Source organism: Lethenteron reissneri, chromosome 52, assembly GCF_015708825.2.
Source record: "Lethenteron reissneri isolate LAM-NWPU_2019-01 chromosome 52, ASM1570882v1, whole genome shotgun sequence".
Classification (NCBI taxonomy): Eukaryota; Metazoa; Chordata; class Hyperoartia; order Petromyzontiformes; family Petromyzontidae; genus Lethenteron; species Lethenteron reissneri.
Genome location: NC_083830.1, coordinates 775,782 through 839,456, shown reverse-complemented (window position 1 = coordinate 839,456; position 63,675 = coordinate 775,782). Strand labels below are relative to the sequence as shown.

General features: G+C 52.2%; 1 protein-coding gene across 2 annotated transcripts; it reads left to right on the top strand.

Annotated features, from left to right (window-relative positions):
- The first annotated feature begins 3,867 nt into the window (after positions 1-3,867).
- On the top strand, positions 3,868-16,235 carry TBC1D20 (TBC1 domain family member 20). 2 transcript variants are annotated; one of them, XM_061573106.1, is made up of 8 exons: positions 3,868-4,347; positions 5,278-5,463; positions 6,642-6,722; positions 9,427-9,613; positions 10,561-10,662; positions 10,931-11,072; positions 12,415-12,524; positions 13,146-16,235. In XM_061573106.1, exons 1-8 carry the CDS (start codon positions 4,284-4,286, stop codon positions 13,414-13,416), a joined length of 1,143 nt encoding a protein of 380 aa, XP_061429090.1. In that variant the 5' UTR covers positions 3,868-4,283; the 3' UTR covers positions 13,417-16,235. The 2 variants fall into 2 exon arrangements, with proteins under 2 accessions (XP_061429090.1, XP_061429089.1); XM_061573105.1 differs by having other exon boundaries at positions 12,340-12,524.
- The last annotated feature ends 47,440 nt before the right edge of the window (positions 16,236-63,675 follow it).

Below are 63,675 nucleotides of genomic sequence, written 5' to 3'. Positions count from 1 at the left end.
ACCCCTGGTCTAAGGTATAGGGTGGTGTATAGTAATACAATATGTAATTTAATGTTGGGTTTGTCTATGGCAGTATATAGTACGGGGTAGACCCGTGTGATGTAAGAGGAAAAAGTTTAGCTGGAGGCATATTATATTTTTTGCGACATAGAATTGTAATGTATGACTTACTGTTAGTAGCTCAGCTTATTGGAGAGTATATTTAGTATATTGATGATACTGATGTAGTTTATATTTTAGTTTTTTACGTGGTGGTTTAACTGCTGCAGCTCCATACTATTAACATTCCTTCCCTTTATCAATGCTAACCCTACTCCCTCCCTTTAATGCTGCTAATCCTGCATAATGCACGGGCATAATATGACTTTGAAACCCCCCGCCTACCTCCTACGCATTCCACAAGTAGTGACTAATTCCATATCTGCATTTCCCATAAATATGCTAAATTCCTCTTGATATGCAAATTCATTTGTCAAGGCGCTCTTCCCCCTCCAACCCAGCTTAAATATACGCTGCCAAGCCTGGTGGTGTTCATTCAGACACTGTCTTTCCGACAGACCTGTTCTTCACCTGAGGACGGCTGCTTGCGTTATGGCCCAAACGTCGTGAGAATAATTTTATTATGTTTATTTATTTTATTTTATTATTTCCCTTCTACGTGACTTTACCGACAGAACCAAGAAGATAACTAACAACTCTCAACTAAAAATTAACATTTTATAAACAAAGCGGTTATCAACATGACTAACGTTGAATTATCTAGCGATATTGTTTAAAATTCTGCTCGGTGTCGGTGGTCTGGCACTATGTACACTCGCGAATACTGGAGTGCTGCGGGTCGTGAGTAGGGAATTAGTATACATTTAGTAACTCGCGAATATGCGAAACTCGCAAATCCAGAACTTGCACATAGCGACGATTTACTGTATAGTGCAAATTTGTCAATTAGGGTGTTATGGATGAACAGGGCCCACAGTAGATTTCGTCTTGCATCAAGTGATGTGAGATTACATTTTCTATGTATGTATGTTGAACTTCTTTCACACTGTACACAGCCAACCGTGCTAATCGAAGGTGCGAGGGAAGGACAACAAACTTAACATAAAAAGCTATTCTAAAGAAATTATGTTTCATTCTGGATTTACAGGTGCATAGCTCCAGTGGCTACCTAATATTGGAAGGAAGAGCGTTCCAGACAGTCGCAGAAGCACATCTGAAAGTACACGATGCGGTGACCGTCTTTGTTCGATGGTTAGCCAAAAGCCTCTGCAGAGGTGACCGGAGTTGTCGTGATAGTTTAAGTAGAGGTCAAAATGGTGGGTTCTGTATAGTACATCCAATGCAAATCGAAGAGCACAATGATAAAAGCGGTTTGGTCTGTTTAATGTTTCATTAGCGGCTGGTCTGCAAGCAATGTCACAGTCGTCAAAAGATAGTAAAATTATCGCTTGAACAATTTGCAGATGCAATGGAATGGGAATTTTTTTTATTTCGGTATAAAACCCCTATTTTTTATTTGATTTCCTTTGAGATCTTATCAATATTGGGTTGGAATGTAAGTTTTAAATAAATCAGTAAACCGAAATATTGTAAATTCTGTTTGACTTCGTTAGGAGATTTACGCGATATTTAATTCAGAGTTATTTAAGTTTAGTCCAACATTTTTTAAATAATAGAACACAATTGGACCCAGCACGGAGGCTCGCTGACAGGAGGTCATGGGACAGACCCAGGTGCAATAGTTTGACTGTCTAAGATGACTGACAGATGCACCAACTGTCTGGTGCTTCGCTTGTTATTGTGAGAGTTGCTCCTCTGCCCTCTGTTGTTGCTGGAGGGCGACTGTCTCCAACTGCCCAGTAGCGTCCTTCACGAGTTTCCGAATTTGACACCGCTGTTACCGGTCATTGACAAATGCACGCAGCTCCACATGCTTATGTACCACACCAAGGCCATCTCTTCTCTAGCCCGTGTTGTGCCCATTTAACCCAACTCAGAATCATAATATTTATTTAGACTGGAGCAATCCGATTAACTATGAAGCTCTTTTTCACACATGTCCAACCAATCAAAAGCTGCCTAGGCATGCGGTAGTTGAAAAAGAGTATTTAAAAAAAAGTATCGAGACTCAGTGTGTACCGTGTGGCAAACCTGGGAGGAAAGCTGGTGGATAAGTATCGTGTGGTGTGCGTGGTGGCGCTATAAAGCGATCTAGTCTGTTAAATAAGTAGCAATAAATTATCTTAAAATAAATTATGTTTCGAGAACCTTTCTATGGATGTACCGGTGGAATTCCCCTCTGGTACAGATGCAATGGGAGGGTGATCGATACCTAGGTGCGTTCAAGGAATGGCTCTCTATTGGTCAATAATATTACGTATGCGGATAAGCTAGTGATTGCTGCTCACTCTCAGGAGTTAGAGATGCTACTGCTGAATTTGGAGCATGCTACAAAGCGATGGAGCCTTACCATCAGCCCCACAAAAACGATGCACCTGCCTCCGTATTTTATGCCGACAAAAGGGGCAGTTATGGAGAGAATGGAGAAGTTTCCATACTTGGGCAGTGTGCTTATGATCACCTCCGGTTTGGCAGGCTATGTCTCACTCTGAATCAGTCAAGCGGCATGATCTTTTCATCAGTTACGTAACACTGTGTGGAAGCTACCTGGCATGTTGCTCCATACAAATCTTCGGGTCTTCTCGGCCACAGTTATACCCTCCCTGCTCTGTGCTTGCAAAACGTGTAGCCCTCTAAATTAAAATCTGCGCTGGTTTAAAACATTCAGGCTAGCCTTCCTACGATCCATCCTGGCTTTAACCACACTGGATTGTGTGAGGAGTTCACTAATCCTTGAAAGATCTGGACACAACAACAGCCACCATTAGTCATTCAGTGGTGACGCCACCATTATTTGTTCCAGGCTATGTGCACTTTAAGGCCACGTTAAGTGTCGAAAGCCCGCTGGCAGGTCACGGGACAGACCCAGGTGCCATGGGTTGACTGACAGAGATGACTGGCACCACCTGTGCCCCCTACTGTGCCAAGTTTGTGTGTTTTTGCCGCTGATGGACACAGTCCCAATCAGTGATCTGCGTTGGCTGGGTCATGTAGCCCATATGTCCAGCCACCGCATTCCCAATCTTCTGTTTGGCCGGATAGATGGGGCTAAATGGGTCCGGCACAGGCTGGAGAAGAGATGGATTGCCGTGGTACAGAAGGATCTGGGGGCTGATTGGACTTTCCGATGATTGGTACCAGCAGTGTCAAGAACGGCCTCTGTGGAGGAGGCTCGTGAAGGACGCTACTGGGCAGTTGGAGGCTGTCGCCCTTCAGCAACAACGGAGGACAGAGGAGCGACGCTCACAACAAAGAGCGGAGTGCGGTGTGGCTAAAGCTCAGAGATTTGGAACAGTGGGGAGCACAGTTGGTGCATCTGCCAGTCAACCCATGACACCTGGATCTCTTCCGTGACCTCCCAGCAGGTCTTCAACACTTCACGTGGCCTCAAAGTGCAGTAAGCATGGTGGTACAAGTGTGACGTTACCGCCACTTCGTGCTAAATGGCGGTTGTTAATAAGTTGTGATAATCCATACGTGACAACCTTTACTAATAGGCTGTGTCGCGTGGTGCCGGGTTTTATCGACACATTTATATATTTACGCGATTTAACCCAAAAAAACTCTATTATGGATGATTTTGGTCGCGAAAGCCTACTACGTGTTAAACGAATCGATGATAATGTCACAGTAGTAGGTGTGGCCGTGTGGGTCGTGCACTCATGGGGAGTCACCGCGGCGGAAGCGTCAGGCGAGGGGGGCGGGGCTACGCGCCACTCCCCCTCGCCACAGTCGCGTCACGTGACGCGCGCGGCCCGCACGATTTGTGCCGAGTGGCGGTGCCGAGAGGTAGTGGCGGTCGTGGCGGTGGTGGTGGGGACGCGGCCGGGAACTCTCCTCTCACCCGGCTACCGCTGCGCTTCTTCGCCGCAGCTCCTCGCGCGCGCTCTCTCTGCACGGGCACCGCCAGCTGCAGATCCCTTGGGAGCTGCGCCCCACGATGAGGCCAGGGACACCCAGGCCTTGACGGAGCCCACGTCTTGCCTAGCGGGTCCGCGGCGCCAGAGCCGTTTTGAGGGCCGCGGAGCCGGACCCGACCGCTCTTGTCCACGCCATCTCACCGCTCTCCCTCCAACAACCTCTCACCCCCCTCTCATCAACCCCCCACCAGCCCTCTTCCTACCCCTTCACCACCAACCTCGGCAGCACTCGACGCGCCTCCAATGAGCACAAAACAGACGAAGAACGGGGCCGCTCGGGGCCTCGCACCGGCGGTGAGGACACAAGGTTCGTAAAGCCACTCGGAGAGTCGCCGAGCCACTCAAAATACTCATTAGACCAGACTCAATCAGAAACTCATTGAGCCAGACTCGGAGACTTTCTGAGTTCAACTCGGTCAGCGACGAGCCAGGCACACCTCAAAATCAACCTCATCCCCCACTCACACCACCACCATCATTGCCACCATCATCACCACCACCACCCATATCGTCATGACTCCCATGACACCATCATCATCCCCATCTTTTACCCATTCATACTTTATTTGCATTGTTAGCCCCTAGTGAACGTGCTTCTATTACCCAGCGACAGTGCGCCGAGTGCGTTGCACTGACGCGCAATTTGGCCAACACTGGTTTTGTTTCGCTGCTGTATGACGACGCCTTGAGATGATTTTGGTATTTGTACGCTTTTATAGACTGAAATAAATGTTATAGAGTTGAAGGAGATTTTATTCTGTTGATTTGTAAATGAAATAATGTCGCCCTTGGGCAACAGGATTGCGCAATTCCTGTGCCGGGTGCCCCTCGACCCTTTCCTGACATCTCATTCCCTCCCTTCTCCCTCCTCTCTCTGCACGCAACCTCGGTATCGTCTTCAACTTCTTCCTCTCCAATCACATCTCTGCCACTTCCCGCACTTGCCGCTTTCACCTATACAATCTTCGTAAAAGCAACATCACCCCCCAATAGGAAAAACAAATTGGCAGGATCCTCCTGAAAAATCGTCTTAAGGTTAAGCGAGGCTCTACCGGGTAAGCCAGCATAGTAATAATAATATTTGTACCTTCCGATGGTCATAGGGATTTAATGTACAAGCCATAAGTTCAACATTGAAATGTCGGATGTTAAGTTATTATATTCCCAGTCACTGTGACCACGAGTGGCGGAACACCGCAGTTTGTCGGCAGTCAGTGCTGCTGCTGCGTGATTCCAGATGCCGAGTCGAAGCGCCGCCGCAAGTTGGCCGAAGTGCGTCAGGCTCTGGCGCGCGAGCCCGTCGACGTGGCCGCCCTGCGCCGCTCGGCCATCAGCGAGGGTGGCCTTCTCACCAACGAGCTGCGTCGCGACGTTTGGCCCAAACTGCTCTCCATCGACGCCCACGCATTGCCCCTCACGCCAGGTGCCCCACCAAACATCCACACACCCCACGCACTGCCCCCCCCCCCCCAGCCACACCAGGTGCCCCCACACAAAGATCCCCCATACAGTATAGTCTTAGCAGACTGGTGGGTAAAGTGCTGTTGGCGATCACCTATCAAGGCCAGCATGGCTCACAAGGGGTTTGAAGCCAACTCCACACCTGGCCGCCATTGTCTCTCTAGTGCCATTGTTTACACACCGCACCAAGTACTCATTTTAGGCTGATTCGACCTAGGGGATGCCCAGGACCGGTTCAGATAATCGTCACTGGTGTTGGTCGTGAGAGGGAATTGACCTCGGGTCTCCAGGTTCGTAGCACAATGCGCTAACCGCTACACTACCGCTCCCATGCATGCACGCCCACACATACCCACGCGTGCCCACACATGCCCACGCGCACTAATACATACCCACATACGCCATCACGTGTCCACGTGCGACCACGTCTGCCCACATGTCCACATTATGCCACCGGTACGTGTCAGTACCTCTGTGCGTCCATGTGTGCTGTCAATACTGCAGGGTTGTAGACGTATTTGCCAGATGGGTTAGACACCGCATGTCTGTCATGAGTGCTATAGGAGTCGGTATAAAAAGTTTGATTCATCATTCTGTCAATTTTTTAAAATGTGTTTTGGTTTATTTTTGCATTTGCAATGGCTTCTCATGGTTAATCACAGTTTACCCTACATTACTTGCTATGAGTCTGCAGCGTCCAAAGACACTATAATAATGCATAACATTTTGTATTTGTGCCATTCTTCTAGTGCTCAGCCATCACGAAGGAAGGCGCTACGTTGCATATAGTCTGCAGTAGCTTCACAGTTGGGTATAATGTTGCTGTGTATAATCTCACTTGAGTAATTTTCATTGTCGTTTTTTTCAAAATTGGAAGATGTAGACCATGATTGGCACGCAATGGCCTACTCTTTTCGAAAGACGTCATGGGATCGCAAATGTCCACTGTGAAGCAGATGGTACATAGTAGTATGTTATGGTTAATACACTTGCAGTAATAACCGGCGTGGCCTGCCAGAATCAAACCGCAAACCTCTGCAATAAACAACGAATGTGCTAGTGCTGAGCCGGGTCACTGCCCCAAACTCTTGTGCTTGAGTTATCATTTGTAAAAAAATGTGCTTGCGTCCTTCCTGGCAGGCAAGGACCTACGTGAGAACAACAAGGACTACAACCAGGTCTTGCTGGACGTGCGGAGGTCTCTGCGCAGGTTCCCTGCAGGTAAGGATGCGCCACAGCACAAAGACAAAGATCCCCCATATAGCCTTAACAGACTGTTGGGGCAAGCGCTGTGAGCGAGCACCTTTGAAAGCCAGCATGGCACACGAGGGGTTGGGTGGCCGACACCACGCCTGGCCACCTTTTTCTCCCCAGTGGTGATGTTTACACATCATACCAGGTACTCATTTGAGGCTGAGTCGACCTAGGGTAGGCCCAGGACCAATTCAGATAATTGTCACTGATGTTGGCCCTGAGTGGGAATCGAACGTGGGTCGCTGGGTTTGTAGCGCAGTGCGCTAACCATTGCACTACCGCCACAACACACAACACCTACCATACGCAATATACAACATACAGCCACACACCAGATACAACATATACTCCACACAATACACACAACATGTAACATGCACCACATGCAACACCCAATATATACCACACACCCCATATGTGCAACATAAAACATACAGCTTACACAACACACAACAAACTGCCATTCATCACGAAGTGGCGGTGACATCACCACGGCACCTGTGCCAGGCTATGTGCACGTTGAGGCCACGTGAAGAGTCGAATGCCTGCTGGCAGGAGGTCACAGAGCAGATCCAGGTGCCATGGGTCGACTGACTGAGATGACTGGCCGATGCACCACCTGTGCCCTCTACTGTGTCAACTTGCTGTGCTTTAGCCGCCCGGTGCTCTGCTCGTTGTTGTCCTTCACGAGTCTCCTCCACAGAGGCTGATCTTGACACCGCTGGTATCAGTCATCGGCAAGTCCACTCATCTCCACATCCTATTCTACTACATCACTCCATCTCTTATCTAGCCTGTGCCACACCCGTTTAGCCCGCTATATCCAGCTGAACAAAACCTGTTTAGGCTTGCGGTGGCTGGGCATGCAGGCTACATGATCCAGCCAACACAGCCTTGCCTACCGGAGGAGCTCATCAATGGGACTTTGTTCAGATCTTTCAACGATTTGTGAGCTCCCCACAATCCAGCCTGGTTAAGTTCAGGATGGATTGTAGGCATACCAGCCTGAATGTTTTAAACCGCCGCAGATGTTCCATCCGAGGGGTCCACATTTCGCAAGCTTAGAGAAGGGAGGGAATGACTGTGGCCGAGAAGACCTAAAGCTTCGTGCGGAGCGACAGGCCAGGTAGCTTCCACACACCATTGTATAACCGATGAAAAGATAATGCCGCTCGACTGATTCGGAGTGAGACCCCTGCTGTCAAACCAGAGCCGATCATAAGCACACTGCCCAGGTATGGGAAACTCTCCACAACTGCTCAATCACCAATGGGAAGCTGAGGGGTGGAGTGTTGGTGGTACAAAACAAACCAGACAGGTGTTTAGTTTTGATGGGGCTGATGGTAAGACCCGACCTCTTAGTGACACACTCCAGGTTCAGCAGCAACGCCTCCAACTCCTCCTCTGAGTGAGCAGGAATCACCAGATCATCAGCATGCATAACACGGTTAACCAATAGGCAGCCATTCCTCGACCACACCTGGGCATCGATCAGCTGCCCATTGTATCTGTACCAGATGGAAATTCCTCCGGTACAGCCATGGAAAGCTTCTCGAACTATGTGATCAAAGATGATGTTAAATATTGTGGGAGCTAGAGGACATCCCTGTCGCATCTCAAGGTGAACAGGGAATGGCTCCAACTCCTGGCCTCGAAGCTTTACCCGGGCCTGCCCACCATCCTGATGAAGGCCTTTAATGGTTGTGAGCAGAGTCAGGGACTGCGAAAGCATGAAGACCTGCCCACAGCCCTGGCCTGTTGATGGTATCATAGGCCTTGACCAGGTCAATAAAGCAGAGATGTAGGTCTTTTTTGAATTCCCTTCACCTCTGCTGTAGCAGACGGACAGAGAATATGGCATCTGTGCAGGACCGCCCTGGTCTGAAACCACATTGGGGCTCCGCAAGCCTCTCCTCAGCGTGCCTGGCAAGGTGATGTTGAATAATCCTTTCCATGACCTTTCCTGGCACACTGAAAATAGAGATTCCCCTGTAGTTTCTACAATCTGTGCGGTCCCCCTTCTTAAAGAGGGGGACCACCAGGGCATCCTTCAAATTCTGTCTTGTTGTCCAGACAGTTGTGATGATGTTATGTAGGGCAGGCTGCACACAGATGCCACCCTCCCTCAGCATTTCACTTGTAAGATTCTCTGCCCAGCACTTTTCCTGGTCTCAGACTTCGGATCGCCCCTCTCACTTTCACCACAGATGGCACCTCAGCCAACCATTCAGAAGGGGTGGCTACTTCTGCTAATATTTGAGCTCGAGCACTCTTTCACACACACACTCACAGACTCTTACACCCATACTCGCACACTCTGTCACACACTTACGCATACATTCACACACATTGCAGAACAGAGGGAGAACATTTTATATTCACCTGAGGACGGCTGCTTGCGTTGTGGCCAAAACATCGTGAGAATTTTTATTACGTTTTATTTGTATTATTTTATTATTTCCCTTCTTTGTGACTTTACCGAAATAACCGATGATATCGAGGGAGAACGTACAAACTCCACACAGACAGGTTTCCAAGTCAGGAATCGAACCCAGGTTTGTGTTGCTGTGAGGCACGAGTGTTACCATTGCGCCACCCTGCCACCCTAACCCCGGCTTGCCTGGAGCTCTTTTAGCAACGGGTGTGTGTGTGTGTGCCCTGGCTGGTGTAGGAATGCAGGACGACCAGCGAGCCGTGCTGCAAGAGCAGCTCATCGACGTTATTCTGCACGTTCTGCGCCGCAATCCGCAGCTGCACTATTACCAGGGCTACCATGACATCGTGGTCACCTTCCTGCTGGTGGTGGGCGATCACATGGCCACCGCCATGGTGGACAAGCTCTCCACGCACCACTTGCGGTAGCCTCTGCCTCCAGACACAAGCAGCAGGCATCCTCATAGCGAATAATAATAATAACAGGATCAGTCAATGTCTTGTTCAGAAAAATAAATGGAGGAATGCCTGGTCATGATAATGTTTGGCAGAGTTGCGCAGTGGTGGGAACACTTGCGACTCGCAGCCTTGCTTCAACTTCATGCTTGAGCGCTATTCTCTGTATGTTCTCCCCCAGCTCTAAAGTTAAAGCTACAATAATTTAACATGCACAATTTTTGTAGAGTAAAGCACAGGACCCCACAGACAAGCAGGAAGGCAGCCAGAACCGGTGCCAAAAATTGCCCAAGCCACATAGGTTTTGTCTGGGTTTTCTGGTTTCATCCCATAGCTTTTCAAACAAAAAGTGTAACCGGTATGGGATTACACGGAGCAACATCGCCCCCAACTGAAAAAACCTAGTGGGACCCTCCTAAAAAGAGTTGAGACTCAGTGATGATGATGATGATAATAATAACAACCTGACTATTTATACTAATATCCCAGCATGGTGGGTATGACTGTTGGCGACGCACAATGCTAGAGCATATCTGAACTTCACCAGTACTCCCGTAGGTTTACTCAACTGGAATTGCACCTTGGAATCATCGACCCCCTTCTGGCAGACCAATGCCTGTTTGCAGACCAGTTGCTGAGTGTCCTTGTGTCAGACAGTGATATCTGCCCACAGAGTTGCTCTTTCAAAATATTTGAGATGCGATGTAAAGCACTTATTGCATGTTAAGATCTGTCAAACGCCCTGGTATAAATCCAGTCATTATTAACATTAAATAATGAACTGGAGTAGGGTGACGATTCCGGCTTAGCTTAGTTTTAGCTATACCATCCTATCTCCACGCTAACCTTAATAGGTGATCTCAGCATCTGTCTAGCAGTCTGTTCTTGTGTCATTTTATCCACACGTGGCTCTCAGAGACTTCATGGACCCGACAATGGACAGCACCAAGCACATTCTCAACTACCTGATGCCCATTCTTGAGAGGGTGAACCCAGAGCTGCACGACTTCATGCAAAGGTGTTGACCCACAGCAGTGCCTCTCACCCTGCCCTTGTCTCTGTAGTGCAAGGGCAGACTGGTGCTGTTTAATGTTTAAATGCGTTTTCTCCTATTTAATCTCTGCAACATTTTGTATTGCTTGACTTCCACTTCGATTCATTCATCATTGATTTTTGGGTTATGCCACGTAATAATTTGACCACATTGTGGCAGTAAGACACAGACTTGTCCTAACTGACGGCGTATAGTGACGCCACAGCTTTGGATGCTGCGTCTGTGTGAGCAGCGCAGAGGTGGGAACCATATTTGCGCTGAGTTGGCTCATCACTTGGTACGGCCATGTGCTCTCCGACTTCCGCCACGTCGTGCGGCTCTACGACTTCTTCCTCGCCTGCCACCCACTCATGCCCATCTACTTCGCCGCCGTGGTGAGCGGGCCATGGCCTCTCTCAACATGGACGGCAGGGTGGCGCAGTGGTAACACTCTTGCCTCACACCAAGAAGGACCTGGGTTAGATTCCTGAATTGGGCACCTTGCTGTGTAGAGTTTGTAGTTTCTCCCCATGTTCTGCATGAATTTCCTTTGGGTTCTGTGGTTTCCTCCCATATCTAAAAAAACATACATTTTAACCGGTATTGGTCAGACATCCCAGTGATGAAATATTACTCTTTAGTTCTTTCGGTCAAGTCACGTAGAAATAAAATAAATAATAGAATACGACGTTTCGATTGCAACACAAGCAACCGTAATCAGGTATAAATGAATGCAAGCCTCGGAAAAAGACACATATACAGAGAGAGAGACATACACAGAGAGAGACAAACACAGAGAGAGACACACATGGGGGAGAGACACACAGAGATTAAATATTACCTGTAAATTATGCAATTGGAATTTCATAGTGCAACAATATTGCCCCCTACTCCAAAAACTTGGCAGGACCCTCCTGAAAAGGAGTTGAGGCTCGGTGAGCTCAATGAGCCTTTCCTGGGTAAACAAATCACATTGCAAGCATGAGTGGAATAAGCACGTGAATTATAATAAGGATTTTATGTATTTATTTATTATTAAGCTCAGTTCCACATTGGGGAGTGCTCAAGGTCACTAAACTCAGGGTATTTGGTGCCCTCCCATGTATGACTCCTCTCGTTTCATTTCTCATTGCTAAAGCCAATATTTCCTTAAGTGCTACTCTGAACAAATCGACACTAGTGTGCATCCTTTTTTTTTATCACGCTGCCCTTACCCACATGTAGGGGTGAGCAGTCTAAATGAGCCACTGAACCCTGAGCCCTTAGGCCGTTTACCTGCAGCGAAGCGGGGGAGACATGTTGCCTGGCATGCATGTTATCAGCATAACCGCTCTTGCAGTGCTGCCTTTAGAAAGCACCTTCCATGAGTCAAATGATTCCAACAGTGAATATTCTTCCTGTATTAGTCACGGCTCGGCTCAGGCTTGGCTCTGCCTCATGCGAGCTGGCTCAAAGGTGTGATTCACTTGAGCCGGCTCTGATCATGGTCCCAGCCACGCTTTCCATGGCGCTGAGCCTGAGCCGAGCCATGGCTGAGCCACTTATATCATCTTTGAAACAAACCGTGCAGCTCAAGCCGGAACTGAGCTTGAATGTTAGAGGCCAAGCCAGAGCTGAGCCGCGACTCAGAATACGGGTGTCTGTGTGCCTGTGCGTGCGTAGATAGTGTTGCACCGAGAAGAGGAGGTGCTGGCGAGTGACTGCGACATGCCCAGTGTACACCACCTGCTCTCACAGATCCCACAAGACCTCCCGTACGAGACTCTGATCTCCCGCGCCGGCGACCTCTTCGTACAGTTTCCACCATCAGAACTGGCCAAGGAGGCATCACTGCAGTTCCACCAGAGGTAAAAATAATCATTATAAGTTGTTTTTGATAGAACCACCCTCCTTTACGCTGAGGTGTCTCTGGGCACTTAACACGTAGTAAGATAATGGCATCATGTCTCATACTCTTTGGTTCGTTCGGTAAAGTCACGTAGGTATAAAATAAAATAAATCGCGACGTTTCGGGCGCAACACAAGAGTCCGTCATCAGGTGGGAAAGCATGGTCTGCTGCTGAGGCAGACAAAACAGTATTTAAGATTTGAAGTTTTCGTGACTGCTGAGATCTATACTCTTTGGCTCTTTCGGTAAAGTCGCGTAGGTAGAAAATAAAATTAATTAAATCACGACGTTTCGATTGCAACACAAGCAATCGGCATCAGGTGGGAAAACCACAAGCACAGACTTTGAAAACAAATTGAGTGGCTCAATCTATTTTAGAGCTAAGCCGAGACACGTCTAACAATGCAGGCCCAAGTACATGCCGTACAACTACAAAAGTCAGATGGTGACCTACAAATACTGGGAGATGAGTGACAACCACCCACCGTCTTGTCAGCCACCAACCAATGTGCCACAGTGTGCATTCTGTGGAAAACCCTTTATTAATGCTAACTTCGTTATTCTCTCCCATCTCCGGCAGCACTGCCATTTCCACGTTCAAGGACTTTGAGCTGGCCTCCACGCAGCAGCGGCCGGACAATGTGCTGCGCCATCGCAGGGCTGCGGCGTCACCTGCGGGGGGAGCGGAGGGGGGGGGCGTGGGCCCCGTGGCCGCCGTTGTCCAGGGCCCGAGTCGCATGCTCAAGCTGGCCGTGTGGGGTCTCACAGCCACGCTGGGTGCCGCCGCCATCGCCGCGATGAACACCGCGCTGGAGTGGGCCCCGGAATTCGTGCTGCGGCTCTTCCCGTGACCCGTGGCTTGAAGCGCATCGTGCCAGATCCGATCCGTTTTATGATTGGACGTTTACGACGAATGTGGTTGTATTTGGAAATGAGGCAGGTCACTGGCATCAAGTCTGTCGGCGGCACCACTGGCAATTGGATAATGCGCAGAGCGACTCATGAGCTGGAGCATTTACAATAGGATTCACCTGTGGGTGGCAGACTGGGAGAATGATGCTGATAACGGTGCTTCATCACCACACCGTGAACCACGACTTTCAGAATCAGAATTTTGATTTATACTGGAGGAATGCAATGACCTATGAAGTGCTTTTTCACTTGGCAGCAAGATGAAAATTCCGAACTGAGTGTATAAAGCCAGTCTTGGATTAGTCACCTTTGTGTTAAGACATTCCCCCTCTTGATGCAGACTATGCCTTGGATAACGTAGTCTCATCACTCAAATGTAAAAGTTCATATTAAAGGGAAAAATATCTTATTTCTTCCCGTCTTGAATGTATTCCATGTTTCCTGCAAGTCTTTTGCATTATCTATCCATGGTTTGCAGGATGCCTTTTTATGAAGGAACTCATCCAGCTATAATTTTATGAATGATCCAATGGATCGTGCCTCTTTAAGTTGCAGTGGCTACTACGCTGCTCATTGCCCTCAAGCCAATTCTATATTAAAGTAATTATCTCCTGAACGATAGATTTTATTCTCACGTGGTCTATTTTTCTCACTCAATAAATGGCACTTGTGTATCCCCTCGTGCTTTTACAAATCATTCCGTTGTAAAGCGAGTGCACTTGATGGCGCGTCTTGAGCATATTCTAAAGTAGAGAATTCTGCATGCACGGCATCAAGGAGCAATTTCAATAAAAAACCTAATGAAATGCTGTACTGTGCAGCAACTGCTAAACTTTTGAGGCATTATTTTTAATGTAGCCACCACCTTAGACTGCCATCTTTAGCCTTTGGATAACAAGTTCCTGGATGTCTGCAGACAGTTCTTAGACACAGCTTTGCTGCAGCATGTATACTTATTACATGGCCAACGGGCATTTTTCACAAATGTAATGCCTTTTGTCCTTTCACACCCACTCATCTGCACTCTGCTATGGCAATTCTGAAATGGGCAGGAGGGTGGTGGCGCATTGGTAACACTCGTGCCTCACAGCAATGGCCCGGGATTTGATTCCTTACTCGGGTGCCTTGCCATATGGAGTTTGTTCTCCCTCTGTTCTGCATGGGTTTCCGCCCATAGCTATAATTACATACAATGTAACTGGATTGCCCAAACGTATCAATGCTGAAAAATACCTGAAAATGTATCGATTGGAATTGCACGTAGCATTATCGCCTCCTACTGTGAAAACTTGGCAGGACCCTCATGAAAACGTCTTGAGACCCAAGCTCTCCTGGGTAAAAAAGTGAAGAATAACTTTAATCAGGAACAACCTGCGTTGTGTGTGCGGTGGATAGCATTGCATTGGGTATTATCTTTAAAAGTTTGTCTTGGTGGAATTCACCGAGTTTCAGGAGGGTTTTGCATTGAGATCTTTGTCCAGCATGACTAATGGCTTCATTTTTTTATATGTCGGCTATCATGACCAATGATTCATAAAAATATTTTACGTGTTCGGTCGTGCAGGTATGATGGCAGAGCTACACCGTCTCGGTGGCTGTCAGGTGGAGGAGGGCTCTAACATACCGACACGACCTAACCCAAAAAACCATGCGTGAATCATGACTGTATTTGGAAGGAAGGCTGAGTTCCTACAGAAGATCCCTGTGTTTGAGAGGTGTTGAACTTTTCATTTGAATCTCTGTGATGTAAATGTGTTGAAATGCATAATTAATTATTTTTGTTTATTTTTCCCATGATTAAAAAAAGATGATTTGGGTGCAAATATACTTCTAAATTATTTTATTAAGAATTACATATTTTAAAGCACCAGTCAAAACATTGCAAAATATATACCAAAAACGTCACAGACTTTAATAACAGGATATCCTGTTCTGGTAACTTAAAATCAGCGTTAAAAAGGGTGTAGAATATAGTGGCGAATGTAAACTTATTTGTATTTTTATTATATTCTTAAACAATGTTGACTGGTCCTAAATCCATTTCATATGTTGATGTAAAATAAATATTTACTACACTAAGTTTCTCAGACTTTTATGTTCCAGGACAAGATTAATAACTGCCCCATGTCCTTTTTTTATTTGCAAGGAACGTAATGTTTATTCACGTAATTTTTTTACCTAAATAACGAGATTATTTACCAGGTAGAGCCCACGAAACTATGAGCTCTTTTTCAGAGGCGACCTGGCCACACAATTGTAGAGGTGTAATTGCGCATGGCTACGGATGTTGGGGTGTGATTATGCATGGCCACGGATGTCCAACAAACACAAGGGGCGGGGTTACGGCCGTACACAAGGGTGGCGCTCGCACCGACGTCCGCATGTGCATCCTCCACGGGCCCCCCCTCGGGGGCGAGTCCTATAAAAGGTGATGAGCTCGAGGGCTCGAGGTCGGGGGCTCAGCTTTAACCAGAGAAGAAGGAAGACCTGCTAGAATAGGCCCCAGAGCTCCCCTGGCTCGCTGTCCTTATAAGGGCCGACCAGGGCAAGCCGGTGGCGTGGCCCCGAGAGCCCAGACTAAGCTGGTCTGGTGACTCAGGGTGCCGGGATCCCAGCTTAACCAGGCTGGGACAGATAGCCTCCCCTAGCCCCGTAGTGGAGGAATTGGCATAGGTTAGAGGGGTTAGCTGTCGTGCAATCCCTGTAGCCAAGTGACCTGTAATTACTGTGTTGGTGTAATAAACAAGTGTGCCTCCGATCCTGTCGTCAAGCCTCCCATATACTTACTACATCTGGTGTCAGAAGTAAAACGTCCAACGATGGACACACGAGGGACGACACGTACCAGGGAGTCGGAGATGGAAGACGCCGCGGCCGAATCACCACCAGAGATGGCCGGGGTCGGATCGGAGCAGCCGGGGCCGAGTACGCCCGCGCCGCTACGACAAGAGGGGGGGGATGCGTCGGCCGAAGGACTCCGGCTGGCCCACTCCCGCCTGGCGGAACTGCTCTACGCCGCAGTCGCCGCGTTGGAGGAGATCACACGGCTGGGGGCTGGAGGGGCAGCGCGGGTCGACGACGGCAGCCGACGCGCGGCAACGTTTCCCGCCACCCCGACGCGGCTCGCGGTTAAATTTCCCGCCATCACTACAGTGCGAGCGGAGGGCGGGGCCGGCCCGCGTCACGTGACTGCTGAGCGCCAAGCACAAGCCGTGACATCATCAACACCGGCCAGCGCGTCAACATCAGAGCGACCGGCGATGCCATGCTCACAACCCGCCCACACTGTATCATCGGCGGGGAGCGACGGAGAGCGATCTGCAGCCACGGACGTCGCCTTACAGCAGCGTCTGCCGCCTCTAAAATAATTCGTAGGCGCAGACGGAGACTGGGGCGGCTTCAAGAGGCGGTTCATCGTTCATCAAGAGATGGCGAACTGGATGGACGCCGAGGCTCTACGCGCGCTGCCGGCGATGCTGGACAACGACGCCCTGGCTACCCTCACCTCGGCGCCTAGGGAAAAGCGCGCCACTCTACACCTGGCGTTGCAGCTGCTGTCAGCCGTCTATGGGCCGCCTTCGGACTGCAGGCAGCTGTTCCACGATCGGCATCGGGGCGCCAACGAATCGCCCTTGGCCTTCTGGACGGCTCTCCTGGCCCTGGCGAAGGCTGCTTTTCCAAGGATGGACGAGGAAGGAGTGGATGCCATGGTGGCTGAGAAGCTGCTGCTACTCGCTGATGAGCTGGACGTCAACGTCCTGGCTCAAGACGACGCGGAGATGTCGTCCCTGCTGGTCGCGCGCCACATCCACGGGGGCTTGCGGTCCCTACGTCGAAAGGCGGCAAAGGGGGCGGCCGGCCATGCCATGGCGGCCACCGCCCTCCCATCGGAGGAGGTCTGCGGGGTGGAGCGGCGAGGGGAATGGAGATCGGCGGCACCACAGGCTCGGAATGGACCGAGCCGCCAGGAGCAGCCCAGGACATCTGGGGCACTCACACGCTGCTACAACTGTGGCCTGCAAGGCCACGTTGCGTCAGGATGCCGGGCTCCCCGTCAGCGCGGGGCGACACCTCGTCAGGACGCCACGCCGTCTCCTCCCAAGCTCCAGCAGAAAAATACGGCGAGTCGTGGCACCTCACACGTTTGGCCCACGCACACATCCGACACACACTCACGCGCTCAACTAAACAGGGCTCCAAATTCACCGTCCGTCGCGCGCGATTGTTCTGTAATGCGGCGAGCGCTCCAACCGGGTCAGTGGTCGGAGCTCGCCCATCGTGTCGTTGCTGCGTCGGCGGGATCATCGGTTGTGGTCGGTCATATTGATGGGGTAGAGGTGCGGATTTTAATTGACACGGGCATCGGCGACCATTATATCTGATTTGATTTATAACATCCTTCCCGTTCAAAGTCGTCCCTTGCTCCCTGTTGACGTGCCATGCTATGCTGCTAACGGGGGCTCGCTGGGCATTATTGGGCAAATCCGCGCCACTATTTGCATTGGAGACATTAAATTATCCGGGCCTGTTTTGGTTTCCTCCTCACTCGCGGTTCCGTGCCTGTTGGGGACGGATTTCTTGGCCAAAATGCCCATCCGTATATCCTGATTGACCAGGGGTGCATTGAGCTCCCATCGGGCCGACGCGTTACATTTTTGTCTTCCCCCACCACGGAGCGTCGGGCGTTTGCCACCGTGCAGGCGCTCGTGACAAAAACTGTGCGCGTACCTCCGGGGGCTCAGATGCTCGTCCCTCTTAGGTTGCGTCGGCCGTTTAATGAAGGGGTTGCGGATCGGGGGGTCTTGTTGGGACCATCTCGGGCCGGGGTCAATGGACCCGATTTGCTCGCGGCTCAGACCATGGTGAGTGGGGATGGGGACCCGTTCATTGCAGTCCTTAATGTAGGATCGCGAACGGCCGTGGTTCCTCAAGGGACTGTGCTTGCACACGCAACGCCGGTACCCTATGAGGAACCACTCGTGGGTCAGGTATCCACCGATCCTCCGTCGCGACCGCATTCGGACTGTGATGACGGATGGCTGGATGCGCTTTGCGCGGGTCCGACTCGCAGCGCGCGCAGCTGCGAGTTCTCCTGAGCGAATTTGCTGACGTTTTTAGTCAACACAAATTTGATATTGGTTGTACTAAATTGCTGCGACACCATATTGACACGGGTGACAGCGCGCCAATCCGCCAAAATCCCTTTCGGTTGAGTCCCGCCGAAAAGGATCATGTCAAATCGGCTGTTGATGACATGCTAGCCGCCGATATCATTTCCCCTTCCAACAGCCCGTGGGGCGCGCTGATCGTTTTGGTGAAAAAACACGACGGCTCACTGCGGTTTTGTGTCGACTTTCGGCGTCTGAACAAAATCTCTGTGGCAGATGCGTACCCGCTTCCTCGAATGGATGAGTCGCTCGATGCCTTGGCGGGGGCGCGATTCTTTTCCACCCTCGATTTGCTATCTGGATTCTGGCAGCTTCCTCTGGATGACGAATCAAAACCTAAGACTGCTTTTCGTACACCGCAAGGTCTCTTCCAATTTAACCGCTTGCCGATGGGTTTACATTCTGCGCCGGCAACTTTTCAGCGGTTAATGGAATTGGTCTTGGCAGGCTTGCAATGGGATTCGTGTTTGATTTACTTGGACGATGTCATCGTCTTTAGCAAATCCTTCGAGGAACACCTCCAGAGGTTGTGTGCTGTTTTTCTCAAAATGCGGGCTGCCAATTTGAAATTTAAACCACAGAAGTGCCATTTACTCCGCGAATCGGTGCGGTATTTGGGTCACATTGTTGGGCGCTCGGGGATATCCACTGATCCCGCCAAAACGGAATGCGTCAGCTCCTGGCCGACTCCCACCTCGGTGGGAGAGGTCAGGAGTTTCATTGGGTTCGCGTCGTATTATCGACGGTTTGTGGCTGACTTCGCTACGATTGCGAAACCATTGCATGCCTTGACGTCCAAGGGAGTCAGGTTTCATTGGGGGCCGGAGGAGGAGGCTGCTTTTCGCGCCCTCCGGAATGCTTTGGTGGGGGCTCCGCCGTTGAATTACCCCGATTTTTCACAACCCTTCTTGCTCGATACAGATGCAAGTAACACGGGCATCGGGGGCGTGCTGTCCCAGCTCATTGGGGGCGTAGAGCATGTGGTGGCTTACGGTAGTCGGGTACTGTCTCCAGCCGAACAGCGGTACTGCGTTACCCGTCGGGAATTATTGGCGATTGTTTATTTCATTCAGCAGTACCGCCCGTATCTGTACAGTCGGCGGTTCACCGTCCGTACAGATCATGCGGCCCTACAGTACGCCCTGTGGGTTCAACAACCATCGGGCCAGTTGTCTCGATGGTTGGAGATTCTCCAAGACTATGACTTTGTCACCACATATCGTAAGGGTGTCCGCCACACGAACGCTGACGCCCTGTCGCGATTGCCACCCACTTCGGAGTGCGCGTGCCTCTTGGGTTCGGGGCGTTGTAGGCCCCCGAACGTCACCACCGATTCGGTCCTCGTGGCCGCTGCTGATGCGCCTTCGGCTTCGGGTCCTATCGAGCAAGAAGGGAGGGATTCGTTGCTGGGGTTGTCGGTCGCGGAATGGGGACGCCTCCAAATGGAGGACACCTCCCTCCTCGCTCTGCGCCGTCGCGTCGGGGGGGCTGGTCAGGGGGTGGCGAACGTTGACTCGTGGGGGTTGTTCCAGGGTCTTTTAATGCACTGGGATGGAAAAACCCGCCGCCAGCGGCTCGTCGTGCCTGCAGCATTAAGGGGTAAGGTGGTATGCGCTGTTCACGAGCGGCTTCTGCACTTGGGGGTTCACAAGACCTTTGCCACGCTCCAGCTCGATTTCTTCTGGCCGGGCATGGCAAAGGACGTGGGGGATCTCCTGGGGTCGTGCACGCAATGCGCGCAGAGGAAGCCACCTGCTAGGGGGTCCAACCCTCCGCTGCAGTCCATAAGGGTTTCCCGGGTTAACGAGCTCGTTGCTCTAGACATACTCGGCCCATTTCCCGCTACGCCCAGGGGCAATAGGTATTTATTAACGGGGGTCGAGTACTTCACGAGATGGCCTATGGCCTGGCCCCTGGCCAACCAGTCGGCAGCAGCCATCGCGGAGGCCTTTGTCCAGGGCTATGTCCTCGACAAGGGTGCTCCGGAACGGCTGCTTACTGACCAGGGTAGGAATTTTTCTGGTAAACTCCTACGCGAGGTGTGCGACCTCTTGGGTACGGAGAAGGTTCGGACCTCTCCGTATCACCCACAAACTGACGGGATGGTGGAACGGCTGCATCGGACCATCACGTCTATGCTGTCCCAGCAGGTGTCAGTATCCCAGACGGATTGGGACCTTCGTATAGCCGGTGTGTTGCAGGCCTACAGAATGGCTCCCCATGCGGCCACCGGATTTTCCCCTTTCTTTTTAATGTATGGGCGCGAGGCTAACCCCCCTGTGACGACCCAGCTGAAGCTCTCGGCGCCCCAGGCGAAGTCTAACTTGTCCGAACACGTTAAATTTAACATCAGCAAATTGTCTGAGGCGCGGGAAGCGGCCGCGCAAAATTATGAACTCCGCCAGAGGGCGAACGAGAGGCTTCGGTTGGGGCGGGTACAGGTGGTAAAATGGAAACCAGGGGACAGGGCGTGGTTGCACTGTCCCCAGGTGCCGCTGGCAACCTCGTCAAAATTGGTACGGCCGTGGCAGGGGCCAGTGGAGGTCGTACAGGTCTTGCGGCCGCAATGTGTTCGCGTCAAATGGGGGAGGCGCCGGTGGTATGTGCACCTCTCAAGGTTGAAACCATTCATCGCGCCGCCCCGTGGTTCACACACACACACGCATGGCCAAACGTGTGAGGGTTCCGCCGACTCCCCGACGTCGCTGCGCTCGCCTAACCTGACATCAACTATTCCGTCCCCAGGTGCAACAGGAGTGACGGGTCCACACCCGCCTACCCCTCCCGGAGGGGTCGGGGGTCACTCGGCAGCGACGCCTGACTCTCTTGCACCCGGACCGTCAACAACTGTCACTGAGCGTGCCGGGACGTGCCCTTGTGACGGGCCCGCCGCGAGAACGCGCGCCAAAACGCGCAGACTATTGTGAGGTCGGCCGTTGGGGGGCCTTGCGGACAATGGGAGGGGTGGCGTCCGGAGTGTGTGTATTTATGTTGGTTTTGGGGTGTTTATTCGGGGGGGGTGCGTCGGGTTATTTTTTTTCTCTCTCTCTCTCTCTCTCTTCCTGTTGTTGTTCTTGTTAAGGTTCTCTTTGTTCTTGTTAAAAATTACGCGAGGCACACACATGGGGTTTTCGTGAGGGATGCACCTTTATTCTGATTTTTTTTTTGCAGCCAGGGACGGCTGCGAGCTGTACAGGGGGGGTGATGTAGAGGTGTAATTGCGCATGGCTACGGATGTTGGGGTGTGATTATGCATGGCCACGGATGGCCAACAAACACAAGGGGCGGGGTTACGGCCGTACACAAGGGTGGCGCTCGCACCGACGTCCGCATGTGCATCCCCCACGGGCCCCCCCTCGGGGGCGAGTCCTATAAAAGGTGATGAGCTCGAGGGCTCGAGGTCGGGGGCTCAGCTTTAACCAGAGAAGAAGGAAGACCTGCTAGAATAGGCCCCAGAGCTCCCCTGGCTCGCTGTCCTTATAAGGGCCGACCAGGGCAAGCCGGTGGCGTGGCCCCGAGAGCCCAGACTAAGCTGGTCTGGTGACTCAGGGTGCCGGGATCCCAGCTTAACCAGGCTGGGACAGATAGCCTCCCCTAGCCCCGTAGTGGAGGAATTGGCATAGGTTAGAGGGGTTAGCTGTCGTGCAATCCCTGTAGCCAAGTGACCTGTAATTACTGTGTTGGTGTAATAAACAAGTGTGCCTCCGATCCTGTCGTCAAGCCTCCCATATACTTACTACACAATGATAGCTCATGAGCTTTGAGGCACTTTTTCATAGATACTATGAAGTTCATTTGGATGGGTCAGAAAGTTACAATCCAAAAAAACGAATGGAGTGCAAAGTATAGGAAAGGTAAATCATTAAAAGAAAATGAACTGAAACTAAATAAAATGTATTTTACTAGCGAAGCTCCACTGAGCTATTAGTTATTTTTCAGAAGTGACCAAGCCACAAATATTAGCTCGACGAAGTGCTTTGTGGAAATTTATAGCAGCCAAATAAGGCAGTCTTCGATTTACAAACAACCGACTTAAGAACACCCGCAATTACAAATCAGCTTGCGTGAAATATATATTTTTAATATTACCTTAGAACGCGAACTCACATTTGCAAACCTAACCGTGGAACTATTGTGTTAATCGGAGCGATCTTCCGCGAGATGTCATGAGTCGGACTTGCGCTGGGAGTGTGTGTGTGGGACAGTGTGTGTGTGTGTGTGTAGACCCCCCTGGTGGAGCATCTTCGCCAGTTGGAAACATTTAGGCTGGCCTGCCTACGATCCATCTTGGGTTTAACCAGGCTGGATTGTGTGAGGAGCTCACAAATCCTTGAAAGATCTGGGCAAAGTCCCATCAGTGAGCTCCTCCGGCAGGCAAGGCTGCGTTGGCTGGGTCATGTAGCCCGCATGCCCAGCCACCGCATGCCTAAACAGCTTTTGTTCGGCCGGATCGAGGGGGCTAGACGGGCGCGGCACGGGCTGGAGAAGAGATGGAGTGATGTGGTACAGGAGGACGTGGAGCTGAGTGGACTTGCCGATGACTGGTACCAGCGGTGTCAAGATCGGCCTCAGTGGAGGAGGCTCGTGAAGGACGCTACTGGGCAGTTGGAGGCAGTCGCCCTCCAACAACAACGGAGGGCGGAGGAGCGACGCTCACAACAACGAGCGGAGCGCCGGGTGGCTAAAGCACAGCAAGTTGGTACAGTAGGGGGCACAGGTGGTGCATCAGCCAGTCATCTCGGTCATCTCGGTCAGTCGACCCGTGGCACCTGGGTCTGCCCCGTGACCTCCTGCCAGCGGGCGTTCGACACTTCACGTGGCCTCAAGGTGCACTTGGCCTGGCACAAGCATCGTGGTGACGTCACCGCCACTTAGTGGCGAATGGCGGTTGTTGTTGTTGTTGTGTATGAAAATGAGTGTGTGAGGAGGCTCCTGAAGGACGCTGTGACTTGGCGGTTGGAGGCAGTCACCCTCCAACAACAACGGAGGGTGGAAGAGCGACGCTCACAACAATGACCGGAGCGCCGGGTCTAAAACGCAGCAAGTTGGCACAGTAGGGGGCACAGGTGGTGCATCGGCCAGTCCTCGGTCAACCCATGGCACCTGGGTCTGTCCCACGAAATGCCAGCAGGCGTTCGACACTTCGTGGCCTGGCACAAGCGCCGTGGTGACGTCACCGCCACTTAGTGGCGAATGGGGGTTGTGTGTGTGGGGTCGTGTCGTGGTACTGGTAGGACCCTCCTGGTTACACCAGCCCACAGAAGATTATTGTATCCGTTTAACACGTAGGCTTTCGCGACCAATATTCATAATCAACGTTTTTGGGTTCAGATCGCGCTATTTATAAATGTGTCGGGTGGTGGAGGGTTACGACACATTTATAAATAACGCGATCTAAACCCAATAACGTTGATTATGAATTATTATATCCGTCCGTTGTGCAGGGTGGGGTGGGGAGGGGCTGGGTGAGAGGGGTAGGGCTGGGTGGGGAGGGGCTGGTCACCCCGTGGTGCCCTTATAAAACTCAACGTTTAACCCACTCACGCCGAATTGTGTCCGCCCTCACAGTCGGGCATATTTGCGGAATACACCACGCCGCCGTTGACCCGAGCCATTGACCGAGCAACCCAATGTTCCGACCAGCTCCCTCCGCAGGAATGTGTTTAATGCGCTGCACTACAAACCCGGCTACCCGAGTTCGATTCGTGCTCGCGGCCAACACCAGTGGCGAATATCTAAACCGGTTTTGGGCCTGCCCTAGGTCGACTCAGCCTCACATGAGTACCTGGTGGGATATATAAATATCGCCACTAGGGAGAGAAAGGCGGCTGGGCGTGCCCTCGTGTCTCGTGCCGGCTGTCATAACTGCTCGCTAACAACACCCCAACAGTCGGTTACAGGCGACACGGAGGATCTTGTTATACAGGTAGGAACAACAGTTCCACACTGCCCACCAGGGAGTATGTGTCTGTCGTGGGGGGGGGGGGGGGTCACAAGATATGTGGACCACCGCCCTCACGAGAGAGTGCGTGTGGGGGGTCACAAGACATGTGGACCACCGCCCGCACGAGAGAGTGCGTGTGGGGGGTCACAAGACATGTGGACCACCGCCCGCACGAGTGTGTGGGGGGGGCTCACAAGATATGTGGACCACCGCCCTCGCGAGAGCGTTTGTGTGGGGGGTCACAAGACATGTGGACCTCCGCCCGCACGAGTGTGTGTGTAGTATAGTAAACTACGGCGGGAGACCACTTGACGGGTAGCACACTTTATTATAACTTGTTCTTTCCACAATAACACGTGTGGTCACTACAGCTCACTGTTCCTGCCACAATAACACGTGTGGTCACTACAGCTCACTGTTCCTGCCACAATAACACGTGTGGTCACTACAGCTCACGCTACACGTTCCACTCAGCTACACACCCACGGGCTCTCCAGCCCCGTAGCTTCCAGGGGAACCTACCGACCCACCCCAGCTTGGGTAGGGGTCACGACCACTGGGTCCCGTGGCCCGGCCCTCACACGGACGTCCGGCCCCGGGTCCCAAGGTCCCGCCTCTGAGCCACACAGAGTCCCGGTCCTTACAAGGACGGGCGGGACTAGGGGTCTCAGGGCCCTATCTCTTCCTCCTCCGTCTTCCGTCTTCCGTCTTCACTGGTCACCAACTCCCCGAGCGCCCGCGCGCACCGCCTTATATAGCCCTCCGCTCCCGAGGAGACGGAGACTATGCGGACCGCGATGTGAGCACCCACCCTAGTCGACCAATCACGACGCGCTGCCATACGATCCGTTTCCCCCAGCGCGTGTTACCACCACACAACCAATCACCCCGCGCTGCCACACGACCACTCCCTGTCAGCGCGCGTCACCAACACACAGCCAATCACCACCACATAACCCATGACCCCGCGCTGCCCTATGATCCCTCACCGTCAGCGCGCGTCACCGACACAGCCAATAACCACGCGCTGCCACACGATCCCTACTGGCAGCGCGTATCACCACTACATCACCCCCTCCCACATAGCTCGCAGCCGGCCCGGCTGTTAAAACAACAACAACAACAACAAAAAACCCCCACTTCAAGTGTGCCCCCTAACAATAACCACAATGCAACACAGCAACACAACACAACAACACAACACCTGAACGTTAACTAGTAACAAGAACTAACTATGTACAAACCGACGAGTAACCGAATAAAAGTTATTTCGAAGAGACCGACGTATCCAGTGTCTCCTCGACTCCCGATCCCCCTCCCGCTTGCTCCTTGAACGGAACGGTAGAGCGGTCGAACGGACGGGGAACGCCGTGACGAGACGAGCCGGCCGACTCGCACCGCACGTCCACCTCATTCATTGGTCAGGAAAAGTGGCGCGACTTAGCGCGAGTCCGCCTGGCCGGTCCATCGTACGGGACGGAATGCTGACGACCGTCTGGTGGCTCCGGCAGCCCCGATAGGCACGGTTCGGCCCTGGAAGGACCGGCCGTGTCGCGGGGATCCGGTCGCCGGTAGTCGGCAGCCGTCAGTTCCGAGACACCTGGGAGCGGATCAGGCGAAAACATGTGAGGATCAGGCGGAGACATTTCCCTCCCCGGGTCGTCGGTCACATCACATGCTCGGTCCTCACGACATGAAGGAAGGCCATATGGAGGCGAGAACGGTTTCAGCCGGGAGGGGTGAACGTACCAACGGCGCTTTCCCCATTTTATCTGAACACACTGGGGGCGTGCAACCCGCACGACCTCCACGGGTCCCCGCCATGGCCTCAACAATTTAGGCGACGTAGCCAAAGGTGCATGAGGGCAGTGCAGCCAGGCCCGATCGCCCGGTTTCCAATCGTGCACGGACACCTTCCGTGCACGCAAGCGCTCGTTGGCGATTTGCCGAGATCTCGAATTAAGCCGTGCGGCCTCCCGTGCCTCGGCCAGTTTTGCAATGTTATATTTAATATGATCGGCCAATTTGGAATTAGGCCGTGGCACGGACAGTCCCAGCTGAGTCTCCATGGGCGGGTTCGGCCTCCCGACCGTACATCAGATAAAATGGGGAGAACCCCGTAGCCACATGGGGGGCCATTCTATACGCCGCGAGGACCCCCGGGACCTGCAAGTCCCAGTCAACCTGTGCCTCGCACACCTGCTGGCACAACATGGAAGTCAAAGTCCTGTGGAGTCGCTCCACCATCCCGTCAGTCTGTGGGTGGTACGGGGAGGTACGCACCTTTTTAGTACCCAAAAGGCCGCACACCTCCTGCAGCAATTTACTTGAAAAATTCTTTCCCTGGTCGGTCAGCAAGCGTTCGGGAGCCCCCTTGTCCAGGACGTAGCCCTGGACAAAGGCGTCCGCCACGGCCGCCGCCGACTGGTTGGCGAGTGGCCACGCCATAGGCCATCGGGTAAAGTATTCCACACCAACCAACAGGTACTTGTTACCCCTAGGCATGACAGGAAAAGGCCCCAAAATATCCAGCGCAACGAGCTCGTTAGTGCGCGAGACCTGAATAGACTGCAGCGGTGGATTTGGCGCAACGGGCAGTGGTTTCCGTTTGGCGCAATCCACACACCCCTTCAGTATATTGACTACATCGCTCCCCATCCCCAGCCAATAATAGTCACGCTGGAGCAGAGCAAGCGTTTTGTTTACCCCCAGATGCAAGAGGCGTTTGTGTGCGGCCAGAACAACTTTGCCCCGCATAGCGGAAGGCACGACGAGTGCGTGCCGCCGGGACATATTGTCCCATCTCATTAGCAGGCCCTGCTTGAGCAGCCAGGAGCCAGCTCGCTCTCGACCCTCCTCGGGATCCCCCGCCCTGCGACGCAACGCGAGCAGGGAGCTGTCAGCCATCTGGAGTCGGCCCCACTCAACGAGAGACAGTGAGAGTAACGAGTCCCCGCCCGCAGGGGTAGCGGGAACGTCAACCATCGGCGCATTCGCGGCCGCGACCAACTCACTCTCAGGTACAGCACCTGGCGGTTTACAGCGCGCCGACCCCGTCAAGCACGCACATTCGGGACGAGGCGACAACCGCGACAGGCCATCCGCGTTGGTGTGGCGCAACCCCTTACGGTAAGTGGTCGTAAATTGATAGTCCTGGAGGACTTCCAACCACCGTGACAACTGGCCCGAGGGTTGGGCGACCCTCAATGAATACTGAAGCGCCGCGTGGTCCGTCTGGACCGTAAAATGACGGCCATAGAGATAAGGCCTAAATTGCTGTACAAAAAAAACAATAGCCAGCAACTCGCGACGGGTGACGCAGTAGCGCTGTTCCGCAGGCGACAAAATCCTGCTACCATAGGCGACCACCCGTTCAACTCCCCCAACGACCTGTGAGAGCACCCCCCCAATGCCCGTGTTACTAGCATCAGTATCCAGCAAGAAGGGACTCGTAAAGTCAGGGTAACGTAAGGGCGGGGCACCCACCAAGGCGTCCCGGAGGGAGCAGAACACGGCCTCCTCCTCTGGCCCTCATCGAAACCTGACTCCTTTGGCTGTTAGAGCGTGCAAGGGTTTGGCAATGGTGGCGAAATGCTCAACGAATCGGCGGTAGTAGGACGCAAAACCAATAAAGCTGCAGACCTCAGAAACCGACGTGGGCGTTGGCCATGAACTGACACAGTTCGTCTTCGCGGGATCGGTGGAGATCCCTGAAGAATCGACAATGTGGCCCAAGTACCTTACGGATTTCCACAGAAGGTGGCATTTCGCCGGTTTAAACTTCAACTTAGCCGATCGCATCCGCAAGAACACCCCTCTTAATCGCTGGAGGTGTTCCTCAAAAGTTTTACTGAAAACAATGACATCGTCAAGGTAAATCAAGCAAGTATCCCATTGCAGATCCGACAAAACCAATTCCATAAGGCGCTGAAACGTCGCGGGAGCGGAGTGGAATCCCATGGGCAACCGATTAAACTGGAACAGGCCCCCTGGGGTCCGGAATGCTGTCTTAGGTTTAGACTCATCGTCGAGTGGCAGCTGCCAGAATCCCGACAGTAAGTCAAGTGTAGAAAAATACCGCGCCCCGGACAATGCGTCCAGGGACTCATCCATTCTGGGGAGCGGATACGCGTCAGCCACGGAGATTTTATTCAGGCGACGGAAATCTACACAAAAACGCAAGGAGCCGTCTTGCTTTTTAACCAGAACGATAGGTGCTCCCCACGGACTGGATGAGGGCGAAATGATGTCGGCCGTCAGCATGTCATTGACGGCCAATTGAACGTGTTCCTTCTCGGCAGACTCAGCCGGAAGGGATTCTGCCGGACTGGTGCCGCGTCGCCTGTTTCAATGTGGTGGCGTAACAGGTCCGTGCACCCAATATCATATTTGTGCTTGCTGAACACATCGGAGAATTCGATCAGCAGAGCGCGCAGCGCACCCAATTGCACCCTTGACAGATCACTGGAGTCCGCACATAGCGAATCGACCCAGTCAAGGTCATCACCCGATAGAACTTCCTGCGCCGGGACGGGATCAACATGCGCAATAAGGCGCTCTTCCGCAGGGACCCGTGCCGTGTGAGCAAGCACGGTGCCCTGCGGAATAACGGCCGGCCGCGAACCAGCGTTTAACACCATAACGAACGGGTCCTCGTCAGCCCGAACCAACGTTTGAGCCACCGCCAAATCCAGACCCCCGACAGCTCTTTTCGATGGACCCAAAAGCACGCCTTGTCCCGCAGTCTCTCCACCCAATGGCTTCCGCAACCGGAGGGGTATCAACATCTGCGAACCCGGGGACACGTGCACCGTCTGTGTCGCTAGCGCTTGGATCGTCGCGCACGCCGTCCGTATTTCAGTAGGGTTAGATAAAAATGAAATACGGCGACCCGATGGCAGCTCAATACAACGTTGATCCACGAGAATTTTAATGGGCATCTTAGCCAAAAAATCTGTGCCCAACAGACAAGGAACCGCTAGGGAAGAGAAGACGAAAACAGGTCCCGCCAATTTAATATCCCCTATGCAAATGGTCGCACGAACCCCCCTCTCCGAACCGAATCCCCGACCCCCAATCGCACATCCTCCACCGCAAAGCGACGGCCCATGTGTGTCGTGTATGTAGGCCGAGCATGTGAAGTGCCACGACTTGCCGGGGGTAGTTGGGACGACTTGGGGCCTTGGTCGTCGTCCAGCCGAGGTCCCGTGGCACGCTGACGTGGAGCGCGGCACCCGGACGCCACGTGGCCCCGAAGGCCGCAGTTGTAGCACGTGATGATGGACGTCGGAGGTCTCGGTTGCTCCAGCTTGCGGCCCGATCGCAGAGGCGAACGACCAGGGTTGCGATTTCCGCACCAATTTCCGCAAACATGCTGTTTTCGACCGCATTTTGCGGTAGTTTCTGTGACCCTCTTCCGCACAAATTTCCGCAATTTGCGGTGATTCCTGTGAAGACTTCCGCAAATCGTGACTTCGATTCCCGCCTTTCTCGGTGCCGTACTCGCGCGGTTGGCGCACATATCTTGCGTATGCCCATTTGGCTCTGCTGACTTCTGGAAAAAACTATATGTATATATGAACTATGGATTCCTGCATTCAGACAGCGTTGTTGGTGCGCACGAACTGTGAAAAAATCAATGAGAGCCGCGAGCTCTTGTGCGTCGAAGTACTTGTCGATGCCGTCGATGAAGCACACTTGCCACAAGTACACGACGCCACCGTTGACATGTTTGTCGCCGATAGGAATCCCTACGGTTGCATCTTTCCGGATCGACGCAACCCCCGGCGCTGTGCTCAGGCCCTTTTGCCCAGCCCCATGATGTCTCCTAGCGTCTGCCATTCGGAGCCCTCGCAGTACTCGTAGCGACAAAGGAAAAACAAAAAACTGTAGCATTTTATTTATTCATATTCTGTCGATATGCAAAACTATTCATCGTCGCTCAGATTGCAGCGCGTTGGGAAATCCACTGGTAATTTTGGCCAAGCGCTCAGATACCCACGCTGTTTTCGATACGCTCAGATACACACGCGTTTCCGCTCAGGTAATATCCTCGTCCAGCGTACGCTCATTTGCCTCTGTCGTAGCTACTTTATACCTCCTGCAAATATATACACTTTACTGCTAACGATTAAAACTTTGGCGCACAGGTCGGTCGGCTGTGAGAGGGCTTTCTCTCTGCAAAACAACATCAAGCCCGAGGAGTGGTTGCTCTTCTCGTGCAAGCAGTTGAACGCGCTTATAGTTTGCGCCCGCGACAAGCCAAAACTCAGCATCTTTCACGCCGAAGACGACATGAAGCGCTGGAAGAATGCGAAGAAGTGAAAGTACATGTGCTCGTAATCACGGCTCCGCATTTGAATAAAGTATGTGGTTCTTGTGCGGAAATGCGGAAATCATATATTCATTCCAATCAGTAACTCAAAGCCCTACGTGATGCTGGGCCTTGCATGTATCCTTTCCAATAGAACGCATTAACGTGTTGTTAAAAGCGCGCGGTCATAGGAGTAGTCTTTCCACCGTTTGCGGTTGACTTTAGCAAAAATGCGGGAAAATTTGAACCCTCCTTCCGCATTTTCCATGCGGAAATCGCAACCCTGCGAACGACCCCCCGACCTCCAATCCCCCGGTCGTGCTGCAGCGAACGCCTCCTCCCGTGGGTGAACGACCTGGGGCTCGGTGACCACCGTGGCCGGAGCTGAGACCGCGGCAGCAGTGCAGACGACCCCCTGTTTCCGCTTCAGGACCTCGTGCGCCTGGATACTTGTTGCAACACGCAATGAACATATGTCGACTTCGTTGGCTGTGTTGATGGGGACCCCCAGGTCGTGCGCCAACTTCAGCAGTTGTTCCAAAACCATAGTGTCCTGCCCCTCCTCGTCCATACGAGGGAACGCGGCGTCCTTGAGGGCCAACAATGCCGTGCGGTAGGCGTGCGCGGTCTCCGTGTCCGCCTTCCGTCGTTCGTAAAATTGGTGGCGGCAGGCCGAATGTGGGCCGTACACTTTGGCCATGAGGCCCAGCGCAGCCTTGAGCGTGGAGCGGGCCGATCTCGGTGCGGACCTGAAGGCCGCGAGCGCGTCGTCGTCCAACATGGCAGGCAGTGCCCGCAGCGCCGTAGCGTCGGACCAGGCCGACATCTCTTGATGGGCGAGAAATCTTCGCTGGAATGCGCCCCAGTCCCCGCCTTCCGCCTTGAAGGCTGTCAACGCGGGAAGACGCTGCTGGAAAATGATGTCGTCCCCTGCCTCGTGACTCTCCCGTGCCGCACCGTCGACCTGCAAAATGGCGGCCCCAATGGCGGGTGGGTGATGGCGGCCCGTAGTGCGCGCTGATGACGTAAGCGGCAGGGATTGGAGGACTCCCACCACGTGTTGCTCGCCGTTCCCGCCAAAAGATGGCCGCTCAGCAGAAATGGCGGGAATTCCAAAGTCATTTTGGCGGGAATCAGCAACGCGAGCCCCTTCAACGTCCGTCGACGTTCTCGCTCCTCCAGACGTGGTGATCTCCGCTAGGATGGACGCCGCGGCGAGTAGCAGCTCTGCCAGGCGGGCGTGCGCGTCGCGGAGTCCGGCATCAGCCCCCAGCCGCTCGTTGGGCGCCCATGAGGGGTCCTGTGGCGCCGGCATCTCCTCCTCTTGTCCCCCTGATGCCTGCTGGCCCGAGTCGTCGTGGTTCTCCTCCCGGTCACACTCGTGAGTCCGATGAGTCTTCCTGGTATCCATGGCAGGAAGACTGTTTTACTCCTGACGCCAGTTGTAGTATAGTAAACTACAGCGGGAGAGCACTTGATGGGTAGCACACTTTATTATAACTTGTTCTTTCCACAATAACACGTGTGGTCACTACAGCTCACTGTTCCTGCCACAATAACACGTGTGGTCACTACAGCTCACTGTTCCTGCCACAATAACACGTGTGGTCACTACAGCTCACGCTACACGTTCCACCCGGCTACACACCCACGGGCTCTCCAGCCCCGTAGCTTCCAGGGGAACCTACCGACCCACCCCAGCTTGGGTAGGGGTCACGACCACTGGGTCCCGTGGCCCGGCCCTCACACGGACGTCCGGCCCCGGGTCCCAATGTCCCGCCTCTGAGCCACACAGAGTCCCGGTCCTTACAAGGACGGGCGGGACTAGGGGTCTCAGGGCCCTATCTCTTCCTCCTCCGTCTTCCGTCTTCACTGGTCACCAACTCCCCGAGCGCCCGCGCGCACCGCCTTATATAGCCCTCCGCTCCCGAGGAGACGGAGACTATGCGGACCGCGATGTGAGCACCCACCCTAGTCGACCAATCACGACGCGCTGCCATACGATCCGTTTCCCCCAGCGCGTGTTACCACCACACAACCAATCACCCCGCACTGCCACACGACCACTCCCTGTCAGCGCGCGTCACCAACACACAGCCAATCACCACCACATAACCCATGACCCCGCGCTGCCCTATGATCCCTCACCGTCAGCGCGCGTCACCGACACACAGCCAATCACCACGCGCTGCCACACGATCCCTACTGGCAGCGCGTATCACCACTACATGTGTGTGTGGGGGGGGTCACAAGACATGTGGACCACCGCACGAGTGTGTGTGTTTTGGAGGGGAGGGGGGGGGGTCACAAGACATGTGGACCACCGCCCGCACGAGTGTGTGTGGGGGGGGGGGGGTCACAAGACATGTGGACCACCGCCCGCACGAGTGTGTGTGTGTGGGGGGGGTCACAAGATATGTGGACCACCGCCCTCGCGAGAGAGTTTGTGTGGGGGGTCACAAGACATGTGGACCTCCGCCCGCACGAGTGTGTGTGTGTGTGGGGGGGGGGGGGGGTCACAAGACATGTGGACCACCGCACGAGTGTGTGTGTTTTGGAGTGTTGGGGAGGGGGGGGTCACAAGACATGTGGACCACCGCCCGCACGAGTGTGTGTGCGGGGGGGGGGGGTTCACAAGACATGTGGACCACCGCCCGAGTGTGTGTTGGTGTGGGGGGGGGGGGAGATCACAAGACATGTGGACCACCGCCCTCACGAGAGTGTGTTTTGGTGTGTTGGGGGGGGGGGGGTCACAAGACATGTGGACCACCGCCCGCACGAGTGTGTGAGGGGCGGGGGTCACAAGACATGTGGACCACCGCCCGAGTGTGTGTGTTGGTGTGGGGGGGGGGGAGGTCATAAGACCTGTGGACCACCGCCCGCACGAGTGTGTGTGTGGGGGGGTCACAAGATATGTGGACCACCGCCCTCACGAGATTGTGTGTGGGGGGTCACAAGACATGTGGACCACCGCACGAGTGTGTGTGTTTTGGATTGTTGGGGAGGGGGGGGGAGGTCACAAGACATGTGGACCACCGCCCGCACGAGTGTGTGTGTGGTGTGTTGGGGGGGAGGGGTCACAAGACATGTGGACCACCGCACGCACGAGTGTGTGAGGGAGGGGGGTCACAAGACATGTGGACCACCGCCCGAGTGTGTGTGTTGGTGTGGGGGGGGGGAGGTCACAAGACATGTGGACCACCGCCAGCACGAGTGTGGGGGGGGGGGGGGGGGGTCACAAGACATGTGGACCACCGCACGAGTGTGTGTGTTTTGGAGTGTTGGGGAGGGGGGGGGGGGGAGGTCACAAGACATGTGGACCACCGCCCGCACGAGAGAGTGTGGGGGGGGGGGGTCACAAGACATGTGGACCACCGCCCGCACGAGAGAGTGTGTGTGGGGGGTCACAAGACATGTGGACCACCGCCCGAGTGTGTGTTGGTGTGGGGGGGGGGGAGATCACAAGACATGTGGACCACCGCCCTCACGAGAGTGTGTTTTGGTGTGTTGGGGGGGGGGGGTCACAAGACATGTGGACCACCGCCCGCACGAGTGTGTGAGGGGCGGGGGTCACAAGACATGTGGACCACCGCCCGAGTGTGTGTGTTGGTGTGGGGGGGGGGGAGGTCATAAGACCTGTGGACCACCGCCCGCACGAGTGTGTGTGTGGGGGGGTCACAAGATATGTGGACCACCGCCCTCACGAGATTGTGTGTGGGGGGTCACAAGACATGTGGACCACCGCACGAGTGTGTGTGTTTTGGATTGTTGGGGAGGGGGGGGGAGGTCACAAGACATGTGGACCACCGCCCGCACGAGTGTGTGTGTGGTGTGTTGGGGGGGAGGGGTCACAAGACATGTGGACCACCGCACGCACGAGTGTGTGAGGGAGGGGGGTCACAAGACATGTGGACCACCGCCCGAGTGTGTGTGTTGGTGTGGGGGGGGGGAGGTCACAAGACATGTGGACCACCGCCAGCACGAGTGTGGGGGGGGGGGGGGGTCACAAGACATGTGGACCACCGCACGAGTGTGTGTGTTTTGGAGTGTTGGGGAGGGGGGGGGGGGAGGTCACAAGACATGTGGACCACCGCCCGCACGAGTGTGTGTGGGGGGGGGGGGTCACAAGACATGTGGACCACCGCCCGCACGAGAGAGTGTGTGTGGGGGGTCACAAGACATGCGGACCACCGCCCGAGTGTGTGTGTTGGTGTGGGGGGGGGGTCACAAGACATGTGGACCCCCGCCCGCACGAGTGTGTGGGGGGGGGGTCACAAGATATGTGGACCACCGCCCTCGCGAGAGAGTTTGTGTGGGGGGTCACAAGACATGTGGACCACCGCCCGCGCGATTGTGTGTGTTGTGGGTGTGTTGTGTGTTGGGGGGGGGGGGGGTTACAAGCCATGTGGACCACCGCCCGAGTGTGTGTGTGGGGGGGGGGTCACAAGATATGTGGACCACCACCCTCACGAGAGAGTTTGTGTGGGGGAGGGGGGGTCATAAGAAATGTGGACCACGGCACGCACGAGTGTGTGTGGGGGGGGGTCACAAGACATGTGGACCACCGCCCGCACAAGTGTGTGTGTTGGTGTGTTGGGGGGGGGGGGTCACAAGATATGTGGACCACCGCCCGCCCGAGTGTGTGTGTTGGTGTGGGGGGGGGGTCACAAGACATGTGGACCACCGCGCTCAGGTTGATTGGAGCCCCCTGCGTGGTGACGTCATCGCGCTCAGGTTGATTCGAGTGCCGCTGCGTGGTGACGTCATCGCGCTCAGGTTGAGAGGCCCATCCGTGGTGACATCATCGCGCTCAGGTTGATTGAAGCGCCGCTGCGTGGTGACGTCATCACGATCGGGTTGATTGGAGCGCCGCTGCGTGGTGACGTCATCACGCTCGGGTTGATTGGAGCGCCGCTGCGTGGTGACGTCGTCGCGCTCAGGTTGATTGGAGCGCTCCTGCGTGGTGACGTCATCGCGCTCGGTTGATTCGAGTGCCGCTGCGTGGTGACCTCAGGTTGATATATATTCTTGGTTCTTTCGGTAAAGTCACGTAGAAGGGAAATAATAAAATAATATCAATAAAAAATTCTCACGACGTTTCGACTGCAACACAAGCAATCATCATCAGGTGTGAAATCCACAGAAAGAAAATTTGAAAAAAGTGGCGGTTTTTCCTAACGTCAGCACCACAGACAGCGATTTGGCTGTTTGCCAGATGGACGAGTCCTTATATGTTCGGAAAAGAGGAGGGGGGAGCAGAAAATGGAATGCGGTCTGAAAGTCACCGTAAGCGTGAACACAGTCAATTAAGACCTGAAATGGTTGATAAATTCCTTCCAATGATTGCTAAGCCAGAATCCATCTTCTCGGTTGAAATGGTCTCTGTGTTTGTATTTGTGAATAGCCTCATGAACGAACCTCTCATGGTAGCCAGATGGCTTGCAAAGAAGTCAAAGAACCTCTGTCTTGGAGACGTCATCACGTTCAGGTTGATTGTAGCCCCCTGCGTGGTGACGTCATCGCGCTCAGGTTGGTTGGAGGGCTGCTGCGTGGTGACGTCATCGCGCTCAGGTTCATTTCAAGTTCAAGTTCATTTATTAGGTACTAGCGGAAGTACCCGGCTTTGCCCGGGTGAAAAATATATTTCTTAAAAACCTTACATATATATACACAGATACTAAGGTATTGTCAAAGCCCGGTGGGCTGTTTGTACATTTCTCCACCAACAAATATATAAGAGGCTTTCACAAGTCCAAAAAGTTGTAGAAAGTGTGGGGTAAATAGTTGATGTCAAAATGTTTCTGAAAATTGTGGTCTCCCCCCCCCCTCAAAAAATATCTTTACCCCTCGTAGGTATATATGTAGTGGTGGTATTGACGTGCGCCGACAGTGATGGATCACGGGGCGCGGGGTTGGGCACGCGATGTGGGCGTGGCATGGACGCGCGCGCCGGTGGTAAGGCGCGCTCACAAAAGCTGGGAAAAGAGGATCGTAGCGAGTGCGCAGTGATTGGTCAGATAAGTGGGTGCTCTCAGCGACGTCCGCAGGAGGGGTATAAAGGGAGACGCGCAAGAGCACTCGTGGTCAGTGTTAACCAGTTGAAGACCGAAGACGGGGTGGAGGAGGTAGTGGCCCGAGACCCCTAGTCCCGCCGTCCTTGTGAGGACCGGGGCCCTGTGCGGCTCGGAGCCGAGACTGGGGGACCCGTAGTCCGACGCCCGTGTGGGTCGGGACGGTGGTACCCAGAGCCGAGACGGGCACCCCCGGCTGGGTGTGTCCCGGAAGGCTACGGGGCGTAAGAGCCCGTGTCAGTATAGCTGAGTGGGTGTTTGTCACCCGTGTAGCTGAGTGGGTGTTAGTTACCCGTGTAGCTGAGTGGGTGTGAGTCACCCGAGTAGCTAAGTGGGTGTCAGTCACCCGTGCAACGAAGTGGGTGTTAGTCACCCGTGTAGCTGAGTGGGTGTGAGTCACCCGAGTAGCTAAGTGGGTGTTAGTCACCCGTGCGACGAAGTGGGTGTTAGTCACCCGTGTAGATGAGTGGGTGTGAGTCACCCGAGTAGCTAAGTGGGTGTTAGTCACCCGTGCAACGAAGTGGGTGTGAGTCACCCGAGTAGCTAAGTGGGTGTTAGTCACCCGTGCAACGAAGTGGGTGTTAGTCATCCGTGTAACTACAAGTTGGTGAAAATAAAGAGTGTGCTACCCGTCAAGACGTCTCCCGCCGAGTTACTACTTTACAACTGGCGTCAGAAGTAAACCTGTCTTAAAGAAAAATGGACACAAGGAAGACTTCGCGTACCCACGTGCAAGATCGGGGAGACGACGGCGTACCGGAGACACCAACCTCGGGAGGAGAGGACGAGGAGTTGCCGCCGATACAGCACTTCGCGGAAATGGCCGATGCTCCGCTTGCCTCCGACACCAGCCTGCAGGACGCACACTCCCGCCTGGCGGAGTTGCTGCTCGCCGCCGCTGCGATTTTGGCGGAAATCTCCGTTCCAGCGGGCGGAGGGACAGCTGCGGGGTTGGAGGAGGCGGCGCGGCTGGAGGGATCCCGCCAGACGGCGTTTCGCGCCAAAAGTTTTGGAGTTGGCGCCATTTTTGAGGGCCCGCCACCGCTTGGCGGGAAGCGCGGACACCACGTGGCCAGAGATCTCCACACAGCGCAGCCCGCGTCATCGGCGCGCGCCGGAGATCTCCATTATGCGCCTGCAGACGGAGCCGACATCTTCTACAACCACAGCGGCGCGCGGGAAAATCGTTCCAACGACGACGACGGCGATCGAGTCCTCCAGCAACGATTGCCCGCGCTGTCGGTGTTCAAGGCGGACGGGGGCGACTGGGGAGCCTTCCAGCGACGGTTTGTCGCGCATCAAGAAATGTCGGGGTGGTCCGACACCACTGCCCTGCGCGCGCTGCCAGCGATGCTCGACGACGACGCGCTTGCAGCCTTCACATCGGCCCCGAGGTCGTCCCGCTCAACGCTCCAGGCCGCGCTACACCTGATGGCCAAGGTGTTCGGGCCACCCTCGACCTGTCGCCACCAGTTCTACGATCGGCGGAAGGTGGTTGGAGAAACAACGCTCGCCTATCGCACGGCGCTGCTCGCCCTGGCAGACTCAGCTTTTCTCCGCATGGACAAAGAGGGGAAGGACGCCATGGTGACGGAGCAGCTGCTGGCGTTGGCTCACGGATTGGGAGTTCCCATTAATACGGCGGACGAGATGGACATTTGCTCTCTGGGGATTGCCACAAGTATTCACGCTTACGAAGTCCTAAAGCGAAAGCCGACGGTCGTCTGCGCATCGGTGGGGAACGGGGCACCGGCCGCCACGATCGTCGGCCCTCAGCCTGCTGTGCCTCGGGAGGAGGCCTTCGCTGGTTCAAGGCCGGGGGAGTGGAGAACGGGAGGTCGTTCGCCCACACGCTCCTCCCGCAAGCTGGAGCAACCGAAACCTACGACGTCCCTCGTCGTCTGCTACAACTGCGGCCTTCGGGGCCACGTCGCGTCCGGGTGCCGGGCCCCACGTCAACGCACCGCGGGACCACGTCCGGACGACGACCAGGGCCTCAAGACATCCCAGCTGAACCCGGCAAGTCGCGGCACCTCACACGTTCGGTCCACACGCACGGCACAGTCGGGTCGCCGCTTAGCGGTGGGGGGACCGTGTATGGGCACCGGGGGTTCGGTTCGGCGAGAGGGGTCCGCGTACGGCCCGAAGGCAGTCGAGTGGTCCGAATTGGCCCACAGGATTGTGGCTGCGTCGGCCGGGTCGTCCGTGGTAACGGGGTACATTGACGGGGTTGAGGTCCGGGTGCTCGTGGACACGGGTGCGTCGGCCACTATTATTTCGGACCTTATTTATAATATTCTTCCCGTCCAATGTCGACCCCTTCTGCCGGTGGACGTACCATTTTACGCGGCGAACGGGGGATCTTTGGGAATCATCGGCCAGATTCGGGCGAATATTTGTATTGGCGACATTAAATTGGCGGGTCCTATTTTTGTATTATCATCGTTGGCCGTTCCTTGTTTACTAGGCACGGACTTTCTGTCTAAAATGCCCATCAAAATTCTCATAGACCAGGCCTGCATTGAGCTTCCGTCGGGTCGGCGGGTTGAGTTTTTGAAGAGTCCAAATAAGATACGCACGGCTTGTGCGACGGTGCAGGCGCTGGCAACCCGGACTGTACGGGTGCCCCCGGGATCGCAAATGTTGGTACCCCTTCGGTTGAGAAAACCCCTTGGGGCGGATGCGGGGGCACAGGGAGTTCTATTGGGGCCGTCTAACAGGGCTAAAGGGGACCTCGACTTAGCGGTGGCCCAGACCATGGTGAGGGGGGACAGTGAGCCGTTAGTTGTGGTCCTGAATACGGGGTCGCGGCCGGCCGTGATTACGCAGGGAACGGTGCTGGCTCACGCTGCGCCGCTACCCATCGAGGAACAGCTCGTTGCTCACGCCGATTCAAATGTCGATACGCATCCCCAAAGTGAGGAGGGGACGGAGTGGTTGGACTCGTTGTGTGCCGGGTCCAGTACCTTGTCCAGTGTGCAGTTGGGTGCATTGAGGGGCTTGCTGCTCGAGTTCGCTGACGTGTTTAGCAGGCACAAGTACGACATTGGCTGCACAGACCTGTTACGCCACCACATAGAGACTGGGGACGCGGCCCCTATTCGACAGAATCCCTTCCGGCTCAGTCCAGCCGAGAAGGAGCATGTGCAGTCGGCAGTAAATGACATGTTGGCGGCCGACATCATTGCGCCCTCTTCCAGTCCGTGGGGTGCTCCTATCGTCTTGGTTAAAAAACAGGATGGATCCCTGCGGTTCTGTGTCGATTTCCGCCGCCTAAACAAAATATCAATGGCCGATGCGTATCCGCTCCCCAGGATGGATGAGTCGCTGGATGCCTTGGCAGGAGCACAGTTTTTTTCGACGCTCGATTTGCTTTCGGGATTTTGGCAATTGCCCCTCGATGACGAATCAAAACCAAAAACCGCTTTCCGGACACCGGGAGGCCTATTTGAGTTCAACCGATTGCCCATGGGTTTACATTCCGCTCCTGCCACGTTCCAGAGGCTCATGGAATTGGTTTTGTCAGGCCTCCAATGGGACACCTGTTTGATTTACCTCGATGATATCATCGTTTTCAGCCGAACTTTTGAGGAGCACCTCCAGCGACTGAGAGCAGTGTTTCTCAGGATGCGTTCCGCGAAGCTAAAGTTTAAACCGGCTAAATGTTTTCTGCTTCGGGAATCGGTCAGGTATTTGGGCCATATCGTTAGCCGTTCGGGGATCTCGACGGACCCTGCTAAGACGCAATGCGTCGGCTCATGGCCAACACCGACCTCTGTTACTGAAGTCCGCAGCTTCATAGGATTTGCCTCCTATTACCGTCGTTTTGTCAAGCAGTTTGCCACCATAGCCAGGCCCCTGCACGCTTTGACGGCTAAAGGGGTGCGGTTTCACTGGGGGCCGGAGGAGGAGGCCACGTTCTGCTCCCTTCGTGACGCCTTGGTGCAGGCTCCCCCCTTGTGTTACCCCGATTTCACGCAACCGTTTGTGCTCGACACGGATGCCAGTAACACGGGTATCGGGGGAGTGCTCTCACAGGTGGTCGGGGGGGTCGAACGGGTGGTCGCCTACGGTAGCAGGGTTCTGTCCCCCGCGGAACAACGCTACTGCGTGACACGGCGTGAATTGCTGGCGATTGTGTTTTTTATACAGCAATTCAGGCCGTATCTGTATGGCCGTCACTTTACGGTTCGCACGGACCATGCGGCTCTCCAATACGCTATGCGGGTGGCGCAGCCATCCGGCCAATTGTCCCGATGGTTGGAGGTCCTTCAGGACTACCAATTCACGACGATTTACCGCAAGGGGTTGCGCCACTCGAATGCGGATGCATTGTCACGGTTGCCGACGCGTACGGAATGCGCATGTCAGTTAGGATCAGCGCGATGTAAACCCTCTGTCGCTGTTCCCGCGGAAGTGGTGCTAGCCGCCACCGATACTACGGGGGTCGACGCCCCCACGGGAAGGGACTCGCTGTTAGCATTGCCTCTCATCGAGTGGGGCCGTCTGCAAATGGCCGACAGCTCCCTACTCGCGCTACGTCGGAAGGTTGACGTTCCCGAGGGCGGGGAAACGCGGGTCGGTTCCTGGGTGTGCAGACAGGGCCTCTTGATGAAGTGGGACTCCATGTGCCGGCGTCACATGCTTGTGGTGCCGGTTGCTGTACGGGGTAAGGTCGTCCTGGCTGCCCATGAACGACTCATGCATCTGGGGTTTCACAAAACGCTCGCCCTCATTCAGCGAGACTACTATTGGCCGGGGATGGGCAACGACGTGGCGAACATTCTTAAGGGGTGTGTAGGGTGCGCTAAAAGAAAACCGCCACCAATAGCGGCTAATCCACCGCTGCAATCCATTCAAGTTTCGCGCACGAACGAATTGGTCGCGCTAGACATCTTGGGGCCCTTTCCCACTACACCTCGGGGAAATAAGTTCCTGCTGGTTGGCGTAGAGTACTTCACCCGCTGGCCCATGGCGTGGCCACTCGCCAACCAGTCGGCTGCGGCAGTGGCGGACGCCTTTGTCCAAGGTTACGTTTTGGACAAAGGCGCCCCCGAACGCTTGCTGACGGATCAGGGGAAAAACTTTTCGAGTGTTTTGTTGCGCGAGGTGTGCGACCTGTTGGGTACAAAGAAAGTACGTACCTCCCCGTACCACCCGCAGACTGACGGTATGGTTGAACGTCTGAACAGGACGATTACGTCTATGCTGTGCCAACAGGTATGCGACGACCAGGTGGATTGGGACTTACAGGTACCGGGGGTACTAGCGGCCTATCGGATGGCACCCCATGCGGCGACGGGGTTTACTCTATTTTTTCTGATGTATGGGCGGGAGGCTGATCCGGCCATGGACGTCCAACTGGGGATTTCACAGCCACGTGCAAAATCTAAATTGGCAGACCATATTAAGTTTAACATCGCCAAATTGGCTGAGGCGCGTGAGGCTGCGAGATTGAATTCACGCTCTCGGCAGATCGCGAACGAGCGATTGCATGAACGGAAGGTGCATACGCACAATTGGGAACCGGGCGATAAAGCCTGGCTGCATTGTCCACACGCACCGTTGGCTACGTCCCCCAAACTGTTGAGACCATGGAGGGGACCGGTGGAAATTGTGCGGGTTGCACGACCCCAGAGTATACAGATTAAATGGGGAAAACGCCGTTGGTACGTGCACCCCTCCCGACTGAAACCCTACGCGGCGCCGCATGACCCCGGGTTGTGCCGTGACGACCGAGCGTGTGATGTGATCGTCGACTCGGGGAGGGATGTGTCGCAGGCTGATCCTCACGTGTCTCCACCTGACCCACCCCCAGGTGTCTCGGACCTGACGGCTGTTGACCGTCGGGAACCGGAACCCCGCGGCTCACGCGGAGCCCCGATGCCTGGCCCATGCCTTCCTGAACTGCCGGCGCCGCCGGATGGCCAACTGCGTCCTGTGCCGTACGACGGTCCGGCAAGGCGGACTCGGGCAAGGACGCAACACTTTTCATGAAAAATAAAATTAAATTTTTTTTCTTTTTTTATTAAAGCCCGACCTCGTTGCCGGCTTTCCCCTCTGCCGGGGTAATGTCCCGTTCAAGGGACGCTCGGACACATTGGGACGCTGCATGAGTCGGAGAGAAAAGAAGAGAAAATGATTAAAGACATTTTTTTTTATAGTTATTCTTTCCGCATACACAGTATCGTTGCCACTCGCCGGATTGTGCATATTGTTCTTGTTGTGGGTGGGGCGGTTGCTGGGTTTTGCGGATTGCGGTGTTCATGTTGTGTTGTTAGGGTTTTGTTGTTATGTTACGGGGCACACATAGGGGTGAAGGGGTGTTGTATATTTTATTAGCAGCCGGGTCGGCTGCGAGCTATGTGGTAGGGGGTGATGTAGTGGTGGTATTGACGTGCGCCGACAGTGATGGATCACGGGGCGCGGGGTTGGGCACGCGATGTGGGCGTGGCATGGACGCGCGCGCCGGTGGTAAGGCGCGCTCACACAAGCTGGGAAAAGAGGATCGTAGCGAGTGCGCAGTGATTGGTCAGATAAGTGGGTGCTCTCAGCGACGTCCGCAGGAGGGGTATAAAGGGAGACGCGCAAGAGCACTCGTGGTCAGTGTTAACCAGTTGAAGACCGAAGACGGGGTGGAGGAGGTAGTGGCCCGAGACCCCTAGTCCCGCCGTCCTTGTGAGGACCGGGGCCCTGTGCGGCTCGGAGCCGAGACTGGGGGACCCGTAGTCCGACGCCCGTGTGGGTCGGGACGGTGGTACCCAGAGCCGAGACGGGCACCCCCGGCTGGGTGTGTCCCGGAAGGCTACGGGGCGTAAGAGCCCGTGTCAGTATAGCTGAGTGGGTGTTTGTCACCCGTGTAGCTGAGTGGGTGTTAGTCACCCGTGTAGCTGAGTGGGTGTGAGTCACCCGAGTAGCTAAGTGGGTGTCAGTCACCCGTGCAACGAAGTGGGTGTTAGTCACCCGTGTAGCTGAGTGGGTGTGAGTCACCCGAGTAGCTAAGTGGGTGTTAGTCACCCGTGCGACGAAGTGGGTGTTAGTCACCCGTGTAGATGAGTGGGTGTGAGTCACCCGAGTAGCTAAGTGGGTGTTAGTCACCCGTGCAACGAAGTGGGTGTGAGTCACCCGAGTAGCTAAGTGGGTGTTAGTCACCCGTGCAACGAAGTGGGTGTTAGTCATCCGTGTAACTACAAGTTGGTGAAAATAAAGAGTGTGCTACCCGTCAAGACGTCTCCCGCCGAGTTACTACTTTACATATATACTAACAACACCTTACATACAACAGAGGAAGTGGTATCTATTGACTCTGTAGTAGTATCTACTGACTGTACCGTAGTATCTACTGAGCCAGTAGTAGCTACTGACTGTGTAGTAGTATTTAGTGACTGTAATAACTACTGACCATAGTAGTATTTACTGGGCCTACAGTAGTATCTACCGACTATATACTCGTAACGACTAACTGTATAGTATCTGCTGACTCTATAGTTGTATCCACTGACTATAGTAGTGACTACAAAATCTATAGCAGTATCTACTCACTCTATAATAGTATCTACTGACTCTAGTAGCAACTCACCGTAGCAGTATGTACTGACTGTATAGTAGTATATACTGACTGTAGCAGTATTGACTGACTGTAGTGGTATATACTGACTGTTTTAGTATTTACTATAGCGGTATCTACCAACTCGATAGCAGTATCTACTATCACTACAGCAGTGTATACCGACTGAGGTCGTACCTGCTATCACTACAGCAGTGTACTGCTGTGTTGGTACCTGCTATGATTACAGCAGTGCATACTGCTGTGTTGGTACCTGTTATGATTACAGCAGTGCATACTGCTGTGGTGGTATCTGCGATGATGAGAGGAGTACATATTGTGGTGGTGGTACCTGGTATGATAACAGCAGTGCATATTGACTGTACTCATCATTCACCCTCACCATTCACCACTCACAACTCACCCTTACCACTCATCCTCACCACTCACCACTCCCACTCACTATTCACCATTCACCCTCACAACTCACCACTCACCAACCTCCCTCACCAATCTCCCTCACCACTCACCCTCACCACTCACCCTCACCACTCACCCTCACCACTCACCCTCACCACTCACCAATCACCACTCACCCTCACCACTCACTCTCACCACTAACCCTCACCACTAACCCTCACCACTCTCACTCACCACTCTCCCTCACCACTCACCACTCACTCTCACCATTCACCCTCACCATTCAGCCTCACCACTCACCCTCACCACTCACCCTCACGACTCACCGTCACAACCACCACTCACCCGCACCACTCAACTTCACCCTCACTACTCACCATTCATCCTCACCAATCACCACTGACCAATCATCACTCACCACTCTCCACTAACCCTCACCACTCAACCTCACCACTCACCCTCAAAACTAACCACTCTCTCACCACTCACCCTCACCACTCAGCACTCACCCTCACCACTCACCCTCACCACTCACCCTCACCACTCACCCCTCACCGCTCACCACTCACCCATCACCAATCACATCCGCCACTCACCCTCACCACTCATCCTCACCAATCACCCTCACAACAACCACTCACCCTCACCGCTCACCACTCACCCTCACTACTCACCCTGACCACTCACCACTCATCCTCACCAATCACACCCTCACCAATCACCAATCACCACTCACCCGCACTGCTCACCCTCACCACTCACGCTCACCCTCACCACTCACCCCTCACTAATCACCACTCATAACCGCCACTCACCCTCACCACTCACCCTCAACACTCACCCTCACCACTCACCCTCACCACTCACCCTCACTACTCACCACTCATCCTCACCAATCACACCCTCAACAATCACCACTCACCCTCACCACTCACCCTCACCACTCACTCTCACCACTCACCCTCACAACAACCACTCACCCTCACCGCTCGGCACTCACCCTCACTACTCACCCTCACCACTCACCCTCACCAATCACACCCTCACCAATCACCACTCACCCTCACCACTTGCCACTCACCCTCACCACTCAACCACTCACCCTCACCATTCACCCTCACCACTCTCCCTCACCACTCTCCCTCACCACTCACCAGTCACGCTCACCACTCACCCTCACTACTCACCACTCACCCTCAACACTCACCCTCACCTCTCACCACTCACCCTCACCACTCACCCTCACCACTCACCCTGACCACTCACCACTCATCCTCACCAATCACACCCTCACCAATCACCACTCACCCTCACTGCTCACCCTCATTGCTCACCCTCACCACTCACCCTCACCACTCACCACTCACGCTCACCCTCACCACTCACCCCTCACTAATCACCACTCACAACCGCCACTCACCCTCACCACTCACCCTCACTACTCACCACTCATCCTCACCAATCACACCCTCAACAATCACCACTCACCCTCACCACTCACGCTCAACACTCACCCTCACCACTCATGCTCACCACTAACCCTCACCACTCACCCTCACCGCTCACTAATCACCTCTCACAACCGTCACTCACCCTCACCACTCACTCTTACCACTCACCCTCACCACTCACCCTCACAACAACCACTCACCCTCACAACAACCACTCACCCTCACTACTCACCCTCACCACTCATCCTCACCAATCACACCCTCACCAATCACCACTCACCCTCACTGCTCACCCTCACCGCTCACCCTCACCACTCACCCTCACCACTCACGCTCACCCTCACCACTCACCCCTCACTAATCACCACTAACAACCGCCACTCACCCTCAGCACTCACCCTCACCACTCACCCTCACCAATTACCACTCACCCTCACCACTTACCACTCACCCTCACCACTCACTACTCTCCCTCACCACTCTCCTTCACCACTCTCCCTCACCACTATCCCTCACCACTCACGCTCACCACTCACCCTCACTACTCACCCTAACCACTCACCCTCAACACTCACCCTCACCACCACCACTCACCCTATTCCCGTTTTACAAACTTACTTACGTGTCGCCAAGTATGCTTGAGGGTGATTGGTGATTGGTGAGGGAGAGTGGTGAGGGTAAGTAGTGAGGAATAGTGGTGAGGGTGAATTGTGAGGGTAAGTGGTGAGGGTGAATGGTGAGTGGTCAGTGATAGTGAGTGGTGAGTGATAGTGAGTGATAGTGAGTGGAGAGGGTGAGTGGTGATGATGAGTGAGGGAGAGTGGTGAGGGAGAGTGTTGAGGGTGTATAAATTTTTTGCCTATGATGACAGCAGTACATGCTGACGTTTTGTATGTTAAATGTAAAAGCTAAATGTGTGAATGTGTGTGTCGGAAATGTTAAGGGCGATCCTAAAGGAATCTACAACCTTCGATGATTCCTTTGCGCGATTCAAAGAACATTTTTTACCAAAAACGACACATGTGTTAGTCCCTGGGTAGTAAGTGTTATTTTCTATACGCTGACATCTCAAAAGTTACAAGTTGGAGAAAATTCCCCTCAAACTTAGTTTTTGAGATACAGACAGTGACCAAAATTTTAATTGTAAAAATATATTTTTTTTTACCAAAAACTACACATGTGTTAGTCTCTGGGTAGTAAGTATTATTTTCTATACGCTGACATCTCAAAAGTTACAAATGGGAGAAAATTCCCCTCAAACTTAATTTTTTTTGACACGGACAGTGATATTTACAAATGGAGCTATTTTGCTAGGAAAAACCTGTGCATTTGTGTAATTCTTTCCTTTATATAAAGTTCTGGTCACAAAAGCAACATGTATGGGGAATAATAGCCATCTTATATACTTAGGAGGCTTAAGCAATATAAAAATAACACTTTTTACCCAGGGAAAAATCGTGGTGCATAGTGTATATTTACTATCATCAAACATAACTTAATCCCTAACATCTTTTAATATATAAGAGTGATACAAAATAATAAACATAAATATTTAAATGTTTTAACTGAGCTGTGAAGTTGCGTGACTAACCTCGTAGCTTTTCGACGGGAATAAGAATCTCCGCGATTGTTTGAAGATATCGGTGAGGGTGGGGGGAAGGTAAACACGCCCACTCGTGACATCCCCCCCCCCACCGAACACGGAGCAACGCCGCGAGTGTGTGCGAGTCTGAAAGTGTGAGAGCGAGTGTATGTGTGAGTCTGAGTGTTAGAGTGAGTCTGTGTGTGTGAGTCTGAGTGTTAGAGTGAGTCTGTGTGTGTGAGTCTGAGTGTGAGAGTGAGTTTGTGTGTGAGTGTGAGTGTATGTGTGTGTGTGAGAGTGAGTGTATGTGTGTGAGTCTGAGAGTGTGAGAGTGGAGTGTATGTACAATAATACTGTCTAATCGCTATAATTTTATTATCTACCGACCCTATAATAGTAATTGCACACATTGGGTTGGAAGGGGAGTGAAGAGGACGTGAAACTTTGATGAATTTACCTCAGAATCGCGTGTTAATGCGTGCGCATATTTGTAACGGGAATTCAAAATGGCGTCCACCCCGCAGCGAAGTTGTTGCTACCCGTTGCCAGGGGCAACCGCCGTGGTCCGCGCCGGCCGGCAATATTAAATAAATAAATAATTATATAACTAAATAAAGAGCAATCGCACTAAATCGATAATCGGTCCGATTTAAAATTTAGAGACGAAAAATCGGAAATGCCTAAGTTTACCGCGGGCCAGGGGCGTGCCCACCTGCAAAATTTAATCTCGGCGAACCCCACGGTCCGATAGCTAAATCCCCCGGAAGGGAGCGTACGCAGACGGACAAACAGACAGACAGACAGACAAAAAATGAATTATATAGGTTAGATAGCCCTGTGAGCCATTTGGCTCTTGAATCGGGTGCAACCGCAACAAACAAAAACATGAACAAGAAAACATCTTAAAGTGATTCATAATCAACGCTTTTGGGTTTAGATCGCGTTATTTATAAATGTGTCGTAACCCTCCACCACCCGACACGGCCAATCAGTAAAAAAGTGTCACGTTGACAAAAGACAAATAGTTCACTGCTTTAGCCCACCGGTGTGTTGAAGCGTGAAACCACAACATTTACAATTTTTGAGTACGACGTTTCGCTGGTAATTGCATCCAGCATCATCGGGCAATTCGTCAGAATGGTGAGGCTCTGCTCTGGCACCCGATCTTATATAGAGCAGCAGTAGGGTGACGTCATCATGAACTCATCAACTCATCAGGTGCAACGATTTGAGGCGGAGGGGGGGGGGGGTTATTGTAATTATATACTAGATTAGTAATCAGGCAGTTGTTACGATGCGAGTTGTAGATTAGTAATCAGTTGGAATGCGTTTTATTGTAATTGTTACGTTAGTAATCAGTTAGTGTTTGTTTCCCCTATAAGGAATTGTAATGTATCTTATTTAATAATACGCTTCCAGGTTTTGAGTGAAGATCTCATAGGTAGTGACTCAAGTTGCAATTTATTGGCAACCGCATTCCAGACCGCTTCCATGCTCGCTGCTACTCAAGTTGAGGGGGGAGGAGAGGGGGGGGGCTCATCAGAATGTGGTAGCCAATGAATGGAACGTATCAGGAGGGAGGGGGGCGGGGCTAAAAGAAGGCACGAAGTGCTACGTAGAACGTATCGGGAGGGGAGGGGGGCAAGGCCAAAAGAATGCACGAAGTGGTAGACGAGAGTCGGCGACGTGGACGTGGTTGTGCGCAAGCAACTATTGTTGCACACGCCAACGTATTGGACGGAGAGGGGGAGGGGAGGCCAAAAGAGAGTGTGGGGTGCAAGTGTACGTGGACATGTGTATCTACAAGCACCTGTTGATACACATGATAGAAAAGAACGAAAATGCCCATGTTTATACCAGTGCTGGCTGAACAATAAAGAGAGTACTGTTAAACACTGGGGATGTTAACACTCGGTAAAGTAAAATATTTCCTGTCAGATAAGATGGTCCAAAAATGTGTAATTAAGTCTTTTTTGCATGGTTGAAAACATCTTTCCAATGATGACTAAGTTTGTACCCATCATCACGGTTGAAATTGGGACATATCGGCAGCAGCCGAGCGAAAGTGACGTCACGCTCAAGAGCGCGGTGGTCGGGGTAGGTGACATGACGTCACTAGCGAGGCACACCTCCCCCTGGCGTTTGACGCCGATGAGGTAACGCTGAGCGGTGACGTCAGAGAGCGGGGTCAGAGTTAAAGTTTGTTGACAGAAAGGGAGCGGCAGTGTCGACTCAGCCTTAAACGAGTACCCGGTGCGGTGTGTCAACATCGCTAGCACTGGGGAGACAAAGGCGGCCGGGCGTGGTGCTGGCCACCTACCCCCTTGTGTGCCGTGATGATCTCCATCGGTGCTGCTCGCTATGAGCTGCTCGCTATGAGCAGCACTTTGTAGATGTCGTGGCTTGGCTCTCCAGCACACCGCTGGCGACATTTCACGATAAAATTGTCACGTCCATAAAAAATCAGCATACTAACCTATGTCGTTTTTGGCAAAATTGGCCCAATTTTTCTAGTTTATTTTTAAACAAAAAGTGGATTCCTTGGTTGTGTTTAGCCTGAGTAGACTATAACGTAAAAAAGTGGGGAATTTGATCCATTAAATTTTCGAATATAAAAAAGTTAATCGGCATACTGTGCCGATTTTAGCCCAAATAAGCCCAACTTTCACAGCTTTATTTTTGGATAATAGTTCATTCCTCTATTGTATTTAGACTTAGTATGCTATGTATTAGATTAAAAGTGGGAAATTTCACGATGAAATGTTTATGTCCCGTTTTTGGCCAATAATGGCCAAATATTTCCAGCTTTATTTTTCAACAAAAGTGCAATCCTCGTGTGTTTAGCCTTAGTATCCTATATATAGCGTTAAAAAATGCGAAATTTCACCATGAAATGTTTAAGTGAATAAAGAAAATCGGCATACTATGCCGTTTTTGGCCAAATATGGCCAAACTTTCACAGCTTTGTTTTTCGACAAAAGTAAAATTTTTCATTTTATTTAGCCTGAGTATGCTATGTATTAGATTAAAAGTGGAAAATTTCACGATGAAATGTTTACGTCCCAAACAGAAAATCGGCATACTAAGCTACGCCGTTTTTGGATAAAATTTGACACATTTTTACAGCTGTATTTTTAAACCAAAAGTACATTCCTCGGTTGTGTTTAGCCTGAGTAGCCTATATATTACATTAAGAGTGGGAAATTTCACAATGAAATTTTCAGGTCCCAAAAATAAATCGGCACACAAACCTATGCCGTTTTTAGCAAAATTTTTACAAATTTCACAGCCTCATTTTTCAACAAAAAGTTAATTCTTTAATTGTATTTACCCTTAGTATGCTATGTATTAGATTAAAAGTGGGACATTTCACGATGCAATTTTCGCGTCCCAAAAAGAAATCGGCCCACTCACGTATGCCATTTTTGGCCAAAATTGGGCAAATTTTTATAGCTAAACTTTTTAAAGAAAATATTAATTCCTCTTTTTTTTATTAGCATTAGTATGCTGTATTATTACTATAAAGGTTTGATATTTCATGATGACATTTTCACGTCCTAAAAATTGAATTGGCATAACATTTTTTGGCTAAAAAACAAATAGGCATACTAACCTATGCAGTTTTTGGACATTATTGGGTTAGAGTTAGGCTTAGCAATTAGGGTTAGGGTTTAAGGTTCGGGGTTAGGGGTAGGGTTAGGGATATGGTTAGGGCTTGATTATTCCAACTCACTACTCTCCGGGACATCTGGCAAAAACATTACCAAGCTGAAGCGTGTACAAAATTCTTTGGCAGGCGTCATGACGGGTACTGCAAAATCCGACCATGTCTGTCCAGTGCTCACCGAACTGCATTGGCTTCCTGTTGCCGAACTCGTACAGTAGAAGGTTGCACTCATTACATACAAAGCGCTGGCCACAAGTGAACCCCAATACCTTGCTGGTATCATCAAAGAGCATCAACCATCACGCAAACTCTGGTCATCTTCGCTTTTGGCAAGTCATCGAATAAAGACGGCCACTGCATTTCACGCTTTCAGATGCACTTCTTCAGCCGTCTGGAATGTTTTTCCCTCCGATATTAGGACGTCACTTTGAGCTACGCATTTTTTAAGTCTAGATTGAAAATAAACTTTGTTTAGAACTGTTTTTTGTGCTTAGTTTGTTGTCCTTCCCCCGCACCTCCGATGCGCATGGTTGGCTATGTACGGTGTGAAAGAAGTTCAACATACACACCAACATGGACACTCGCTAAATAACCTAACCATCGTGGACACTTGATAAATAACCTAACCAACAAGGACACTCGATAAATAACCTAACCATCATGGACACTCGCTAAATAACCTAACCATCATGGACACTCGCCAAATAACCTAACCATCATGGACACTCGCTAAATAACCTAACCAACATGGACACTCGCTAAATAACCTAACCATCATGGACGCTCGCTAAATAACCTAACCATCATGGACACTCGCTAAATAACCTAACCATCATGGACACTCGCTAAATAACCTAACCATCATGCACACTCGCTAAATAACCTAACCATCATGGACACTCGCTAAATAACCTAACCATCATGGACACTCGCTAAATAACCTAACCATCATGGACACTCGCTAAATAACCTAACCATCATGGACACTCGCTAAATAACCTAACCAACATGGACACTCGCTAAATAACCTAACCATCATGGACACTCGCTAAATAACCTAACCATCATGGACACTCGCTAAATAACCTAACCAACATGGACATTCGCTAAATAACCTAACCAACATGGACGCTCGCTAAATAACCTAACCAACATGGACACTCGCTAAATAACCTAACCATCATGGACACTCGCTAAATAACCTTACCATCATGGACACTCGCTAAATAACCTAACCAACATGGACACTCGCTAAATAACCTAACCAACAAGGACACTCGCTAAATAACCTAACCATCATGGACACTCGCTAAATAACCTAACCATCATGGACACTCGCTAAATAACCTAACCAACATGGACACTCGCTAAATAACCTAACCAACAAGGACACTCGCTAAATAACCTAATCATCATGGACACTCGCTAAATAACCTAACCAACATGGACACTCGCTAAATAACCTAACCAACATGGACACTCGCTAAATAACCTAACCATCATGGACACTCGCTAAATAACCTAACCAACATGGACACTCGCTCAACAACTTAACCAACATGGACACTCGCTAAATAACCTAACCAACATGGACACTCGCTAAATAACCTAACCAACATGGACACTCGCTAAATAACCTAACCAGCATGTTGCTGTAGCGCCACCGTGTGGTCACGTGGTACCACTGCAGCGCCTGGCGCGGTGACAGCAGCAACGGCGCTGTGCGGCGTCTTCACGGCTTCATCGCAGCCAACCCGCTTGGGACTAACGCCAGGACGCTGCAGCAGCAGCAGCGGCTCACAACTGCGGGGAACGCGCGGGGTGACGTCTGACAGCGGCAACTGCTGGCGAACTGTGTTGGCCTGCACTGCACATGTCCACCACAGCAGACTTCACCACGAATTGAATGCTTGTGGTAGTAAATCTTGACTTGTGGTACTGCACTTGTCCACCAGAGGATACACGTAACACGTCAAGCGCCGGGGAAAAAAAACCAAACTGTGGCCGATTTGCACCGCAATTCTTTTATTTCTTCACGGATTTTCAAGTAACAAACTACTGCATTGACATCCCAAGCTGTCCCATACGTTTACACCGTTGCATATTTGGTGAACATCGGTGCTGAAATAGTGAAACGCATTGCATTCCCAAACAGTGCGCTTCAAATCGGCAACAATCGCACCCATCATTGACTTCAATGCAAAATGCGCCCCGGTTCCACAAGTCACACAACAAGCAAGTGGTGTGTGCCCTTCGACTCTACTCGACAGAGTCGCGCCATATCCAATTCAACTCATCTCGCTGAGACGCGTTTACAGACATATCAATTGGGGTTTGGGATTAGGTTTAGGAATTAGGTTAGGGGTTAGGATTAGGGGTTAGGGTTACGGGTTAGGGTTATGGTTAGGGTGCGGGTTAGAGTTATGGTTAGGGGTTTGGGTTAGGGGTTAAGTTTAGGATTAGGGGCTAGGGTTTAGGTTTAGGGCTGAGGGTTAGGGTTGGGGTAGTTAGGATTAGGGCACCTATGCAGTTTTATGCCAAAATCAACCAAATTTTCACAGCTACATTTTCCAAGAAAAAGTGATTTTCTCCCTTTTGTTTAGCATGAGTATGCTATATATTGCATTAAAAGTATGATATTTCACCATGAACATTTCATGTAAAAAAGAAGCAAATCGGCATACTAACCTATGCCGTTTTTGGCCAATATTGGCCAAATTTTTACAGCTTTCTTTTTCAACAAAAGTGCAATCCTCGGAGTTGTTTAGCCTTATATATCCTATATATTACGTTAAAAGTGGGAAATTTCACCATGAAATTTTCAAAAAAAATAAATAAAATCGGCATACTAACCTATGCCGTTTTTGGCCACAATTGGCCAAATTTTTACAGCTTTATATTTGGAAAAAAGTTAGTTCCTCTATTGTATTTACCCTTAGTATGCTATGTATTAGATTAAAAGTGGAAAATTTTACGATTAAATGTTCACGTCCCAAAAAAAAAACCGACATACTAACCTCTGCTGTTTATAGTCAAAATGAGCCAAATTTGCATAGCTTTATTTTTCAACAAGTGCATTTTCTTGGTTCTTTCGGTAAAGTCACGTAGAAGGGAAATAATAAAATAAAACAAATAAAACATAATAAAATAATATTCTTAGGTTTTTTCCGGTAAAGTCACGTAGGTACATTTTTTAAAAATTTAAATTAATAAAAGTAAAATTAAATTAAAATCACGACGTTTCGGAGGCAACACAAGCTTCAAGTAATTGATACAGAAAGCGTGCTGTGACGGTTCCACCTGAAGATGGAAGCTTGTGTTGCCTCCGAAACGTCGTGATTTTTATTTTATTTTAATTTTACTTTCATTAATTTAAATTTAAAAAAATTTTACCTACGTGACTTTACCGAAAAAACCTAAGAATATGAATCCTTGCAGTCACGAAAGCTTCAAATCTAGAAATAATAAAATAAATCTCACGTTTTGGCCACAATGCAAGCAGCCGTCCTCAGGTGAAGAACAGGTCTGTTGGGAAGACAGCGTCTCCGCGTCGTCATTTATACCTCAACATTTGTATGCGAGTCCATGTGTGTGTGTAAGTCGATGTGTGTGTGTTCGAGTCGCTGTAGGTGTACGTCGATTTGTGTGTAACTACATGTGTGTGTATCTAAAGCGAATGTCTGTGTGTGTCGATGTGTTTGTGTGTGTGGGTCGATGTTTGTGTGTCTAAGTCCATGTGTGTCTTTTTCGCTCGGGCAATGCTGGGTACTTCCCGCGAGTACTCTTATATAAGCGCACTTCATCTATCTGTGATGAACGCTGCACTTTCCATCATTTTCATGCAGGGGGCGCTGCAAACCTACACGCACCCTGCATGAACGACGGAGGCGCAGGGACAGACGTTCGATCGCGTTGGAATCGATCTGTAGACGGCGGTCTTCTGGCACGGCCAGCTCTGTGTCGCCTCATCTCAATCCCGCGATCCCAACCAGGTGAAAGTCCGCATCAAACCGAACCCCGGTAAGGCCATCTAGTTAACGACTGGAGAAAAGTCAAATGATATTTCGTTTTCAACGAAGTCTTCCAGATGTAAAATGATATAAGCTTTAATTGAAGAAACACAATTCAAAACAATACAATTCAAAGTTGTTTCATTTTAAAACTTCAAAACGGAGGATCGGGTGCTTGCGTGGATGGATCGTTCGTGTGCAATTTTTTCATGACTTTCCTGGCCCAAGGCCGTAAATCGTTGCGAGGGGCACCGCAGGCGGTCAGGCTTGCTTCACCCCATGGTTGTGAACATCCAGACGTTAATCGGCAAGGACCATTTCTTGTCCAAGTTCGCCAACATATAAGACATCAAGCAAAATTATGAGTGTCGTGGAGAATGTATCTACTAGATGTGCTCTGCCTTGTAACCGAATACAAATCTGTACCAAAAATGCATTTCAAATATGCTCTTAGAATTACCTCCTTGCTATGAAGCAGATCAGCAGACACGACATCTTTCATTTATAGATCTCTCCACGAAACAAATGAATGTTTTACACAAACTATAATTAGCACAGACTTCTGTGAGCGCGTCATTGATTCAGTGCAAGCCACCTGTGGACCCTTATTGGTGCACAGCGTCTCAACAGCAGCCGGGCTTGTTTCAACCGATAGTTACGGACATCCAGACGTTAATCAGCAAGGAGCATTTCTAGTCCGAGTTAGACAAAATGTACGTCAACACGTAATGCAAAATTATAATTCGTGTTGTAGAGAATGTACCTCCTCTACGTGTAACTTTTAAGTGGTTTGCCTTGTAACTGATGAATGATCCGAGTGTGCTCCCTATTTCAAAGACAATGAGTTGCTCAAGAGGGAGATGCTTCCTGAAACCACAAAAATACCCTTTGACCTGTATCACACGAACAATGAGTCTCACCTGAGTGATCTGTACAGGTTACTCCAAAAACACACACTTTGTCCTAACATCACTTAATCAATGTTTGACCCTTGTAGACAAAATGTTACGTGTACGCACACAATCGGACAAGTATTCATTCTAAATTATTGACAATAATTTTTACGAAGTTAAATTACTGCACTGAAATATGCTGCATCAGGTTACATCGTATTAACAAGATAAACAAAAAACAGTCTGCTTAATAGTGTATGTACAACATACTATTGTGTCATTCAAAACGAGTAGGCCATTGCATGCTGGCGTCTGGGTCAAAATTGAGCAAATTCTAAACATTACCTACAAACTCCACAACTGAGATGCCACATCAACCATCGCCCCCTACTGACAGGCTCTTGTCCATATGCAGGCCGGTGCAGGGCCACCACCTTGTGCCACACAGGGGCAGCTGCTACTTGGGGATGCTCTTCGAGTGTTTGAGACGAGATACGATACAAAACTCCGAGTTGCCGAGGCGATTAAGCAAGCACCATATAAATGCAATTATGATAACATAGTAAATGCTTGGGAGCTTATTGGCTCTCGCTCCTGGTTAGAGATCTACCCAACACACAGGTCCACAAAGACTGGCCGCTCTTACCCTGCAGGTTGAACCTAGCAATTGAGTGTTCAACTTCAAATTCTTGTCATTAAAGGCCTGCGACAAGGATGCATCTATTGGAGCGACATCGTCTCAAGCTTACGCATCTACCGGGTCTCCATTTGACTTTGTATTGTCTCGGAGGAAGTCCACCCACACCTCCACTTCCACAAACTGCTGGGAGTTGCCTCGCTCTGACTCACAGTCAGAATTCTCCCCCTGCTTCACGTTGCCTGCATCGATGTGAAGGTCCGATTTTGGAGTTGAATCTTCATCTTCACATTTTACCTTCACTTCTTCACTCTTCACCATCACTTCTTCACATTTCACCTTCACCTCTTCATATTTCACCTCGTTACCATTAAAAGTGTCCAAGCTGGGATTTTCTTCCAGTTCTTGTTTCATGAGGGATGGGCTCATTGCAGCACTTTGACTTTCACAAGCTGATTTCAGACTCCACTCCTTGTGGATCTTCTGATGCATGTGTGTTCTCTGGTGTTCTACAAGAGTAGATGAATGTGCAAACGCCTTCCCACACACACTGCACTTGAAGGGTTTCTCTCCCGTGTGTGTTCTCTGGTGTACTACAAGAGCAGATGAATGTGCAAACGCCTTCCCACACACACTGCACTTGAAGGGTTTCTCTCCCGTGTGTGTTCTCTGGTGTATTTTAAGATCAGATGAACGTGAAAACGCCTTCCCACACACACTACACTTGAAGGGTTTCTCTCCCGTGTGGGTTCTCTGGTGTTTTACAAGACCAGATGAATCTGAAAACGCCTTCCCACACAAAGTGCACTTGAAGGGTTTCTCTCCCGTGTGTGTTCTCTGGTGTTTTATAAGAGCAAATAACTGTGAAAACGTCTTCCCACACACACTGCACTTGAAGGGTTTCTCTCCTGTGTGAGTTGTCTGGTGTACTACAAGAGTAGATGACTGTGCAAACGCCTCCTCACACACACTGCACTTGAAGGGTTTCTCTCCCGTGTGTGTTCTCTGGTGTGTTACAAGATGAGCTGAACATGCAAACGTCCTCCCACACACACTGCACTTGAAGGGTTTCTCTCCCGTGTGTGTTCTCTGGTGTGCTACAAGATGAGCTGAACATGCAAACGCCCTCCCACACACACTGCACTTGAAGGGTTTCTCTCCCGTGTGTGTTCTCTGGTGTGCTCCAAGAGCAGATGACTGTGCAAACGCCTTCCCACACACACTGCACTTGAAGGGTTTCTCTCTTGTGCGTGTTCTCTGGTGTTCTACAAGAGTAGATGAACGTGAAAACGCCTTCCCACACACACTGCACCTGAAGTATTTCTCTCCTGTGCGAGTTCTCTGGTGCTGTGTAAAATTTCCAGGACGATCCGTGCTGTATGCACACCGGTCGCATTGTTGCCTTTTTGCACCGAGCCGCGCCGAGTGTCTTTGCTCCATGAGACCACTTCTGCAGAGGCAGCGACAGCTGCAGACAGAAAAAAATAATATCCAAACCATCTACACGTCAGTATCGATGCACAGCGGAATGCATATATACACAGTAACACGTGACTTACACGTCTATACTTATTCATAGATATAAATGATATAGTGAAAAAGTGTCCTAAATTCATCACACGGGCTGTTATGGCACACAATGAGAGGGCGAATGGTCATAAAATGCCTGGAAGCCCTCGTATCTTCAAAATGAACATTAACCCAAAACTCCGAGCACACAATTTTGGCTGTCTGGCTTCAAAATAAATGTTATGAAAGCGAAATTTAGCTGACAAAGCAAAGGGTGTTGAAAATAATACTAGTTGTGTTATGCACAAATGCATAAATTAATGTTCAATCGCAACTTAGAGGTGTGAAGCCAGGCACAGATGTCCTTGATTGCTGGGATGAGCAGTTCCGACTTCAGCTGCTGCACGTGTGTGCTGTGATCACTTCCTGACTCCATTCTTACAAAGAGTTCCAGAGAAAAACTAAAATAAAATACTGTTTTGATATAACCTCCGTGCTCAAGAGTTAGTAGAAATTAAAAAAATCACGACGTTTTGATCGCAACACAAGCAGTCGTCCTCAATAGAATTAATAAACTTTACTGCAAATACAAACTTGACACCGTCACACACTCAAGAGGTGGAGCCAGGATTTTCAGATAGGGGGGAAACCCCTCCAGCAATGAAAAATGATAGGAGTTGTTAGTACGTAAGGCGTTGTTAGTAAGGAGTTGTTAGTAAGTAAGGAGTTAATAGGTTCTACACTATGGGGACCTCATTTGCCAGTAAAAATATGATAATTGGTTCTTTACCCTTCTATCTGGCAACAAAACTGACACCTTTTTGCAAGGAGTCATGTTTGCATATGTAAAGTAGTAACTCGGCGGGAGACGTCTTGACGGGTAGCACACTCTTTATTTTCACCAACTTGTAGTTACACGGATGACTAACACCCACTTCGTTGCACGGGTGACTAACACCCACTTAGCTACTCGGGTGACTCACACCCACTTCGTTGCACGGGTGACTAACACCCACTTAGCTACTCGGGTGACTCACACCCACTCAGCTACACGGGTGACTAACACCCACTTCGTCGCACGGGTGACTGACACCCACTTAGTTACTCGGGTGACTCACACCCACTCAGCTACACGGGTGACTAACACCCACTTCGTTGCACGGGTGACTGACACCCACTTAGCTACTCGGGTGACTCACACCCACTCAGCTACACGGGTGACTAACACCCACTCAGCTACACGGGTGACAAACACCCACTCAGCTATACTGACACGGGCTCTTACGCCCCGTAGCCTTCCGGGACACACCCAGCCGGGGGTGCCCGTCTCGGCTCTGGGTACCACCGTCCCGACCCACACGGGCGTCGGACTACGGGTCCCCCAGTCTCGGCTCCGAGCCACACAGGGCCCCGGTCCTCACAAGGACGGCGGGACTAGGGGTCTCGGGCCACTACCTCCTCCACCCCGTCTTCGGTCTTCAACTGGTTAACACTGACCACGAGTGCTCTCGCGCGTCTCCCTTTATACCCCTCCTGCGGACGTCGCTGAGAGCACCCACTTATCTGACCAATAGACGTAATCGTCCTGTTCAGACGTTCAACCATACCGTCAGTCTGCGGGTGGTACGGGGAGGTACGTACTTTTTTGTACCCAACAGGTCGCACACCTCGCGCAACAAAACACTCGAAAAGTTTTTCCCCTGATCCGTCAGCAAGCGTTCGGGGGTGCCTTTGTCCAAAACGTAACCTTGGACAAAGGCGTCCGCCACTGCCGCAGCCGACTGGTTGGCGAGTGGCCACGCCATGGGCCAGCGGGTGAAGTACTCTACGCCAACCAGCAGGAACTTATTTCCCCGAGGTGTAGTGGGAAAGGGCCCCAAGATGTCTAGCGCGACCAATTCGTTCGTGCGCGAAACTTGAATGGATTGCAGCGGTGGATTAGCCGCTATTGGTGGCGGTTTTCTTTTAGCGCACCCTACACACCCCTTAAGAATGTTCGCCACGTCGTTGCCCATCCCCGGCCAATAGTAGTCTCGCTGAATGAGGGCGAGCGTTTTGTGAAACCCCAGATGCATGATTCGTTCATGGGCAGCCAGGACGACCTTACCCTGTACAGCAACCGGCACCACAAGCATGTGACGCCGGCACATGGAGTCCCACTTCATCAAGAGGCCCTGTCTGCACACCCAGGAACCGACCCGCGTTTCCCCGCCCTCGGGAACGTCAACCTTCCGACGTAGCGCGAGTAGGGAACTGTCGGCCATTTGCAGACGGCCCCACTCGATGAGAGGCAATGCTAACAGCGAGTCCCTCCCCGTGGGGGCGTCGACCCCCGTAGTATCGGTGGCGGCTAGCACCACTTCCGCGGGGACAGCGACAGAGGGTTTACATCGCGCCGATCCCAACTGACATGCGCATTCCGTACGCGTCGGCAACCGTGACAATGCATCCGCATTCGAGTGGCGCAACCCCTTGCAGTAAATCGTCGTGAATTGGTAGTCCTGAAGGACCTCCAACCATCGGGACAATTGGCCGGATGGCTGTGCCACCCGCATAGCATATTGGAGAGCCGCATGGTCCGTGCGAACCGTAAAGTGACGGCCATACAGATACGGCCTGAATTGCTGTATAAAAAACACAATCGCCAGCAATTCACGCCGTGTCACGCAGTAGCGTTGTTCCGCGGGGGACAGAACCCTGCTACCGTAGGCGACCACCCGTTCGACCCCCCCGACCACCTGTGAGAGCACTCCCCCGATACCCGTGTTACTGGCATCCGTGTTGAGCACAAACGGTTGCGTGAAATCGGGGTAACACAAGGGGGGAGCCTGCACCAAGGCGTCACGAAGGGAGCAGAACGCGGCCTCCTCCTCCGGCCCCCAGTGAAACCGCACCCCTTTAGCCGTCAAAGCGTGCAGGGGCCTGGCTATGGTGGCAAACTGCTTGACAAAACGACGGTAATAGGAGGCAAATCCTATGAAGCTGCGGACTTCAGTAACAGAGGTCGGTGTTGGCCATGAGCCGACGCATTGCGTCTTAGCAGGGTCCGTCGAGATCCCCGAACGGCTAACGATATGGCCCAAATACCTGACCGATTCCCGAAGCAGAAAACATTCAGCCGGTTTAAACTTTAGCTTCGCGGAACGCATCCTGAGAAACACTGCTCTCAGTCGCTGGAGGTGCTCCTCAAAAGTTCGGCTGAAAACGATGATATCATCGAGGTAAATCAAACAGGTGTCCCATTGGAGGCCTGACAAAACCAATTCCATGAGCCTCTGGAACGTGGCAGGAGCGGAATGTAAACCCATGGGCAATCGGTTGAACTCAAATAGGCCTCCCGGTGTCCGGAAAGCGGTTTTTGGTTTTGATTCGTCATCGAGGGGCAATTGCCAAAATCCCGAAAGCAAATCGAGCGTCGAAAAAAACTGTGCTCCTGCCAAGGCATCCAGCGACTCATCCATCCTGGGGAGCGGATACGCATCGGCCATTGATATTTTGTTTAGGCGGCGGAAATCGACACAGAACCGCAGGGATCCATCCTGTTTTTTAACCAAGACGATAGGAGCACCCCACGGACTGGAAGAGGGCGCAATGATGTCGGCCGCCAACATGTCATTTACTGCCGACTGCACATGCTCCTTCTCGGCTGGACTGAGCCGGAAGGGATTCTGTCGAATAGGGGCCGCGTCCCCAGTCTCTATGTGGTGGCGCAACAGGTCTGTGCAGCCAATGTCGTACTTGTGCCTGCTAACCACGTCAGCGAACTCGAGCAGCAAGCCCCTCAATGCACCCAACTGCACACTGGACAAGGTACTGGACCCGGCACACAACGAGTCCAACCACTCCGTCCCCTCCTCACCTTGGGGATGCGTATCGACATTTGAATCGGCGTGAGCAACGAGCTGTTCCTCGACGGGTAGCGGCGCGGCGTGAGCCAGCACCGTTCCCTGCGTGATCACGGCCGGCCGCGACCCCGTATTCAGGACCACAACGAACGGCTCACTGTCCCCCCTCACCATGGTCTGGGCCACCGCTAAGTCGAGGTCCCCTTTAGCCCTGTTAGACGGCCCCAATAGAACTCCCTGTGCCCCCACATCCGCCCCAAGGGGTTTTCTCAACCGAAGGGGTACCAACATTTGCGATCCCGGGGGCACCCGTACAGTCCGGGTTGCCAGCGCCTGCACCGTCGCACAAGCCGTGCGTATCTTATTTGGACTCTTCAAAAACTCAACCCGCCGACCTGACGGAAGCTCAATGCAGGCCTGGTCTATGAGAATTTTGATGGGCATTTTAGACAGAAAGTCCGTGCCTAGTAAACAAGGAACGGCCAACGATGATGATACAAAAATAGGACCCGCCAATTTAATGTCGCCAATACAAATATTCGCCCGAATCTGGCCGATGATTCCCAAAGATCCCCCGTTCGCCGCGTAAAATGGTACGTCCACCGGCAGAAGGGGTCGACATTGGACGGGAAGAATATTATAAATAAGGTCCGAAATAATAGTGGCCGACGCACCCGTGTCCACGAGCACCCGGACCTCAACCCCGTCAATGTACCCCGTTACCACGGACGACCCGGCCGATGCAGCCACAATCCTGTGGGCCAATTCGGACCACTCGACTGCCTTCGGACCGTACGCGGACCCCTCTCGCCGAACCGAACCCCCGGTGCCCATACATGGTCCCCCCACCGCTAAGCGGCGACCCGACTGTGCCGTGCGTGTGGACCGAACGTGTGAGGTGCCGCGACTTGCCGGGTTCAGCTGGGATGTCTTGAGGCCCTGGTCGTCGTCCGGACGTGGTCCCGCGGTGCGTTGACGTGGGGCCCGGCACCCGGACGCGACGTGGCCCCGAAGGCCGCAGTTGTAGCAGACGACGAGGGACGTCGTAGGTTTCGGTTGCTCCAGCTTGCGGGAGGAGCGTGTGGGCGAACGACCTCCCGTTCTCCACTCCCCCGGCCTTGAACCAGCGAAGGCCTCCTCCC

What these genes read in the sequence shown, in the direction of transcription:
- TBC1D20 (XM_061573105.1), top strand. Translation starts at nt 4,284, where the DNA reads ATGAGCACAAAACAGACGAAGAACGGGGCCGCTCGGGGCCTCGCACCG. An exon ending in ACCGGCGGTGAGGACACAAG is followed by an intron (nt 4,348 to 5,277) that starts GTTCGTAAAGCC and finishes GCGTGATTCCAG; the next exon opens with ATGCCGAGTCGAAGCGCCGC. An exon ending in CTGCACGACTTCATGCAAAG is followed by an intron (nt 10,663 to 10,930) that starts GTGTTGACCCAC and finishes CTGTGTGAGCAG; the next exon opens with CGCAGAGGTGGGAACCATAT.